Below are 72,089 nucleotides of genomic sequence, written 5' to 3'. Positions count from 1 at the left end.
AAGCAAGCCGGGCCGACGAGGCTGAAATGCCAGAAACCGGTCCCCGGTAGCTTGTCTCCTTTCTGGTGAAGAATTGGCTTGGTAGTTTGGTCTGCCCTCTTCCCATGATGCACTGGGCCAGGGACAGACTAATTTGCATATAGCCAGGTTCTGGGATGGGGCAGTGAGCTAAATAACGGTGATGGATCAATCCCTGATCTTTGGATTGGGTAAGAGTGGTCTGCTTAATTCAGACACTCTGTTCATCACCACCCCCTTTTCTGAATCGTTTTTGGCCACTATAGGTGTGACAGGGTATACTCAGACATGAGTCCCTTGCTCACTGCTCCATCAGGATTCAAGCAAGCCGGGCCGACGAGGCTGAAATGCCAGAAACCGGTCCCCGGTAGCTTGTCTCCTTTCTGGTGAAGAATTGGCTTGGTAGTTTGGTCTGCCCTCTTCCCATGATGCACTGGGCCAGGGACAGACTAATTTGCATATAGCCAGGTTCTGGGATGGGGCAGTGAGCTAAATAACGGTGATGGATCAAGCCCTGATCTTTGGACTGGGTAAGAGTGGTCTGCTTAATTCAGACACTCTGTTCATCACCACCCCCTTTTCTGAATCGTAAATTCATATCTGTAGCATAGAATACATAGCAGTCCCTCCATTAACGGCGGCCGCCCGTGCCAGCTGCAGAAGTCTGAAAAAGTGTTTTAAGAACAGCCTGTCCTACAGCTGCCTGCTGTTTGGAATGCACATCTACACAGTAATGTTTGGTAAACGTATGTGGTGTAGACCATGTGGCTGCCCTACAAATGTCTTCCAAAGGAATGTTACCCAGGAATGCCATGGAGGCCCCCAACTTGCGTGTGGAGTGTGCTGGGAAAGGGGGGGGGGAGAGGGACCGTTAAGGTGCGCTTAGCCTTCTGATAGCAAATCTGAATACACTTAACGATCCACCTGGCTATTCCTAATTTGGAAATGGGGTTGCCTTTATGCTGGGCTGCGAAGGCAACAAAGAGTTGCTGTGTCTTTCTAAAAGGTTGTGTTCTGTCAATGTAGTACATAAGCGCTCTTTTGACATCAAGCGTATGGAGCATCCTTTCTGCTACCGTTTCTGGGTTGGGAAAGAATGCGGGCAGTTCGATCGTTTGATTGACATGAAACTGCGACACCACCTTAGGGAGAAATTTGGTGTTAGTGCGCAGCACCACCCTGTTTGAATGAATTTGTATAAATGGCTCTTGAATGGTGAGCGCCTGTAGCTCACTAACACGTCTTAGAGACGTTATGGCAATGAGAAAAGCCACTTTCCATGTGATGAACTGAAGCTCACATGAATGCAGAGGTTCAAATGGGGGACCCATCAATCTGGTGAGCACCACATTGAGGTTCCACACAGGAGCTGGCGGGGTCCTGGGAGGGATGACCCGCTTCAGCCCTTCCAGGAATGCTTTAATGGCAGGCACCCTGAAGACAGAGAGATGCTGCCTGTTTTGGAGATAAGCCGCTATGGCGGATAAGTGTATCCGAATGGAAGCGTATACTAGATTGCATTTGTAAAGATGCAACAGATAGCAGATGATATTAGGAATGGATGCATCGAGCGGGTTGATAGCGTGCTCGGTACAGTAGATGACAAACTGCTTCCATTTTGCTACATAGCAAGCTCTGGTAGTGGGCTTCCTTGCCTCCCGGATGATGTCCATGCATTCAGGGGGCAAATCAAGGTAGCCAAACTCTAAGACCTCAGGAGCCAGATCGCCAGATTGAGCTGCTGCGGATCCGGGTGCTGAATGTTGCCACGGTTCTGCGTTAAGAGCCGGGGTGTGAGGTGCAGTCTTTGATGCGGTACCACGGAGAGTTCGAGGAACGTGGTGTACCACGGTTGTCGGTCCCACGTTGGAGCAACTAGGATGAGCGTCAGCGAGTGTTGCTTTAGCTTTCTTGCCACCAGCGGAATGAGAGGCGCTGGGGGAAAAGCGTCCGCAAATCTGCCTGACCAGTTCATCCATATCGCATTGCCCTGCGATAGTGGGTGAGGGAACCTGGCGGCAAAGCTTTGGCATTTTGAGTTTTCCTCCGTGGCAAACAGGTCTATCTCTGGATGACCCCACTGCTGGAAGTACGGGCGGAGTACTGATGGATGTAACTCCCACTCGTGCATCTGGTGGCTGTACCTGCTGAGCAGATCCGCCATCTGATTGTCCGTGCCCGGGAGGTGTTCCGCCATGAGGAAGATGTTCCTCTGAATGGCCCACTTCCACATGCTCTGAGCCAGATGAGACAACTGTGGAGAGTGCGTACCTCCCTGCTTTTGAATGTAGTACATGGCTGTCATGTTGTCCGTCCAGATCAACACGACTTTGTTGCACAGATGTACTTTGAAGGACTTGAGTGCCATGAAGATTGCCATCAGCTCCAAGTAGTTGATGTGCATCTTCCTTTGTTGTGTTGTCCATAGTCCCTGCACCGTATAGTGGAGCACATGAGCCCCCCATCCCTGGAGAGATGCGTCCGTTGTTAGTGTAATCTGTGGCACAGGCTCCTGGAACGGTCGGTCCTTGCAAAGGTTGTGTGGATTCCACCAATGCAGAGAGCTGTATGCCCGACCCGTCACCAACACTAGGTCGTTTAGCTGTCCTTGAGCCTGAGTCCACTGATGCGCTAAGCATTCTTGGAGCGGACACAAATGGAGTCTCGCGTGCGGGACTATGAAGATGCAGGAGGCCATCATGCCTATCAACTGCATGAACACTCTTGCTGGTAGTGAGTGTTGCGGTCTGAACTCGCGCCTGGATGTTGTCGATCCTCGCTGGGGTTGGCTGAACGGTGGCAGCCAGAGTATTAATCGTCGCGCCTAAATACTGCCGCACATGGGCTGGCTGAAGGTGTGACTTCGGGTAGTTTAGTGTAAATCCTAGACTGTGAAGGAGGTGAATGGTGTGGGACATGTCTGCGGCGCACTGCTGGGCTGACTTTGCCTGCACGAGCCAGTCGTCCAGATAAGGGTAGACATGTATACTCTGTCTCCGGAGGTGTGCCGCCACTGTCGCCAGACATTTTGTGAACACTCTGGGAGCAGTGGTCACTCCGAAGGGGAGTACCTTGAACTGGTAATGCCTGTTTTGGATGGTGAACCTGAGGTACTTTCTGTGGGAGGGGTGGAGTGGTATGTGAAAGTAAGCATCCTTGAGGTCCAAGGTTGCGAGGAAGTCTCCCTGTTGTAACAAGGGAAGAACCTGCTGCAGCGTCAACATGTGGAAGTGTTCTGAAAGAATGTACTGGTTCAAGGGGCGTAGGTCTAGAATAGGTCTGAGTGAGCCATCCTTTTTTGGGATTAAGAAGTACAGGGAATAAACCCCTGTGCCTTCTTCCTCCACTGGCACGAGCTCTATTGCGCCTTTTTTGCAGCAGCACCACCAGAACCTCCTGCTGCAATAAGTGCAAGTGCTCTGCTGACATAGGACGGTGTTTTGGGGGCATGGGTGGTGGGGTGGATGTCAGTTCTAAACAATAGCCGAACTGGATAAGTTTCCTGACCCACCTGTCTGTGGTGATGGACTTCCAGACGGGCAGGAACTGTTGGAGCCTCCCCCCCGACAGGTGTTGGATGGTCGGGGGGGCAGTGACAGGGAGTCACTGTTTGTTGGCGGCAGAGGAACAGGAACTGTTGTTGCCTCTGCCTCTACCCTTGGCACTGTTTCCTCTGTATCCACCTCTGCCCTGCTTGCTGTAGTAGGATTGCGCACCACTTTTATTGAATGGCGTCTGCTGCGACATGTGCCCTCTGTGAACACCTCGAGTGCCTGAGCGACGAAAAGTGTTCCCTCTAAATTGTTGTGACTGGAGAGCTCCCATGGACTTGGTAGTCTCGGTATCTTTTTTGATCTTCTCTAGGGTGGTGTCCACCTCTGGGCCAAACAACCAGTCTGGATTAACGGGTTGGTTGAGGATAGTAGTTTGTATCTCTGGCTTGAATCCAGAGATGCGGAGCCATGCCTGACGTCTCAGCATCACACTAGTGTTGATGGCTCTCACTGCTGTGTCCGCAACATCTAGCGCACACTTTATAGCAGCGTTGGAGATGAGCTTCCCCTCCTGGATAAGCATTTCAGCTCCCTCTTTAAACTGGTCTGGGAGGTGTTGTAGCAGCTGCTCTAGGGTGTCGTAGTGTGCCCTATCGTATCTGGCCAACAGAGCTTGCGTGTTTGAGATGCGCCATATGTTGGCCGCCTGAGCTGCTACCCGCTTCCCAGATGCCTCTAGCACTTTTGACTCTTTATCTGGGGGAGGAGCTTCACCCGTTGTTTGGGAGTTTGCCCTCTTGCGGGCATTAGAGACCACCAAAGAGTCCAAAGGCAACTGGCCCCTTATGTAAGTGGGGTCGCCAGGTGCCAGTCTGTATTTCTTCTCAATGCGTGGGTTTACAACCCGAAATCTTGTGGGTTCTTTGAAAAGGTCTGCCGCATGCTTAAGGACCCCTTTCAACATTGGGAGAGTCTTGACAGTTTTTTCAGCAGTAGAGAAAGTGTGAAAAAGGAAGTACACCTCTACGGGGTCAGCATGCATCTCCACCTTATGGTTTGTAGCTGCCCTTTCAATTAAGGCATTAAATGCCGCAGAGTCCTCAGTGGGAGACGGCTTCACATTATAAACCTGAGGATCCTGGACCGTTTGCTGGTCCCCTTGATCACCAGAGTCCATCCACGAGTCCTGTTGCTCATCAGGCTCTGTATGAGCAGGAAAATTGTACTCCTCATCTTGCTCCCCTCCATCCCCATCAGAGTATGTGGGTGAAGGTGTTGCACTTCTCCTATGCTGAGGAAGAATCTGCTCCACCAGAACCGGTGTTTCTGCTGCAGGCTTCTTACGTTTCAGAGGAATGGTAAACGACTGCAAAGGTTGTGAAGTAATCTTCCTCTTGTATAGCGTGAGTTTCCCGGTATCGATGAAATGCTCCGACCGTTCTTCAACCAAAGGGTGTCCAAGACCCACAGTCCCAGCCGGGTGAGTGGACGTCGACACAGTGTCTTTGGGCACCAACCGCAGTGCAAAGGCCTTCGGCGCCACCTTAGGCGGCATTGTGTAGAGGAGCGGTGCCGATGTGGTCTTCGGTGTGTCTGCCGGCTTCGGCACGGAAGGAGTCTTCAGTTCCGATGCCAAAGCCTTGTCTTTAAGGCGCTTGAGGGAGTCCGAGACCTGCTTCGTAAAGGAAGCGGACGGCTTCGTCGATCCGACCGATGTTCTTGGTCCGCCCCCAGGGGAAGACCAGAGCGTGGATGACTTGTGCTTGTCCGTTCGAGGCGCAGGAGCACCCTTGACTGGTGCGCCACGATCACCGACCACAGCTGCAGACGTCGATGCCGACGGCTTCGGATCGACGGGTTTCCCTTTAGGAGTAACGACCCCAGACTTTGGGTCGGCGCCCTTCACCGACTTCGCGTCAACGGGCCCATTGGTCTTCGGCGCGACAGAATGTCCCGATATAGGCTCGACAGCCGTCTTGGACGTCGGCTTGGCTACCTTGGTTGACACCGGCTCGACGGGCTTCTTCGAGCTTGGCTCCTTAACCACCTTCAGCACCTTTGCCTGGTCGCCAGCTTGCATCGGTTTGGAGGCCCCCAAAGACGACGGCACCAGAGCAGACATCTTCGGTTTCGATGGCGTGACGGCCATCTTTGTTTTCATCGAGACCAAGGGTTTCAGTTTCGGTTTTAGTAATGGCGGCTCCGCGGAGGTGTCCGTAGCCGGGCCGGAAGGCGGGGCTGTGGATCAAGGTGTAAGGTCTTGGGTAAGGCTGCGTGGCGATCCCGTGACCTGAGCCTTAGTAAGAGTACAAACGGGGCATAGCTCTTCCTCCGAGCTATCTTCCATGGCCCCATATGCTTCGTCGTCGTCCCCTACCTTCTCGACGAGTTCCTCAATGTCTCGACTGTGGATGTCCACTCCGTCGTCGGACTCTACCTCCACCGGGGTAGGGGAACTCTGCAGGTGACGCACTTGCTCGTCTGCTTCTGGGTCGTCAAAGATGTCCACCGGTGCTGGAGCCGATCGCTGGGCCTCAAGGCGCGCCACGCGCCAAAGCTTGATCGTCTTCTTCGATCGAAATCTTGAACAGGCCATACAGTTGGCCTCGTCGTGTTCCGGCGACAGGCACTTGTTGCACACAGGATGGACGTCAATGTGTGGGTACTTGGATCCACACACGGGACATTTCTTGAATGGACTCCGCTCCATGCCGTCGAAGTCTTGCTGCGTCGACTAGGCCTCGATCACCGAAGAGTCACACGACCCCCCGGATATCCGACTCCACGAGCTGGAAGATAGACTGGACCGAACGCGAACAATACCGACGGTGCAAAGAAGGCCTTTAGGCCTCGAAAAAGTTCTCACGATTCCGAACAGGAGACGTCGAAATCACATCCGAACCCAATGGCGGAAAAAAACAATCTGGGGATGGAGTCGATGCCCATGCGCACTGTAGTCCAGGGGAGGAGCCACCTATCTCGTGATACTTCGAAGACTCTTCCAGGACAACAATGTGCGATCATCCGGAACCAACACTAGGCGGCGATCTATGCTACAGATATGAATTTAGCAGCCCACATGCCTCGAACCTGTGATTTTGTGTGGGAAGTGTCTCCACATCATTTGAAGTTAACACAAAGGTACAATTAATATTCTGGGACTACGCACTTAGTGTTGTGTATATGTGAGACATGCGCAATCAGTCTCGTTAGCTGGTTACTGCAGGGGGCTTGTCAAACCTTGTTCCCGAGTGGGCATGGTTGGCGGCAGGGAGGTCGGGGCCAGAGATCTGCTGGGATGGACTTGGTCACTATCACCCCATTTCCAATTGTCATTGTAAAATCTAAAGCGGTGGTCATGGTGTCAGCAATGGACTAGATTAAGGCCCTAGGTTGGCGCAGCAGTATGTGATCAAGCTCCAGTTATTCCTTGCCAGTTAATCTGGTGATGGCTGGTTAATTAGAGGGTAAAGTACTGGTGATTGACAAGCCCAGTAGCAGATACGTCTGAAGTGAGTGAGAGGGTTGAGTTAAAGTTGGCTCTCAACCACCGAGTGTTATGGTATTAGTGTGGGCCAGAAACCTTCTACGAGATGACACTCCCAAGGCGAACAGTAGCTTGGCCCATAGCTTACCTGTACGAAGTACACAGCTGTTTCAATGTTGAGTGTATATGTGCACAACTATGTAACCAGACTACAGGCAGGCAAGCATTTAAACGTGACAAATATCCAATTGTAGAAATCTTAATTATCAAAATTATAACAAACATCAGCATTTTACATAGTTTTTCACTTCTTGTATTGTAAGACTGGTTGTACATGAGCCTCACACAAAAAAGGGCTTTGTGGCTGTACTTTAAATGTTCCCTCTTCTATGTGTGTTTTGCAGCCGTTTACTTTAGTTCATTTGAAATTTGTGTTTATTACATGGGATGGTAAAGATTTGCTTTTTCTCTATGACAGGGTTTTAATCACAAAATCCTCATCCTTGTGCACTGCTTTTTAAATAAGATACAAGCATGTTTCATCAGGATAAGATTCCATCACAGGATTGGTTTCTAAAGCCTTCTCAGACTGAAACGGATGCCTTCAGTCATCATGCTAGTCTTCACTCACAGGAGGCACACCTTTCTCCTGCTAATCAATACGACCAGGCACTCAAAGTAGGGTTTTCATTCCCACCCCTACAAATCAACTTTCAAATGTCCATTTCTTTGAATGCAGCAATTTGCAAAGAGGAGCGTGTGGTTGTGCAGGTACAGTAGTAATATAAATGTGCATACTTTGCAGGTCAATGCTTACCATCCAGCCTCATAATTTAAGCAAAACTCAAATCACTCACTCTGCTACCCCCGTTATACCAAAACGTCAGGAAGGATCTGGTTAATAGCACACTTGATTTGGAGATTGAACATCTTCATGAATGTGCTCTTCCGTGAAGGGCTCTCCACTTCCATAACACAATCTTCTTTGAGATCGGTCTCCGAACCATCTTTTTTAGCACCTTGTATTGCTCTGCAGTGATTTTGGTTTTGTGCTGAAGTTTCTAATTAGAGTTAAAATGCGCAAAATTGTAAGCCCTCGCTTTGTAGCCCACCATCTCTCTTTCAGTGGTCCTTAAACACATTTTTGTTTAACACTCCTTGAGGGGACTTCGTGACCATATTCTAAATATCCCTAATATAATTTATCACTTCTTGAACTGAAACACGTTACATACAAAGTGTATATATACTCTACATGATACTTTGCCAGCCTGAGGTTACAGAGCTTTTGCAGGCCAGCCATAGATAAGCTCATGATCAGGTGGAGTCCAGAATCTTAAGGCTGAGCATTTAAAATGTCCCGCCCCCCCCTTTTTTTTTCCATACTTCGGTGTTTATTTCTAATAATATACTGATTGTAGACCAGTCCCCAAAATCATATCTATGATACTCAAGATTTAAAGAACCAGACTACTTGTCACAAGCGTTGAGCTGGATTGCAAAAAAAATAAAAAAACAACCAGGTCAGAATTTTCAAAATCCAAGACTAATTGAGGAGAACGTTGGATATGGGCCACAGTGCAACTATAAGATGAGGCTTTAAAAAGTGGCATCTGGGCTGCACCAGTAGGCCTGCATTGCTGTAGGTAAAGCAATAATCACATCAGAGCAAATCATTTTGATAGTATTAAAAGCCCATTTCTAATATGAGGTAACCAATAAAAATACGCTTGAGACCACAAGGCCTTAGCCCATAATCTGTGTGAGATAGCCAATATGTAGCTGGCAGCTCTCTCAGGTAATAGAATACAAAGTGCTACTTGCTGATGGTAAGCCACACCCACATTTGCAAATACTGGATTTTATGTACAAAATCCCCTTTTCCACAACTTTGCATACGCAATAAATCCTCGTTTGTGCCCACTTTGTGGCACCTAGGAAGCAATTACAAGATCTCAATGCATGTTAGTATACGGTTTGTCCACATGAGATTGGGCGCAGGCACTTGTTTAAAGATCTACATACATAAAATGTGAATAAGTCGATGGACAGCAGGAATAAAACAAAAACAATCACTTTAGATAGCACCCAGTGCAATCAGATTCATGGAGGACTCAACTTGAACAAGTCCAGTCTTATTACTTGGGAGCACTGTTTTTAAGTGTACACTGATGCTTAAATTATAGTGTTTAATGTGTCAACTTAAAATTCATAAGCACTTGCCAAGTCTATAAACCGTGCCGAGCAGGGGGGGACACCAAGTTTAACACTGCTTTATTTTATAAGCTATTATGAAAGATTAAATAAGGTTTTGAACCTAGGCTAGCGTGCAATGATGTCGTTTAACTTTTAGCAGCACAACCCCTCAGGTTATAGTACAATTCAAACTGGGTCTTATTTACTATACATGCGGAACCTCCCCAAAGCTAAGAGCATCTCTTTATGGTAGCAAGAAGGTTTGGGTGGGGGTGAAATCTTAGCACTATATCCATTTTCGAGTCCATGTGAAATACCAAATGATAAACATACAGACATGGTAGAATGGTCAGTTGTTGCTAAGCCGCATGTAAGCAAACATGTCTTCTTTAGTTAAAGGGGCCTTAACAACATTCCTTTTTGGAAAAGTGGTACAGCTTCCACAACGTACTTCTGTAGATAAACCTTTACTTATTGTTGGGAGCATGCCTAATACGAATTAGAGGTTTTTGGTGGTATAGCTGGTGGACGAATCAGACAGAAACCATTCCTTCCAATATTCAGTACCCGTGTCTTTTGTGATGAACTCCTCCACTCTTCCAGGCAATTGGAAATACTATGCCCACACAGCACTCTGAGTGGGCAAAAGAAGAAATTAAGTATGGGCTAGTTTTGTTTCTGCTGGAAGTTTTCCCGCCTGCACCATTTGGTGACCACCTTTTTCGGTTGTTACTTTTGAAGGTGTTAGAAATTCTTTTGCAGCTGCCGTTAGCGACTTTGAGGACATTTATGAGATTGTACCCTCAGAGGGTTCTAACTACAATCATAAGGCTGGTAAGAAAGTTTTTTCTGCTCCTTACTTTTCTCCAGCCCAACAGCTTTAAGGGTGTTCATCTCAGTTTTAATCTGAGCTCTCTCATTGTCTATAGGATTTCAAAGTATGTTACCAGAGAAAGGCAGAGTAATGATCCTCTTGTTTGAGAACGGTCATTCGAAGCCAAGAATATTTCATAGAATTAGATTTGTAAAATGTGACGTATGGCCGAGAACGTTTTGGTGATAGCAGCTGCAAGAGAAACTGCTGCAAATGGCTAAAATATCTTAACAGTAATCTGGCAATAGCCTTGTGCTGCTAAGATTTAAGATGAATCAGCAGCACTGATCATTTGTTTAAATATCATGCCCTCATTCAGGACTTCAATAAAAATTATTTCTTAGCATATCGTCCATGAATTGCTGGAGAGAGTCCCATAAACATAAGTGGTACCTACCAAAAAAGGGCAGTCGTACTTGCAGATTTTGTATTGGTAGCTGCTGATCCATATACTTAACACCTACGAGTCAAGTTTTTTACTCTCTCTTTAATGGGACCGTAAACAAAGTAGCATGTACTTCTATTTGCTGATGACATCACCAGAATCAGGAGGATCTTAACAGAGAAACAACAGGTCTGTATTTTTTCTTTAGCCATGACGGAGCAGCTTTTACTGAAGCTGGTGTAACGAAAAATTCCAGTCTGTCCTAAAGTGTCTGGAACTAGTGGTAGGAATGGTCTTGATGAATGTTGGTGACAAGTTGAAGCAGGGGTGGGGGTAACGAAATAGTCTGTTTTGTAGCTCCTCATAACTACTTCTTGACTGATGAGACTTGTTGGGAGGAGAAAACCTTGCGTCAGAGGATATAGTTGCAGAACGTGCCCTGGTAATGTGCCTAGATTTTAAAGAGGAGGCGTGCTTAGAATGTCAAGGAAGTCTGGAAGTTGCTCTTGATCTGCTAAAAAATGAGGGGGTGGGGGTTAGATCTTCTTGGTATTACAGGTGGGCTTGCCAGAGAGTGTCCCCCCCAAAGGCACCGCAGTCCGATGAGGCTGGGGAAGTGGAGTTGTTGCCGGAGGAATTGGAAGTTAAGGGAGAAGGTTGTCAAGAATTATGGCATTCTGGAGAATCTGAAATGACTGGTGAATCTGAAACATGACGTTTCAGATCAAATTTGCCAATTCAGAGATGGAAAATGCAGATTGTGCGTCTCGATGACATAGGTCTCCTGTCTCTCAACATCATGGTTTCTCTCGGTGTCAAATGACACCTTTTTAGAGGTTGACCCAGTCCTCGAAGGTGAGCAGACTGCCCCAGTGCCTCGGCTCTGCATCTAACAGGATCATCATTTTTGTTCTCAACTTCTGTTTGGGTCTCTCTCGGAGTTCAGAGGGTGGAGGTAGAGCCTTTATGAATGACTGACCCTCTGCTCGCTCATGGGACAGCCTACCTTCAGATAGCGCCTCATGCTGTCTTCACAGCTCCTCTTTTCCACAAAGCCGAATTTTCTCCATGTCCTTCAGGGTACGTCTGGAAAATGTCAGTGTTGACATCGGATAATTGGGAAGGTAAAGTATACAAAGATAATGGGTATCTGAAGTTAACTATTTTCTAACACAGGTAAGCCATTTGGCAAATAAAGATGGCATTTTACTTTCATTCAAACCAAATTTTCCTTTCGGGATATGACCAGAAAATACTCTAGACATCTAAAGAAGCCAAGTGAAGATATTTAGATCATCAGGAAAAAACAACAAAAGTCTGAGCTCAGTGCTCCAAGAGCCTATCACCAGGAGCCAGAAAACAGAACAGAGGTAACTTTAAACTGCTGGGCATAATGGGATACTGGGGGGCTGGAGCCCATAAAGATGCAGTGTCAGTTTTCGTACTAGACTAGCTGGAGCATATATGTCTATTCGACCATATTAATTCTTCACCATTTCCTTTGCAAAAGGTTTGTGGATGAGATTTAAAGATAATCTAGTTTAAAGTCTTTAATTTTAAAAATGTGAAATCAAAAACAAAAAATAACTTCAATTGGCCAAGATAAGACTATTTTATAAGCTGCAGAAATTGTAAAGTTAAAGCTCAAAACTTAGCCTTCCTGAAGTACGGCAAAGATGAATGGTCAAGATACATATTTTGGAGAACTGCTCTGGGATTCCTCTTCCTCAGTGGAGATGCCTTGAAGAAGAATCAATACTTTGTGCTTTCAACTCCAGTATGGCTTTTGTGGAACAGATGTTTAAGAACAAACTATTAAGTGCACTACTATACTTAGTTGTGCATTTTTAAGACTGTGCTGGTAATGGTCTCCGTGCTTACTTTTTTTGTGTTTTTAAATAAGACTCTCGTCGCCAAGTCTTGGAACGACCTTCCACCGCATCTCCGAACTTCATCCTCTCTCCTGGAATTCAGAAGGGCACTCGAGACCAGTCTTTTTGACGCATCCCACCTTCAGCAGCAGTATCCCAGCACCTGTATATTCCTCGAAGGTGATTAGCCACACTATACAAATCCCTGTTGATTGATTTTTGTATGCAAGGCCCACAGCCCGATGGCGAAGGGCAATTTGTTTTCAACATTTTACAATTTTAAAAGTAGAGGATACAATGGTGGGCATATCACATTAACCATGCACCAGTTTTTACAATTTGAAAATGTTCAACTATGTAAATGAGTTGGTAAATATTTTTAGTGCGAGGATCAAAGTGTTTTAAGGTAATTCTGCATGCGCCATGGCTGGCCAAGAACTAGTTCTGCTAGGCACCCACCTCCAACACCAACAAGATTTCCTCCAGCTCAGAGCTGCACGAAAAAAAGTAATGAAAGACTATCATTGGGGTATTCCAGGAAACGGGGGACTTTCTGCAGCAGCTCCTTTTAGGAGACAACTTTGCTGTTATACAGAAGTTATTTTTTAACGGTTGAACAACATTCTTGGGGACTCAAGGAAGTGGTTTTTAGTTTTTTCTTTTTCACTAAAGCAGTTAGGGGATTTTTATGGTAATTTCGACCATACGGTTTTAGTACTGTTAAAACACCAAAGAAGGTGCGTCACTTTAAGCTGCGGCTACTAGAGACTAAGCTAAGGATTCCTCACTGAAGCCTGCTTTACCTAAAATCCACTGAATTATTAACTTAGTGGGAGTTTGTTCTGCCTTCCACATCAGTTCATAATCCAGATCCTCGATATTTATGCAGCTATGAATGGACTCTATTTGGAGCCATGTATCACAAAACTAGGTTGGAAATAATTGGAAAGTCCATTCATAAAACTTTTATTCCACTTACATCAACTTATTACACATGTTCTTTAACAATTATGCTTGGATTGTTCATGAAAATTTCATAAGACATTAAACAAAGCTAGCCATCATCTCAAGTTATTTCCCTGTTAACTATTTTTCACAGCCACATGCATGTTAGGCAAGTATCAAAAAATCACAAAAGCAAAAAAAAAAAAAAAAAAATACAATAAAAAAATAAAAAAGTTAAATACATGGTTTTTAATTTACCGCTGTGCTTGATATTCAATGAAATTGGGGATATCAAGCTATTCATTTTACTGCATTTTCACTTTTACATTTGTTCTTAGGTTGTGGCAACCATTTAAATACAAATAAAATGAGTATAGCAAAATAATGAGAGCAAACAGCAGGAAACTTTACAGATAATGGAATGTGAACCGTTTTTGCCTTTCATAGCTGGCGGGTTACTCAAAAGTTGGCCAATTGTATGACATTCAGTAAAAATATAGGTGTAGACGTGTAAAATGTGGGCACTGTAGATTCACATGCTTGCCATGTACTATGCATTTGGCATAATTTACCTCCAATGTCATGTGTTTAGTCCTAGAGCACCCACTCTAGTCTATGCCTATGGCTGCAACTGTACATCCCTTTGTTCTTCCATTATACAGACCAATAGGCAGGTTTTTTTTTGCTTGACAATTCAGTTTAAGAATAGCTTTGTGGAAAGCCACAAAACACTATGCCAAACATTTAAAATGTTTTTAAAAAGCCACATTTGCCTTATTGGCCATTTCCAATGGAAAAGAACTCATTAAACGCCCCAAATGTGAACTGGCTCTACTCCCCTATTAAACACAAAACCACAAGGGAAATATAGAAATCCAAATAGAAGTAACATAAACCTGTCAAAAAATCGTAAACAAAAACTATTTGTGGGACAGTATGGATGACAAACGGTCTATTGGGTAAATATTATAATGAGGCAGACAAAAATGGAAGGCTGGTTAATTCTCCCCTCCCTCTCCTGCTTCAGCTTCATCTCCTTGAGTATCTTGAGTGTCCGATGTCCACAACTAAGAAAAGAAAAATGTGGCAAATTAGTTAAAATTGCAGTTTTATATACGTATAAATACTTACCATTTGAGAAAGCATTACCATCTTAACCAAAATTATGCACTCCACAGGGCATGCCCAACAAAACTTTAACAGATTTAATTCTGAATTCGGATTCTCATGGGTATATTTTGTCAGGCTTGTCTGTATTTAGCCAAATTGTATTTTTTTGCTCACTGTACTATATTAAGCCATATTAATTGTATTTGTTACAAAAGTGGAATGGTTCAATTAATCTCAGTCACTTGTAATTACATAGGCCACATTCTAACCCCCTGTTTCGTCCATGATGCCAATTGAGATAGGCCAGTCATATACTAATAAGATTTGGTCCTGCTTCAACAGGAGCAGTAGGTCTAGCCCCAAATGACAGGCCATGCCCCCTTCAGTTGGAAATACAAGCAGCCCCAATACCTGGGTGCACCTAGAGTCCAGTGTCCCAGATGAACCCCAAATAGGCAGAAACCAATCTGGAGTGGTGTTCGGTCTACCCATAAAACCATCAAAACTGAAATACAAAGACACACACTTCAGCTATGTAAGGCTTCATCAAGAAACCTGGCCTTAATTGCTCTGCTTTTCAGATTGCACAGCTACTGGCCAGACAATCGAATGACAATAGACGAAAAGCTCGGTTTTTAAAGTTAAAAAATAAATGTAGCCAGCAAAATGTAGCAGTCTGTGTAGGTTTTCGAAAGCAGAAAATACAGAAAACTGGAGTTTATCCTAATTGCCTATGGTTTATACTTCAGTTGAAAAACTTTGTGGAAAATGTAATTTATCACAAACTTCATTAGCATGTGCAATGAAGAATCAATGCAGTATACTAGCCATCTTGCCAGCCCCGATATCTAAGGATGTGGCAGGGCAAACAAATTTGGTTTAGTGTGAAATGGCTGACTGAACTTGGACCTGTTGAGACTTCTGCATCTGTATTCGCCCTAATACCAAATACTGATAACAATCACTTACCACTGCCGAAGTTCATTCCAGAGAGTAATTATCGTATTGATACTATTTGTGGGGACATTTCAGGTTCCGAGATAAAATTTAAACTAAAAAAAACCAAACATTAGGAATGCCTACCTAACAGACTGCTTGACCACAGATAGTGGATAGCAGATTTAAGTCACAACCCCTGGCGAGGCGTTGAACCACTTTTTCGGCAAGTAGGTAGACGACATTTCATTATTACAGCTGTACAAGTAAACTTCACTAAGGAATGAACGTGAGATGCAGGCCTTCACTTTACAGGAACCTGTCAGTCAAGTCTTTCCAAGATAGGCGGTCCCTTAGAACAATTCCTAAATTATTCTTTGTGCGATTTTTTCCATTCCAACTTAACCAAACAATTGAGCTACCAGTCGTCTCTACTCAACCAAATTATGTTGCAGAAAGGGTCCTCCACACCGTAGAAGTGGGAAGAGCACAAATGTACTACATCAATAGAAACTAAAAATTTTTACCCCCCCCCACACACACACATAAAAAAAGAAAAATCTGCCATTTTACGCTTTTGGTAAATGACCTCATAAAAGACCAAATATTAAAAGCTGCCATAGGTAGAGGGATCAGTAAATAGAGCCAGACATGCTACCTTAAAGCCAAAAGGGTCCATCCCACTCTCCTCTTGGCCACACATTACTAAAAGAAAGGGGTTAACCATAACTTTTTTAGGAAATATTTCCATAGCTGACATATGTAAAGCAGCTACATGGTCAAACACTTTCCAAAATATTACTGTGTGTATACACAGCTCAATTCTAAATACCTCCATGTAATTTACACTGACTTTGTGACAGTCCCCAACCTTTATTAGACCACTATAATTATATTTTTGCCCTCAAGTTCTGCCCTTAAGTTGCAAAAGCTGTGTTGGCAAATCTGTTAAGGATTACAATAATTTTGAAACCATCAGGAAGATCTTTACACTTAAATACACTTAACACAACTGTTAACTTTGAAGCATTTTTGTTGTTGTAGGATCCAGGGTTTGGAGCAGAGCTGACACTTAAGACTACTTTTTTTGACTGTCTACTTGATATCCACAACAGAAGCGGAAACTGGAGTTTGCATCAGGAGAATGGTGGCCTCTGTTTGGCTGAAAAAACATTGAGTCACCTGCTGGGGGGTACGAAACTTATTTCCCATACTGATGCTTAAAGGTTTGGAACTTTCAATAATAAAATGACAGGCGTGCAAAGCACGCCCAAAGACTGCACCATCAAAGTTTCTGGCGTAGAATGAGTGGATAGAAATCAGATCCACGGTTGCTGGCCTACGCTTAGGTGCCACATGCCTAGCCACTCCTGTATTGGAGCCGTTTACAAAAATTGCCAAAAATGGGTCTGTCAAGAGTTTCTACGAAAGAAAAATGAGGCTCCACTACCTGCGTATCCGATAGTATTGCTTAATGAATTAAACTCCTGCTCCTCCCAAAGCCCAAGCCCCAAAATAGATAAAAAATAGACAAATCCATGTCTACGTCTCCAGATCCTCAACCTTGGTATGAGGAAAAACAGAAGCTGCATCACTGGTGCTTATACCATATATACGATCCATAACATCAACAGGGGAACCTCTCAGATCTTTAGTTAAGGCATCTTGCGCCACTTGGTGCCAGTGAGGACATTGTTGACAAATGTTTGTGTATGGATTCATGGCACCTAGGATGTGCACATAACGTCACAAGATGGAGTAGCCATCAGAAAGGAGTCTGACCACCCTTGCTCGCTATTGGCCAAAATAAACATCAAATGCTGTACAAATCAATAAGCCAATGGAAAGCATGTTACTCATCAACTTCTATGCATCATGTTCTTGACAATAAACTAGCAACTGGGTTTTGGGTGAAAGGAACACATGCAAAGAACCCATAGGTATCCCCCTTGCTAAAGTTATGAATCCTGGTTTTTCAAGGCATTTGTTTACTCAGTAGGATCCGCTGGAGCTGCAGATAAAGACTCCATGCCCCTCTGTCTCAAACTAAATTTCCTGACGGCACTTCAGAGAAGAACTATACACAGTACAGAATGATCCTTCTATGCACATTTTTTTTAATGGATATGGCAAATGAAAGCATGGCTGGAAGAGTCTGTCAAAGAGGGGACCAACATCCAAAGGGCAAAGCGCCAAGTGAACAAAACGGTTAAAAGGTTTATTTTAAAAAACAATACGAGAAATAACGCCAAACGAACAGTCTTGTATTTAGAGATCCTCATTCCAGGGCAGAAACAAACCTCCTAGACATTGAAGAGTACTGGAGCAGCCTGCTTTCTTAAAGTTATAGCAGTGCTCCCCATCTGATCCAATTACCTTCAACTAGCTTTTTTTTTTTAATTCTAGTTGGATTAATTAAAGACAAAAAAGTGTGCTTTCAAATAGCCACTTCTTAAAACATTCCTATACAGTCTTCAAATAAGTGTTATGCGAAAGATTCGGTTTATGAATTCAATCCTTATAGTGGTGGAAAAAATATGACATCTAGACATGGATTTCATATTAAAGATGACAAACTCACCGTTAAGTTGTCTCTCAGTAATTGCATTATTAATGTGCTGTCTTTGTACGACTCTTCACTTAATGTATCAAGTTCAGCAATGGCTTCATCAAAAGCCTGAAGAAAAAGCAGACGGACAGCTTATAGTACATGCAATTAAAATAGGTGCATGAGAAAAGAAAAAACAATCAAATACTTACAGTTTTTGCAAGAGTACATGCTTTTTCTGGACTGTTTTGAATCTCGTAGTAAAACACCGAAAAATTCAGGGCCAGTCCCAGTCTGATGGGGTGTGTTGGTTGCATGTCTTTTTTGCTGATGTCGAAGGCCTCTTGATATGCTTGCTGCGATTTGTTCACAATAGCTAGCAAAGGGAAAACAAGAAAGTCCTGTTAAGCTGATTATCAAAACCTACTATTGATACATAACAGAATTAAGTTAACACTACATCACAAAGCTTCAATGTAAAAAGACTAATTCAGGGGTAAAAGCATGGTGGGGTCTTTCGCTGCGTCACATTCTATATTTACATTTTATAAATAAATCAAAAGTGGTTCGAAGGAAAAATTACTTGTGATCCTAATTCTGCATCATAGATATCTTCACTGAATTCAAACCCATGAACAGCTCCACCCATGGACAGGATCCCAGAAGAAAATAAAGTTACTTACCTGTAACTGTAGTTCTCCGGTATTGGAATCTCATTGATTCACATGATTGAATCATTCCGTGTCGTCGAGATGGAAGTCCCTGGTACATCAAAATAGCAATGCAAAGCTAACAAACCAAACTAGACCTAGGACAATTTCAGTTTTGTAACTGCTCTATTGTTTTGTAAGAACAAAAGTCAATCCTGAACCAATCTGGACCACTCATCCTCAAACACTGCTGAATGAACCGTAGCCCTCAGGTTTTACAGCACACGTGCAAAAGATACACCTGCAAAAATCCAGAGGAGAGCATCTCAGGGGAGGAGGGTGCATCACATGTGAATCTATTAAAGACTACAATACTGGAGAACTACAGTTACAGGTAACGTATTTTCTTACTCCAGTATTGGAACGGTCATAGATTCACATGCTTGAATCAGAGTAGCTAGTAATTACCAAATTGTCTTGCATCTTTCCAAGTGTCAAATCGATAGTCAACATTTAGATGAGCCGATATACCTTAAATCTCTTAACATTGACATTCAGAAACATTTGTACAATTTAAAACATAAGAAATCATAAGATTAGAAGATAAAATAAATAAATCTCTATATATCTCTATATCAAAATAATGTGCGCAGTCTTACGGTAGTAAGGGTGAAGGAGGGAGCTCACTGTCATTGAAAAAGGTTACTCAGCACTGCCTGGCCTACTGCTGCATCATTGTGAGATGTGGCATCCAAGCAGTAATCTCTGGTAAAGGTGTGGGTACTCTTCCAGATCGCAGCTCTGCAGATGTCCTGCATAAGTGCTCCGGCATAAAGCAGTAAACGTAGAGATCGTCCTTGTAGGGTGAGCACGCACTTGTGCCCGCAGAGTTTTTCCTGCAAAATGATGGCAATATTGTATTGCACTCGAGGTCCAACCTGTAATCCCCTTTTGGATAGAGGAAAGCCCTTTCAGGGAGCACTGAAGGACATGAAGAGTTGGGTTGATTGGTGAAAGGCTTTGGTTCCGCAGCAGTTTGTTTTTGATGGTTTTGAGGATAAGAGGCTCGTTCAAATAAAAGTCCAACGGAACTTTGGGTATAAACTTGGGGTTATAGTACAAAGGACTACTGTGATCCCTAAAAATTGCAGAAATGGTTCCTGAATAGGCAGAGCCTGAATTTCACTAAATCTCCTGGCAGAGCCGGAATTTCACTAAATCTCCCGGCCGACGTAAACACCAGAAGGGCAACTTTCCATAAAAGGAACTTGAACGTGCGAGAGCTGCTTGGTTTATTGTGGTGTCCAACATCACTCCTAAGAAGGTGATGCTAGGGGAATGGGCGCAAGGTTGATTTCCTCTTGTTTAGAGTAAGCTCAGCAGAAAGTCTTGTACATGACTGGATGACTGGACTGCTGACTGATTGTGCTGGTGCTTTCATTAGCCAGTCGTCCTGGTAAGTAAACACTTAATGCATTGTTTCCTTAGGAAGGCTGGTACTGGAGCCAAGCATTTGATGAATATTCTTGGAGCTAAGTTCAGAAGTAACAATGGCCTATAGTGTGACCATGCAAAAGGACTTATTTGAGCTAGGCATGGAGTCCTTAAATCCAGGATTAAACGCCATGGTCTTAAATGTTTCCTTACCAAAAAGAAACGGGAATAGAACCCTTTCCCTCTCGGACTTTGGCACTGGTTCTATTGCTCCATTTCAGAGCATTGCAAGAATCTCCAAACACAGGTGATGCATTTGTTTTACTTCTTGTCGACCTGGGGGGAGTAGAATGTGGGATATGAAGGAACTCTAAAGTATGGCCGAATTGTATCAGGTTGAGGACCCACTGGTCTGTTATTTTTTGCCATTGATGGTGATAAAAGAAATTTGCCAAGGAAATCTGTGGATGAGTTGGGAAAGAGATAGCCGGGGCCTGAAACTAGTCATTGAGAGGCATCTTTTCCTTGATGTGATACCCTCAGAGGGAGAGCAGATCTTGAATAGGTCCCAGATAGTGGTTGCCACTGAACATACTGCAGTAGATATGGATGGGAAGGGGTAGTGTAGGAGGGATACCTAAACTGCTGATATCCACCTCTGTAGGAAGGCCCCTTCCTTCTTGCTCCCCTAAAGGGTACCTTTCTGTATTGAAGCGTCAGTGTCTCTTTATATCCTGCAGTGCATCGATGTGCTTTACAAACAACGCTTCTCTGTCTAATGGGAGGTCAAGAATATTGTTCTGTACTTCTGGCCTAAACAAAGTGGCTCTGAGAAATCCATGACTGTGCAACACTATTGCACCTCCCAGCCATCTGAATGCTGTAGTGGTGATATTACTCGCACAAGCCATCACCTTCGCAGATGCTCTCCTTCCTAGGAAATTGTCTTCGCCTCCATTCTACTATCTTTCAGAAGTTGATACACATACACAGCTAGAGCACACCACTACTGTCGATCATATCGACCTAGAACAGCAAGAGCATTGGCTGCTCTGCCTACCAGAGCAGACATTGAAGAAAATAAATAAATAAAACAAAACACTTACCAGAGTTATCCAGGCACCTGCCTTTATCTGGAGGTGTGGTAAAAGGTGCAGAAGGGTTCATCAGTAGTTCCTGGATCTTGAGGGACATACAGTGGTGATTTCCGAAGTGGCTCAGACTGTAAATCTCGAACCCTCTTGGGGAAGATGGGATAGATCGTGGCCAATGTATACTGTTCGGGAGGCGCAGATACAAGTGGAAATCTTTTCCTACAGTCCACCAACATGAATTGCAGGTCTGTTAGCAGCAATAATGGCATGCAGCAATAATGGCATGCAGCCTACCTCCGCCTGCTAGTCACAATGGTATTCCTGCTGCGGAATATAATACTGATGCTCCCCACACTCTTCGTTCAAATAATCTTTCTGGCACTTAACGTGCAATTGCGATGGGCTATTTGCATAACCAAGAGGACAGTCATCCTCATGTTCCTCAGAATCTTGCTCTTCCAAATAATGAGATGGCAAAAGGTGTAACATTGCTGGGTGAGGTAACTTCTGGTATAATCTGCCTCGTCTAGGTTTCTCTTTTCTGGTGTTGAGACGATCTGGTCACTGGTAATGCCCACGACACTGTTGGTGTAGAGGATATCGGCGGCAATGCAGAAACCGTAATAGATGCAGTTGATGTCTTCATAGTTGCTGCTAGTTCGGATGTAGTCATAGTTACCCCAGTCATCATTGACTAAGTCAATCTACTAGACGGCAAAGAACCTGAAGTTTTCATTGACGACGGAGCAATCGGCACTGGTATCGATGACTGTACGGGCACTTGCCTTCAGCTTTGAAGTCGAAGACTGGCAGGCCTCCATACTATACAGTGAGTGCTTCATCAACGATGGACTCTTCCGTCACCGGTTTCTCTTTGGGAGGCACAGAGGAAGGTTTCTTGAAAGAGTGTTCTAGAGGGCGAAAGGTCCAGATTGGTTCAGAATTGACTTGGTCTTATTTACAAAATAAAGAGGAGTTAAAAAAACTGAAATGGGCCTAAGCCTTGTATTAGCTTTGCATTGTTATTTTCATGTACCAGGGACTCCCATCTCGACTACGGGAATGATTCAAGCATATGAATCTATAAAAGTTGCAATAATGGAGTAACACATGCCAGAATTAAATTTGAGAAAGGAAGGGTCATTGTTTGGAAATTAAATTAGGATACCCCTGATGTATAAATAAGATAGACACCTTTCCTTCTGCATCCCACTATCTTCAGAGATAGTCCAACCCCAGACTAATAGTAAGCCCAAACTCCAGTGGCTTGAGTAAGGGTATGGAGCAGTCAATGCTCCTCTGTTCCTCACCTCATCCTCCCCTAATGGAATGGGCTTCAGAGACTACCTGTTTATTTAAGTTTTATATAGCGCTGGCTAGACCCGAAGGTATCAGAGCGCTTTACATAAGGTTCCACATAATTGCATCAGTTACAAATTACAAAAAAAAACACCATAAAAAACATTTAAAAAACAGAGGGTAAGTAACTATGCAAGTCAGGAAACCGTGCATGTAGATGACCATAATTCAGAAACAGATTAGATTTACTGAGGTATCTTCTAATATCCGTTGTGCATTAGATTTCTCTGCCAGTAATACCGGTGTCCATAACATCACTAGCAAAAATGGTCTAATTGGCGTAACAATAAGATTACAAACAAGAAGGTTGAATTAGCCCTCATGACTAAATGAAAAATCATGCAAGTTTTGAGCGGATTAAGCACAAATCTAATTTACCGTATGGACGGAAGTGATACCCATTTGAACAAAAAGCATTCAGCACCTCCCACCCAAAAAAAATAAAAATACACCAACAATAACGGTCAACATAGGGACAGTTGCGTAGGATTCTCGATCCTTGCTAAGAAATACTTTATAACCGGAACAGTGGCTGAATTTAATTGTAGGCAGTAACTGCAGCCAAATGTCCTCTGATGAGAACTAAGGTAAGGAAGTAGTGACTTGTGTTAAAAGGAATTTGGATAAAAACCTCACTTAAAAAAAAGGTATATGCTTCTTTGTTTTGTTACTTGTGCTTCTTTAGGAAATGTCTACCAGGGGTTTCGGAAGTCTCAAACTTTCATAATGAACGTATTTGGGGCACTTTGTAATCACGTTCAAGGCTGTTAGAGATAGAAAACATGGTCCTGAAAATTGGACAGAAAGGATGGCTTGCACAGAAACCTTATGAGTTTTTTTTTTTTTTTTTACTCAAGGCAAACCACCACCATTGACCATCCCGAAGCAACTTCATTAGGGTTGCTGTATCAGTGGAATTGGAGGGGAAGGACCTGAAAAGAATATAGACCATTTAATAAACAATCATTGGCAACGCCAATAGGTCTCGCCTTTGGGACCTTATAAGTGTTTAGCTATGCAACAGTTGTTGCACCAAGGATATTGTGCTGCATAACTAAATACTTATAAAGTCCCAAAAGCTAGACCTATTGGCTATGACAATGATGGTTAGGTTTGTGCTCAGACAGCTTTAACCACCTGCTGGCAAGCCTTACTGCTTTCAAAACCGAGGGCTCTGGGTCAGCCTGTTGCTCATGATTGGACTGCTTCCAACGTAACCCTCACTATCCATGTGTATGCTCCGCTAGAAGCATTTCCCTCTGTGCTCTGACTGGTTGGCTTTGGTCCTACCCAAGCTGAATTAGTTTGAACTCAGCAAAATGTTCTTCTACAAAATCACCATAAGCCATGATTCACTTTGCTACCAACCTACGATACTGCACTGCCAACAGACAAGCAAATGTCTAGGAACCAGACAGCCAAACCTCTTTAAAGTCACAAAATAAACCAAAACTTGCAAAGCCATCCAAATTCAAGAGGGAAGAATCACAAACCTACATAGAAGCACTGTGTGAGATCGCTCAATCACAGACAAATGAAGTAGTCTGCAAACTAGTTACCACCAGAAGTTCTACTGGATGAGAGTAAGCAAAGCATGGCAGACTAAATCAAGTCTCTGAAAAACCGATGATCGGCACATAACAAAAACTAAACAAAAAAGTGAACTTAAAACATCAGGATAGCACTGCCACAACGACAGTAAAACCGCACTCCCCTGCAAAGACTGAGGGCAGGATAGAAGAATAACTGGACAGATGAAAATCCGTACACTACAGGAACACAAATCTGCTGCCAGTGAAGATTAACGTGTGAAGTTTTAAAGCACTGGAATGTTTATATGACCCTCAGATGACAGCGGGACGTGACGCAGATTACAGCGGCATCTGAGAGACAATAAGGGAGACGGAGATCAAAGAGGTGGGGACAAAAGAAGGCAATCATATCGCCTCAATCCATGACAAATCAGAAATATGTCCAAAGTCAGACAAACCAAACCACTCCTGCATGAGGGGCATGATAGATGAACTGCACAGACTTAGAGGCTTGAAAGAGTCCATCACTGGGAAGGTTTTTACTTTCGGTGGGTGGACTGCCCTTTTCGTTTAGCCAGAGATGCAATATTTAGCAGCGGGTGCAAATCCAACACAATGCAGGCTGCAAATAATTTATAACTGCATGTTACTAGGACTGAAAGATGGGCAGAAAAAAATCAGAGCATTACAGTAGAAAAATAAATGGCGGTGGTAAGTTTTAGCACGCACTTATAGACCTTCAATTTCATTACGCATTTGCAACTAAAAATTCACTTCCTGGAGTAAAAGCAGCCTTCTGTCCAGCCCTGCTCTTCCCAGCGTCTATTGTCCTCAAATCAACAATCCCCTTAATAGCCTTCCTTGCAGTGAGCAACCGCAGATTCCCTGCAGAGTTAGAATATCATATTTTCCACACTCAAAGAGAAGGGGTTTACAAAAAAGTGCTTTTAAGACAGTCTAGGGTGCATATGATCCAGTATGTTTTTCAGTAGCAGAGAAATGCTAGAGAGGGCTCGAGTCACAAGTTCACATCAGAACAAGCCCGCGAGTGGTGCACGGGCCACAGCGAGCGATCAGTTTTCAATTATCACGCACACATCTGTGCACGATTATTGAAAACAGATGTGGCCTGTGCAGGTAACAGCAAGCAATAGGCTGTGGGCGGAGCAAAGAAGGAACATGCACCCGCCTTTGCCCAATTGCTTTTTCTTTCTTAGAAAGACGCACGCAAAGCCCAATAGTCTAGGAGAAAAAAACCAAAGAACACGCACAAGCGTGTGGTGAGCTTGGTGGGCTTTCTGAAACCTATAACTAGAAAGTCGAGCAAGCAATGCATGCGCGCTGCTCTAGGCTCGACTTAAAAAGGGTATTTGCAACAATAATGGCTTACAGGACCGTGACAAAATATTAGTATTTTGAGTTAGGAGGTTGCAAACAGGTTTATTAGTGGAAGACCCCATTCAGCTCTTGGTGCAGACTTTCAGAAGGTAATAGTGATGTATATTCTTCTATCAAGTCTCCCAGTGCCGGGTTATATGTACAGGTCCGTTTATGTAATGTCAGTAGATATGCAGGCAGCACGCTGCCACATCTCCATTATGGGCAAAACGATCAGACCAAAGGCCGGAAAGGTCGCAAGTGCCAGGTAACCTGGTCTGAGTACACCCACCATGAGACAGTGAAAAATAAAACCTTCCAAAATAAAGACATTTGATGCATGGACTAGAAAACGGTCCCCCTAACAGCTATATTTGGCACCTTGTAAGATGCTGGCGTGTACTACCATCTGGGACTGGCCTATAGTAGTTAGTTTCTAGTTGCACAGAATGCTTATAAAGGAGTGGTCTTTGAGACAAACCGTAAAGCCTTTATTCCTCCTGCTGTCAAAAACAGCAACTTTGGGGTGAAGATGGTCTTTGAGGTCCTGGAGCGGTCAGTGGGTAGTGTTTTAAGTTAAGAAAATATCACTAGGCGCTGGACCTTTACAAGCTGTAGATGTCCAAGGAGAGGACAACTCTGTACTCTTAAACACCTTTCTGTCACATGCCAGACGAGGAATTAGACGGTGTGCTAGGAGAACAAAAAAGGCTCAGGGAAGTGAATACAATGCCTCTTCACTAATCTTGGTGTAGGTACACCAATCATGGTATGGAAGAAAATTTACGTCATTTAGATTTCTGGGTGCCAGTTTCCATCAGAGTTCACACTGGGGGCATTTTTTGAATGGCGTACTTTCAATGAGCTGTACGCCCAGCGGTGTCGGCGCGCAAAAGCTGCACCCGAACCCAATGGCGGAGAAAAACAATTTATGGATGGAGTCGATGCCCATGCGCACTATCGTCCAAGGGAGGAGTCACCTAACTCGGGACTACAAATACTTCTTCCAAGACAAGAAGGTGCAACCATCCGAGCCCAATACCAGATTGTTATCTAATGCAAAGTGTGTGATTTGCAGCTCATATGCCTCGAACACAGCAGTTTCTAATCTTGGTTTCCTTAAATTTCAGTCAGGAACTTGAAGTCTCCAATATATACTTTTTAAATGTGGTGACCGGATAGGTCTGCTCTAGACTAAAATTCTGTAAAATTACAAACGTACCAAGGGGGCTGGTGCTGTTGACTAGTGCTGGATAAAATACTTCTAGATTCGAGCGGCAATTGCTATCCCCATCACAGAAGATGCTGCTTTTATTGCTTAACCTGTACCAGTTCAACCTTTGTAGACTCAGGTGGGTCAAGACCCTCATCCAGTTCAACAAAAAGACAGAACGCCACAAGCTGCAACCATTTTAGAGGGCAAAGGTAGGAGACACTGACCATTATCTACCTGAGGTACCCGAGCAGAACACCAGAGAGAAAAACTGACATGCAATCGTCACATCAGACTGGAAAATGGTGAGGGATAGTGAATGCAAAAAGATAATGTAATTCATGCAATTGCACAGTACCAGCCATAGTTCCTAATTGACAAGTATGATGTTCTAGAAAATAGGCCAAGAGGAAATAGTATCAATTTCAGAAACCATAAAGAGAACAAAATAGGAGACACCTTCGACACTTAATAGCTCTCTTGGTTGGGCATGGACACCCTCAAGATAGCCTTCACACTAAGTTCTGACAATTTTTATGTGTTAGTCTGGTCAAGGTGTGGGCTACCCACAAAATAAATTAGATTTTTTTCTATATGGAGTGAGGCCAGTTTCTACTTACTGCTTAGGCACCAATACCACTAGCAAATTGCACAGCAGAGACCTTTTAGCTCATTGTGGAGGATTGGTTAAATAGATTTTAGGCATGTCAATTTGTGTGTGGGGCCGGGGGGGGGAGAAAAGAGGCAATGGGTGTTTGGTTACACAAAACAAGGCAAATTCAAGCTATCACAGTATGTGTATGTTCTCAGTCCCAAAAGACAAGTTTTAGCTAAATTCAATTACAGGTTCTCAATTGTGTTTTTATTAAAGACTAATGATACCAAATATAGTACTGGTCTTTACCCACAATTAATCCAGCAGTGGTTGCAATTGGAGTAAACAAGACCGCACTCATCGCTGCCGCCATCCGTTACCTCCGATACAGGGGCGCAATCACAGCCCTCATCCTACTGGACCTCTTGGCCACCTTACACACTGTCTTCCACCGCTACGTTATCACGAGATTCCACGACCCCAGCATCTGACAAGGCACTGGACTGGATCCACTCCTTCCTGACTGGACGAACACAGAGTCAGACTACCCCGTGCCTCTCAGAAATTACAGAGATGAGCTGTAGAGTGTCCCAGGGCTCCTTCCTGAGCCCAGCTTTTGTCAACGCCTATATGGCCCCCTGTCGCAGCCATAGTCAGGAGCCAGGGTCCAACAGTCTCCTACGCAGACAACATGCAGCTGATCATCTCCATCACCAACGAACCCACAGTTGCCAAAATCAGCTATCAACAGAATTAAGGCAGTCACTACCTGATGAAAGACAGCTGCCTTAAGCTCATCTCTGACAAGACCCAAGTACTCACCACGAGATGACTCCTAGTGACCCACTGCACTTGGAAACCCTCCCACCCCTATGGACCATGCACACAACCTCGGTATCATACTGGACTCCACGCTCACAATGAACTGCCAAATCAAGGTGGTATCCTCATCCTTCCACTCGCTCCCCGGGCTTCGTAAGACATTCAGATGGTTACCCACAGAATCCAGAAAGACTGTCACCCATGCACTCCTCACCAGTAGACTACTACAGCACTTCACTCAATGCCAGGTTCACCCAGAAACAGCTCAGGGAAATATAGAACGTCCAAAACGCTGCAGCCAGATTGGTCCTAGACATCCCATCTACAGCCACACGACAAGTTCAACAACTCCACTGGCTCACAATCAGTAAGAGAATCACCTTCAAGCTCCTCAAACAGCGCCTTCAAGGCTCTCCCTGACACAGGGCCAGAATATCTGAGCCACTGCCTCGCATTCCACACACCCGCCAGACAACTCCACCCAACTAGCCCCAGCCTCCGTCCCATTGAGTCAAAGGACCAAAGGAAGATCCTTCTCCCTCGCCGCCAAAACTAGGAACACTCTACCCCCACCTCAGACCCAATTCAAGAAGGCCCTCAAGACCTGGCTCTTACATGGAACCTCCACACTCAGACGAATTAGCAGCCCCCTTTGCGCCTTGAAATTCTCACGGGTGAGTAGAAGCACTATACAACCCCCCCAACTGTTCAATCTTTATAGACACCAGACCACAGTTTTCAGTGCAGGGGGTAAGAGATCAGAGAGGAGTTAGGAAAATAACTGGCATTCACTTTAACAAATCACGGAGGGGGGGGAGCTACGCTTGCAACCAAGATGGCCGCGTAAGCTCCCGGCTCCGCTGACCTCCGCCAGCAGCTCGTATATCCGGATATGGATCCTGAATTCACACCGGACCCCCGTGTTCATGAGAAGTTCCTGAATCTAAAGGTGCAATCCCGAGATTTCCACCTTCTCGAATTATGAAGATACTCAGTGTTCTCTTTCTCGGCCTAACCCCAGAATGGAAGCCGGGGTCTCGATTTCGGACCCATCCGGGTTGGAGTTGAACAACATCGGCCGCGGGACTTGGGCTTCGTCCGGTCTCCCGAAGTGGGGCGGATTCTGATCGTTTTGGATGGCGACACTGATCGGTTGAATCAGAGGATACAGTAGCATGTCGCGCTGGTTGCTGTGGTCGGGGGTCCGTCGCCCGGAGACTCTGCTAGCCACCCAGGGTCGACGGGCTTGGGCCCTCGATTGCGGCGAAGGTGTCGATATTGAGACTGAGAGCGCCCATCGTTATTGGCTTTACATGTGCCTGTTACCCCGGAGTAGTCGACCTCCGGGGTTCGAGTCCTGCTCTATCGCTTCGTGAGAGGGGATGGAGCGGGCGGACGGTGCGCCATCACTGCAGGCTGTAATGGCCGCCATTGGGGCGCTCCACTCGCAGTTCCCCGCCGCCATCCAGAGGATGATTGTAACAGTGAAAGATATCTGCTTGAGACCGGACTACGACCCTTCGGTATGTTTTCAGCAAGCCGTGGTGCCTGCGGTGCAGGGGGTGCTAGAGACTGAGGACCCCGTTTGGAAACCGGATTTGATGTGTTTTGTCGGTTCCCAGATAACAGCTCGCGAGCCTCTGACTACAGTCTGCTTATCCGGCTCAATCCCGATGCCGCCTATGATAGACAGGACAGTTTTAGACGCCGTAATAAGTTTCTCAGTGACTGTTGGAGTGCTTTATTATCCTTTTCCTCCTTGGTTCAACCATGTTCTTGGGCCTCATTTTAGGTGGACAGCTATCCTCGTTTGATTTGTGGACACCGAGAACTATTATCCTGGTTTCGATCCTACTGCACTGACCTGGACTTTTCTGAGCGCTTTGATTCTTCCATTGAGATGGCGGAACGGGTGGGAAGGGTTCGCACGAAAACCCGTAGTGGCCAGGGTTGAACTAGACTGACTGGGTTTCATAACATATCTTGATTCGATAAGGGAATTGCACCTATAATGATGTGGGGGTCGGGTGGTTTTTGCTAACTCCCCCGTTTGGTTTATAACTATAGCTTCATACTGTCTTGATTAGGTTTCGGGGTGGTCGCTTCTGGCGGGGGGTAAGTGAGACCGGGGGCATGTTTGATTTCTCCTCCTCCGCTATTTTCCTTCTTGTAGGGTTAGTTCTTGGGCAACAGGCACGCTGCTAGTGGGGTTAGGTCGTAGCCATTGCAGGGGTGCAGGGTGGGGGATTGTTTTTTAGGTCTCGCCTTTTCCATTCCGAAGGAATGGGAAATGGAGAGAATTCAAGTGCTCAAAATCCTTGTGAAACCAAGGGTTTTTTCGTGCGGTTTTCTTCGAGTTCACGTGAATCACATGACCAAACAAGCACGTGCATCGGCCTCCCTCCTAATTGCATTTTTTCACGGCAGCACAGCACATCAAAGGGCTTCTCCCAGCGTGCGCTCTGCGGCTTCTCCTCCCCTAATTATTCATGGCTGGCCGGCCCTACTTTCAGTTTCCCGGACGCTCTTGTTTATTGCATCTTCTCGCTCTTTTTTCTCTCACTCTGTTTTTTTTACCCTTTATTTACTCTCTCTATCCCCTTATTTCTCTTTCTCTCTTTCATTCCCCTTCATTGACTCTGTTCCCTTGATTATTTCTCCTCTTGCTCTCTCTTCTCAGGCCATCTGTTTTTCTCCTCTAAGCAGGCTCACTCCCCGCCCCCTGCTTCACGGACGGACTTGTTTAACTGTAGGAAGTACCGGGGGTGCTTGTATTTCTAGGCTTCTACCGAAAACCGTAGAGGTATAGAAGAAATGAGTTTAGGAATACTAGTACTGGATAACTTAAAGACCTCGAAAACTTGGGGGTAGTGTAGTTGCTCCTTCCTTACTTTAGTGCCAGCCAACAGGGACATACAATAATGTTTAGTGTGCATGCATGAAATACGTTTGTAAGTTCATTAGAAGCACTAAGTAATGACGTGTAGTAGCCTCAACAGACGGAACGCGGATTCACTTTAGTGCCGGTCACAACCTTTTCGCCTGGTATCAAGGTAAATACTCTTCGTGTCGTAATGTTTTACTTTCGAGTTATAGTCTAGACGTGCAGCAAGAATAATTACATTCAAATGTTGTTTAAACTGTTTTATCAGCATGACATTATCTGCTTCAACTCAGTGCTTAAGACATTTTAAAGAAGGACGTAGCTAAAGACATGAGGTATCCAACATGAGCGGCATATGTAATGAAGGAGTGGCTCAAACCACGAACTAACAAGCATTGGCATAGCCAATAGGTCTCATTTTTGGGACATTATAAGTATTTAGTTATGGAGCACAATATCCTTGGTGCAACAACAACTGTTGCATGGCTAAACACTTAAAAGGTCCCAAATGCGAGACCTATTGGCTATGCCAATGCTTGTTTCTTATTTTGTTCTATGGCCTTTTTCTTTCTTTCCTTTTACGAGAGGTGGGTTGTTTATCCTAAACTGATTCTCTCATTCATGTGGGTGTCTACGCCGGCCTTAATTATTCTGTATTTTGAGTGGATGGGTCTTGCAGACGGAAGTCAAACTGGGTTGTTTAGCACATTATTTATCCTTCTTTATATGCTTACATACGTTCACGTCATAGATTCATGTGTATTTGTTTATTTGCATTGCCGTATTCGCCCATCGCCTACTGTACTGTATCTTAAAGTATGACGCCCTATTTCTGTAATGCCCCCTCTTGTTTTCTTCAATAAAAAAACTTTTAAAAAAATCACAAAGGAGGGACTGAGGGATTTTTAGACCGGTCCAGCATACATGCCCCAACAATAATGAAGATACAAAAAGGTATGCTGCTCCTAATTTTGCGACAAGACGAAACTGGTTGTGTGTGGCCATGAAGTGTAGCAGGATGAGGATTCCTCCTCATGGAATAAAGGGCCTTCACACAAGAGGCATGGTGTCATGCTTTATTATATGGGCTGCTCCTCAACAGGTCTGCGCTGCAATACCCGACTGGCTCACTATGAGGGGCTCTTTGAAGGAGATTTTTTATTCCAAATGCCATTTGGAGCCATGGGTGTGAGGGGGCCTAATCAGTGTAGATTAAGGTGTATAACCTGAAAAAAAAGTATTAAAACAGGTTAGGGAGTACCAGCGAAAACTATTTTAATCAATGAGTCCCCCACCCTGATTGAAACAAAGGCGCATGTCTGAGATTATGTCTCAGGTAGGGCGCTCTATTGTGCGGTCAACATGTTTCTCGCCTGGTAGTTAATCTGGTGCAGATTCTTCAGGACCTAATAAAATTAAATCTATCTACACCGATCCCGGCAGAAGAGGTTAGGTCGGCTGGCCTTTGGCAGATTTTGAAAAACCACATAAGGAAATTCCGAGAAATACTGTGAGAAAGTACCATCTTTCTTGCACTGGTATGCCCCCACTTTTTCTGAACTGCTGATGTGCTTTGACTGAGTGTGCCCTGGGACCCTGCCAACCAGGTACCCAGGGCCTGTGTTCCTTCCCTAAAAGCGGTGTTGAAACTAAAACCCAAATGGCATCTCTGGCCACCTGTCGGCCCCTAGTAAATGGTACCCTAGGTACCAAAGGCATGGTGACCAGAAGACTCCTGAGGATTGCAGCACTTCTTGTGCCACCCTCAGGGGCCCCGTACCCAGACACCCACACACTGCCTTTGCAGGTAGAGTGTCTAGGTACAGAGCTAAACCAAGAGTCGACATGGCATACAACCCTGTGTGCCATGCCCACAGTACCAACTGCCCTGGCATACTTCAGTCACCCCTCTAGCTGGGTGCCCTATGCCAGAGGTGTGGGCACAGGTGCATGAGCCCTGTGCCCCTAGAGTACCCAGGGCCATTCCTGGGCACTGTAAGTGCAGTGATGCCATTAAGAGTATATGGTGCTGGGAGGTTGTCATTACGAACTTCACAGCACCATAATGGCTACACTGAAGTCTGACAAGTTTGGTACCAAACTTCTCAGCACATTAAACATGCACTGATGCCAGTGTGGGATTTAATGTAAAATTCACCTGAGGGCATCTTAGAGATGCCCTCTGAAAACCTAACCTACAATCCACGTCTGGGCTGAATGGCTGCAAGGCTGCCACACAGCAAACATGTTGCTGGACCCCTGGGTGGAGAGCACCCCGCTCTCCTGGGCCTGCAACAATGCACATCCTGGGCGAGGTGCTAGGTCTCCTCCCCCAGGATGGGCAGGGGGAAGCTTCAAAGGCATGCTGCCTCTGAGCTTCTCCAGACCATTTGATGTACCCAGCAACAGGCCACCACCAGTCCTGACCCCCCCCCACTCCGGCGGGAAGACTGGCGGGAAAAAACTACTTCAGTAAGGGGGGTGTGCCAGCCTGTGCCAACCCCACCCCTCAGGTGGGGGAGACTAGGTGAAGCACGACCCTGGGCTCAGGCCATCTTGAAGATGGGGAGTCCTGCCCAATCCCAGCTAGGCTCCTGCCCCCCTCCCATAGGAGAGGAGCAGGCTAGGGGGTGTACCCACCCCAGGATAGGGACCTATTGGTCCCTGCCCATGCCCTACCTGTAACGCCCTAAATTCAGTACTTAGGGGCTCCCTGAACCTTCCTTCCTCAGATCCCGATACCAAAAGAAGAAAGATCAAGAAGAATACCCGCCGCACAGCTGCTAACAGGACGACAACAACTGATTTGTCCCCAGCCCTGCCGGCCTGTTGATCCTGGAACCTGCTCCTGCCTAAATCTCAGCGACCCCTGCGGACAGCAACAGTGGGACACCCAGAGGACCTGCCTGCCTTGACCCTCTTAAAGAATGGGAGTCCCATCAGCAGAGGCTCCGCTGCAACAACCCCCTGGTGCCAGCCAGGAAGCTCCGGACCAGTCCACTCTGCACCCGCCGAGCCCGGTCCGTGCCAGAGTGATCCAAGACCACGAGGACGTCCCCCCGGCGACTGGGACCCGAAGTCCAGTGCCCAAAGACCCTCCGACGAACCAGACGATGCCTGCAGACTCAGAACCAGGGCCACCCCCCAACCGTGACCAGCTGAGAGTAAGCTTTTCCGACACCCAAAGACACCCCTGCACCCGGCGCCCTACAGCCCCCTGTGCCTTCCTTTGGGGTTCCTACCTGTGCTCCAAGATCCCAACTTACCCCTAGACGTGCTAGTCCCCATGGAGTCTCCACCCCGAGCCTGCAGCCTTCGTTCCCTTTTGACCTTTTCCATTGGATAACATTGAGCGCACGACGGCTCAAAAGCACCCTGCACCCAGCCGCCCAAGTACCGCTAGCTGTGCCTCCTTTGTCCGATCCTGCTTACCCCTGTGCCCTGAGCAAGTGACCAGGAGCCCAGCTCCCACAGCCGCGTGGCCTGCTAGCCAGCAGCCACCAACCGGAGGCCCCCCCGTACCCCATTGGATAACATTGGGCCTAACTACCTCTGCACCCGGCCGCCCCAGCGCCGCTGAGGGTTAACCAACTGTACCTACCGGACCCCGAGTCTATGCCCAGAAGCACAACTTCACCAGTTGAGTATTAGCCAGGAAACCGGTAACTCACTTACCTGCCATTGAACAATATTGACTGGTTTGACTCGAAAAATCTTCGAAGTGTCTACTTTTGAAAACTTGAAATATTCATATAAAATCATCCGCATACCAAATTCCAAAATACTCACCTGTGATCAGGAGAGGATCCAGTACTGTACCTTGTAGCCCAGTGCTGAAACGCAAAAGTAATCCCTAGCGGGTTTACTAGCAACTTGTATTTTCTCCGTAGGAATCCATGGTCTGCTTTTCTGTGAAATTTCTTCCAAGTGTCTACTTTTGAAAACTAGAAATATTCTTTAAAATCATACGAAATACTGAAACGTAATTACTTACCCGTTTTGAGTTGAGACCCCAGTACTGGCCCCAGGAGACCAGTACTGGATTACAAAAGTAACAAGATCGTACTTCAGCTGCAACCTGAATTTTCTCCCACTGGATAAGATTGCCAGATTTATGTTGAAAAGTTTCTAAGTGTGAACTTTTAAAATAGCTTTTTATTCCTGAAAAATCACAATACCTAAAACGTTTTTGCTAATAACTGTTTCCAGCCTAGACCCCAGGACTGAACCTAGGTGCCAGTCCTGGAATTACCAAAGTAATCTACAAAGCAATCACCTGTGTTTTTATAAGATAATCCATTGAGCTCAATGCTAAAATTGTGTGTAGAATTGTGTTGCCTACTGCAACCCCTGTACCTATTGTCTTTACAAAGTGTATTGCCTTTCTGCAAAGTACTCATCTGAGACCTCTCATATTGAGAACAGTATATTTCTGATGCCTGTTGGTTCTAGAAATAAAACTATCTTTTGATATAAAAAAAATTGGCCTGGTGTTCAGTCTTTGAGTGTGTGAAACCTTTTGCTGACTGTACAACAAATGCTTTACACTGTCCTCTGGTACTGCCTTACTGCTCGACCAAGCTACCACTTGAGTGTAAGGTCACACCTGGTTTTAACCTCTGTTATACCTCTGGGGTTTGTGGACTCTATACCCACTGTACCTTACTCTGGTCCAGTATATATAGAGCCACTTTCTCACAGATACCTGCCAGGTATCGAAGTAGACAGAGAAACCCAACTAGGGTTGGTCATATGCTATCAGGTACTATACATAGCATGTGTTCTATTGGTTTAAAAAAGGCTAGATAACACCATGCAACCACCCACGTGCAGATAGATTTGAGTAGGTCCTGACAAATTGCCACCAGATTGATTAACTACAAGGCGAGAAACATTTTGACCGCACAATAGAGCGCCCTACCCGAGACAATCTCAGACATGCGCCTTTGTTTCTTTTAATCAGGGTGGGAGACCCATTGATTAAAATTGTTTTAGCTGGTACTCCCTGACGGTTTTAATACTTTTTTCAAGTTATACACCATCACTGATTAGGCCCCTCACCCCACAGCACAAAACGGCATTTGGAATAAAATATCTCTGCCATAGAGCCCCTCATAGCGAGCCAGCCAGGTATTGCAGCGCCGACCTGCCGAGGAGCAGCCCATATGATGAAGCATGACACCATGCCGGATGTGTGGGGGCCCTATATTCCAAGAGTAGGAATCCTCACCCTCCTACACTTTATGACCACACAACCAGTTTCCTCTTGTCTCAAAATTACGAACAGCATAACTTTTGTATCTTCATTCACTTCAACAAGACATGTGAGATTTTAGAAGTCAAAGCCCCTGCTCGCAAAACTCATTTAGACTATACTTTTAGGACCTATGGTACACTTGATAACTACACCCAGCTCACAGATATCATGAGGATAATGTGGGCAACCCTACTTGCCACGCATTTCAAACTAGAACAGTAAATGTGCTTGGTACTCAAATTTAGTCAGAAGGGAGCTGGGTTCAAAGGGGAAACGGAGAAGGCGAGGGCCTGCAAATAATTCGTCCAACAACTTCAAATAAAGGATAGATCTTTGAATACCATGGGTCATTTACAATACTTGTTCTCGTAGTGTGGCACGCGGAGCGACTGACAAATTGCTGCATGTTTCACACTGTCTTGTTTACAATTAATTACAGTAAATCCCAGGACTGGATAGTTTTCTGCACGTTTCTATAAAACTCTTTTTCAAGTTGACCAGATAAGTTAATATCGCTTAGGAAAATGGGATCACTGCCACCATAAGGGGATATAGGCCTCACACGGACACCTAAAACTGGGAAAACCCAGAATATGCTTCTTCCATGCAAATAGCCTTGGTTCAGATGTCAATAGCTTTCCTAAAACGGTCAAAAGTTTCTGAAAACCTTTTGTTGTTCATGAACAGAAGGAGGGGTTTAAGAAAGAAAAGGGGGGGTGAGAAATAGGACCTTCGATAGGTTGCAGACTTCATTAAATAGGAACGTAGCCCTTTTCGCAGATGCAGAAAAGGCATTCAATTTTACGAGAAGGGATTTCCGTATTGCCGTAATTGGAGGCAGGCATAGGTTCAAAAGGGATTGGAAAAGTGTTAACCACTTGGATGCTAAGGCAATTGGAGCTTCTTCAAGTAATTTCCATTGAAATGAATGGGCACTCCATGACGAGTTACCCTTGTCATTAGCATCCAAGTCTGGAAAAAGGCCAACAGGCTTTTCACCACGGAGAAGAACACTATGTTCACTGCCCACTCCCGCCAGTGGAGCCTGTGGCCATTATCATTCAGCCACATGCAGAAAGGAGATTCCCCACGGGACAGAGGAGTCTCAGATGTGCATTTATACATATGTATTGCTAACATTATCAGACCCCGTATGATCTATTACAGCAGCTCTTCATGAACTAGACAAATTCTAAAGGATCTCCGGTTTCAAAATAAACACACAAATCAAGGTCTATCAAATTATAGTGTAGCATGGGTAAAACCGATGAGCTCACTACAGGGATGAATGCGGTGAACTGGACAAACTGAAGACAGCCTGGGATTTTGTGCGATGCAAGTCTCACGCAGTTTGGAACAATGCAACAACAACGAAAATCGTACCCAGGCTGCATAACTGGACATTGCATTCCCATACCACAGACGGAAAACCAGACTATTCAGCTTGGAGTAAAAATATGCAAGTAGAAAATAAAAATCCTGCCAGGACATAGGATGGGACAGTCTGGCATGCACGGGAAAACGTACTAGTCAGTACAGGTAACTTAACGGACAGCCAGAGAAAACAAGCATTTGCAATGCAAAAGGTCTCACATTTGTGAGAGTTTAAGCTATTGTATTGTAAATGCCAATGCCTTTTATTGATCGGATTTGCTAATTAACACATAAAAAGGCATAGTCATTTACAATGCCAATAGCTCAAACGGTTGTAAATGCGACACCTATTCAAAGAAGCGGCCGCCATTGTCCTGGCTGCTCAGAAAGTAAAAGCATGGCGCGCCAAATGTTGCAGGAAAGCATTGTCATGCCTGCAGTAGGAGAAACTCATTAAAGAAATTAGTGCTTAGAGTAAAATAGACGTACCTTGTAACAACCAAAGTAAAAGGGCCGGCCCTCATGGGAGGTTACAAATGAAGACAGGGGGACTAACAAGCCTATGAATGAATCAGAAGCCAGCATTTACGAAGGACAATGACCCAAGCCAATAACATGGGCGGGGAGTGGGTGGGGCTTCTATTCCATACTCCAATACAGAATGCGGCAGAGCAGCACATGTGCGGCTCAGGCTCGACCTAAAAGTTGATGGCTATGTACTGAGGGGTTGTGGATTCTTATGGGAGACCGCAAAAATGGAGACGCATCGCTCAGAGGCTGCACTTCTATTTAGGCGCCCGTTTACACCAAGCCTGGGATGCCTTTATTACCCAAGACTAGTTCCGCCATAAGTGCCGATGCCACATAGCAAACCCATTCTAAGAGGTTATTGCTGCCATATACCTCTGTAGTTAGAGGGGCTACCGCTGGAATGCTGAACACACCCAGCCACCACCACAAATACATCCACAGTGAGAAGGTAAAAGTGAGGACTAAAGTGGAACAAGAGAACTCAGTATGAACTTAAGACTTTACCTAAGTGAATTACAATTGGTGAAAGCTATTTGAATTGATTTTATGCATCTAGCCAGCTGGGTACTTTTGAGTGAACTGTATCTTAACCTCAACACCTACGCCTGTGCTATACACGGGGGGAGGGTACACAAGAAAGAATAGAAAGGGGGGTAGTACATCACTGCATATTGTAATTAAGATAACCCTTGTAAATGAGAACCCTATTGAAAAGTGTAGTATTTCATTTTTCTGAGAGAGTAAAGAACTGAAAAATAAGCAGCGGGCTAGATAATACCCTATGTCCGTTGGCAGACTAGGAGTTCTGAGCTGTTTCCTATACTACCTCAACCTATTACTGCTATTTGGATGCCTCGGACTGCTCGCCCCTGATAGCCAAGAGTGATGTGTGGAATTGGTGTACCTGACCCAGCTTGTAGAGCCACAGCAGGAAAGGCCACAAGACACCAGTGGCAATCAACCTGAACCACCATGGTTGTTCTACACCCTTCCCCCACCACCTGCAGTTGTGACACTTTCTTGAGCCATTATCCCTCTTGCTTGATGTTAGTGGAGATACACTGGTAAAATGCCATCGAAAACTAGACTTCACAACCTACTTAACACTGAAGATAACTTGGCTTTTAAAATACAAGAACTAGGACTGCAACCTAGAGGTGAACCTTGACAATTAAGCATTCAACATTGAAATACCCCCATTTGAAGTGTTGAGTGACATCCCTAGTCTCAAAAGGACACCATTCTACATTCTTGGCCCTATAACTTATGCTTCATGACTTTAATACAGGTTCCATCAAACACTTTGAGGAGACGGATCAGCTAATCTGACTCCTTGTTGATCGGCCCAATCGGATGGCTGAACTTCTAGAACCTGCTATGAAGGAAGGGACAAACCACCCTAGTGAATACAAGATAGACTTCTTTTAAGATGTACTACTCCAAGAAAGAGGTACATTGCTGATGGAGACATTCATACAAGCATAACTGACTGTATACCTCCATGTCACCTCCAGTCACCCCCATGAATAGCACTGAGTGACAACTTCAGTGTCCTATGGTGTACACTCTGAGGCTCCTCAGACAAACTTTAGGTGGCTCCAAAAAAGCAAGTTACATCATCTTAAAATGTCCATAAAAAAAATGACAAAAGCTAAAGATATTAAAAACAAATTTAAAGGGCTCTGGGATCCTGCACATGGGTGGTACTAATGAACAGTCACTTTCAGTAACATTTGATTTTGGCAGAAATAATCGGTTTCCACACCTTGGAATATCCCTCGACATCAAACTGGATCGGGAAAGTATTGAGCAGTACCTCTGCGTGCAGATAGGTGGCATCGATAAGCTCTGCATCGGAAGTGGCACCAATGTATGCGCCACCCTGTGACAGACTATTTTTGCACCTAAATGCGCAGCCTGTAAAAACCAATGTTGAACCAGTGTGCAGTATCCTAATGAGATCTTTTGGGTGAAGAGTCCAGTTTGCAGAGCTGGGAGGATAAGAGTTAAAAAAAAATAAAAAAAAGCAAAGTTAAGTAACTTGTTCTTCTGATAGAAACTTCCAACTGCAGATACCTCACTTTAGAATAGATATCCAAGCAGTACCTTCTAGAGGGGTCTTTAAACTGGTTTAAAACAAAGTCCTGATGGTCTGAGCAGGTGAAATGTTCCTCTCGATGGATCAGACTATCCAAGAAGTAGCGCTTCACGGATGTGTGGAGTGACACCCACATAGTGGCTTGGTAGATGTCCAGGCCCGGGACCTCCAAATACCAGTGCAGTAGTGGTAGCAGCCTTAGTGAAATTGTCCTGCAAGCCCTCAGGAGGCTGCTTCTTAGCCAACACGCAGATTTTAATGCAGACAATTCAACAAGATGGTACCTTTCTGCACAGCATTGCCCTTCTCCGCTCCAGTGAACCCGATGAAGAGCTGATCTTCCACCAGATGGTCTTTCGTGTGATCAATGTAAAGAGAGCTTTTTGGGTACAGGTAATTTTAAGTCTCTCCAGCTCTTTAGAAGGATAAGGTGGCTTGAAAAATGTAGGCAGAAAAATACTCTGATCAACATAAAAGGGGTGACCACCTTCAGCAAGAAAGTCACACTCCTAAAGAACCAGTTTATAGGGAAAAGATTGGTGTACAGAGGGTAAATAGACAGCTTGAATGTCACTGATCCTCCTGGCTAATGTAATCTCAACTAGAAAATAGTTCTCTATGGTCAAGAACCGTAGAGAACAGCTGTGAAGGGGCTCAAAGGGAGAACCCATGAGAACAGAGGACGAAATTGAGGTCCCGATGGGGCATCACAAAAGTGGTAAGAGAAAAAAAAAAAAGTTGCAAAACTTTCAGAAAATTAATCACAACTGGTGACTTGAACAGGGAGGGTTGAGCCTGCAGCTAAGATGAAATAGCCAACAGGTAGTCCTTAACAGTGCCCAGAGCAAAGCTAAAGATAATGCAAACAGCAACACATCTGACTGACAAGCAGGAAGTGGCTCCACATGGTGCGAGAAACACCAAGCTACAAACGTATTCAAATGGCAGGAGAATATAGTCTTCGTGGAGGGGCACCTTGCTGCCAAAAAGACATCACAGACCTTGGGGTGAATATTGAAAACCCTCAAATGTTGCGTGCAATCTCCATGCGTGAAGATGGAGTGAGCAGGTATGGATTCAGGACCTGCCATGTTGCAACAGGAAATCAGAGGACCGTTGCTCATGAATTTGGAATACAATAACCTCCATGTCTAACCCAGAACCACCACGATGACTTGGGCCCAGTTGGGCCCGATCTTAAGAACTCTGGGTAGGAGCCATATCAGCAGAAAGACCAACAGAGTTCCACTAGAGGCAAAACCGGTCCCCAAGCGAGAGAAGCCTTGGAAACTCAAAACGTGCAGAAGTGCATACATGGTGGGTTCTCAGCCAAGGTTCTCCCCATTCTTGGAAGAGACCATGTGCCACCACCAGGTGTAGCCGCTATTCATGATCCGCAAAACATCAACAGCTGAGTTAGTCCGCACTGGGTTACGGGGAGCCCGCCAAGTGCTGCACAACCAGGAAGATATCCTGGCCCTCAGTCAAGTCCAGAGATGCACAGACTCCTGGGACAGGGCCCACAACCCCACCCGGTTTGTCGCAATGCCAGATGGCGGTGGTGTGATCAAACAAACACATGAACCAGATTTTCCTTGCTGGAGGAGAGGAAGGCCTTAAATGCCAAGTGGATGGCCCTTAACTTCAGCAGACTGATGTGGAGCGGAGCCAGAGAGGAGAGTCCTTTGATCTCCACCTCTCCCAGGTGGCCACTAACAAGTGATGACTGGTCACCGCAGTCAGCTTTTTGTGATGTGAAAGAGGGGGTGGGGGCAGAGCCTGCATGTATCATTTGGCGTGCATCACCAGCTAGATGCTGGAAGCCATCAGACCCAGCAGCTTCCTGAATATCCTGGACTCTCCATTCCAGCGGACAGGCATGGTACCGGACTGCATAAAGAATGTCTCTCGAAAGGAGATGTAGTATCCTTCCGGCTAAAACTGCAGACTTTGGATCTTTGGAACCTGGTTCTTGTCTCAGCGCCCGCTCATCCTGTGATTCTGGACAAAATCTCCCCACACCTACCAAAAAATTAATACGTCCTTGTGTAATGTAACATAACTGGTGCTCGTTTAAAGCGCTCCAATACCTTTGGGTCGAGTTTGCACTATATAAGATCTGCAACAAAAAAAAATGGGAGCGCCTGGGTAGTGCGTATAACTACAGCATGTTAACATTCAACTCCAGAGTGCAAAAGGTCTGCCGTACTCTGGAGGTAGAGAATGACTGCCTGTGGAGAATCTGCCTTCAGCAGCCAGTTGTTGAGGTAGGGGGTAGACTGGAGCCACCCCGACCTCCTAAGATGTTCTGCAACCACCATAATCGCTTCAAAAACAGGGCTGTGGAAATATGCATCCTGCAAGCTCTAGGCTAGCATCTAGTCTCCAATGTCTAGGGCAGACGGCACTTGAGCCAACGTGAACATCTGGATTTCTGCAGAAAAGCGATGCGGGCACAAATATTGAGTGGGAAAGAGGCCATCGTCCTTTCCTGGCACCAGAAAGTAGCAGGAATAGCAACCACACAATCACTGGGTGCTCAAATGGCCCCCTTTTGACCAACAAAGCCTGCACTTCCTGATGAAGCCACGAGACTTGGGTCATCCATGAACAGATTGTGACAAGAGTGGAAGGCTTATCCATGAATGTGAGGGCATTACCCTCCTGTACAATTTGGAGACCCCACTTGGCAGAGGTTATGTTGCTCCATTGGGGCAGGTGGTGCCGAATCCTGCCACCAACGGGGGTGTGGAGTGGAGATCTCGCTAAAGCAGTTTGGATGCTGCGGCAGCTAGAGGGTAGGCAGAATGACAGTGTGCTGGTAATACCTCCTGCATCCTTTGAGGTCCTCAACCACTGGCTGGTCAGGCTGACATTGTGAATGGCCATAGGAGTCCGGAGGGAGCTAAAGGACTGTTGCGGTAAGCGGGAAGCCTGGGAGAGTCCAAGGGACTCATTGGTGGGTTGACTTTCCCAAACCTGCTCAAGCTCCGTATCAGCTGTGTGGCCAAACCAGCAGGATCCATTAAATGGCATGTCCATGAGTGACGCTTGCACCCCCGCCCCCCTACCCCAAAACTGCACCAAGGCATGGCAGTGGAGAGCCACCATAGAGGGCCTGGCCCTGCCTGGGGATCCAGTCCACACCTGATGTTGAACTTCACTGCGCCCAGACTGTCCACCAAGACTTGGTTGAGGCTGGTGCTCCCCTCTGCAGGAAGCATGAAGAACAGCTGTACAAAGGAGTCCCATACAGCACTGGAATATCAGCCTAAGAGACATCCTGTGTTCACCGGCCACAAGGCCAAGCTGGCAAAAGAGAATTCTCTTTCCAAAAGTATCCAGCCTCTTGGATTCCCCATCCAGTGAGGTGGAAGGAAAGCGTTTGGGTGGACCTTGGCTGTGGAGGCCTGTTTTGCAGTTGGGAGTTCAGGAGCGGGTCAAAGCACGACATTTGGAGTAGGAAGACGAAGAATGCTTTGACTACTTTGTGGACTTACCCTACTTGGAGGAACAAGTCTTGCAGAGAGAAGTTTAACATCCTCGGGAGCAGCTCCAGGAATGGCCCAGAGATCTACGTTGGGAATGATGCGGAGCCGTGCTGCCAGCAACATCACCACATGCTTGCATATTGCTTTGGGATGCACAGACTTGCAATTGTCGCAGTTCGAGGTGTTGACCTCACCCTGGCACCGGAGACAAAACAAGTGGGGATCAGACGTCTGACATTACCCACTAGGTATAAAACCTGAAAGTTTAGCAGGGAATAGGTCTGATCACAGTAGGAGAAATTGTTAAAGCACCGCTGACAAAAAAGGTGATCAAAACATGACCAGATTCAGCAGCTCACGATCTGCAGTGGTGGCATGGAAAGAAAGGAAATTAAGTCAGCTTGCTAAGTGGAGCATATATGGGCACCGCAACATCACTTCTGACATGGACGACGCACATTGATGCTACCTATCGGCCTGCACAGGTACTGCACAAGATTTTAGTCCAGTCTAATGCCTAGGGAATATTCTACGGTGAGGAATTTGAAGTTGGAGGTCTTCATCAGAACGAATACTTATGGCCAATATTGATCAAATGATGGATAACCTGCAATGCTTAAAGAGGAGTGCTGTCCTGCCTTAACCTTCGTTATCCTTCATGGTAGTCAAAGCACGATAATAGACCGACATGCTCCTGTAGCAAAAGCCAACATTAGGCTTTGTACTCCAAGAACTGTGGTCATAAAGTGCCGTACAAGAGTTTCAAAAACTTAGAAAAGATATTCTGCATCATAGCATGAGCAATTTTTTGGTCCAAGCTGTTAAATCAGTCTGAAAATGGGTTTTCACCATTTCCCCATAGTATCTAAAGGCTGAAAAGGGACTAACAGCACACGATTAGTGTGCTGCCATACATGGTCAACTAATTCAGAAGATCAAAAAAACGGGGAAAAAAACACTGCAAAAAACCTAGTGAAGCATAGCACCAATGTTTTCAGTTATGGAAAAAATAAATGTTAACAGAAAGGCAAGTAAACATCAAGAGACATTGTATGTATACGAGGTGGCAACACAATCAAATTATAAGTAGAGAGCTAACGCGTTTTAACTGATTTCCCTTGCAGGGAATAGTGTGCCTATACACTAAGTTCCGTAACCACAGTGGGAAAACAATTTTAAAGGTGAACACTAACAAAACGTATAGGGAAAGCCTATAGGTATGAAAAATATTAACAGGACCTTTCTTTAATATAAAAAGTATACTGAAGCCGCACAACCAGCCGCCTTTAGGTTAACAATGTGAGGTTATGGGTAAGTGCACGGCAAAAGAATAAAAGATAACATGTAAATCTGGACAACACCAACCACTGTCACGTGTCTGCGGGGGTGGGTGAAGGGGTGGAAGAGTGATTGTGACACTCAAATGGTGCACAGCATTACTTGGATGCAGCGTAGGATGAAGGAGCAGCAAGACATCCAACTATCAGGCATATAAAGAGATTGTTTTACGTGTTTGAACGAGTATGCATTCCATTTACCGAGGTTCATGAGGCAAGCATGAAAGTTTGATAAACTCCAAATTTTTCACGGTACATATTAAGGAAAGCAAAAAGCAGTTCACGCTGTTACAGTAATAGGGATAAACAAATCAGCATTCACAGATGGCGGATTCAACATGAGTAAATTGCACCAGTTAGTCACATGTATAGGGTGTTTTTAGTAATTCACATGCACAATTACTGTGGAGAGGAAGTTGATCCCGGAAAACAGAGGAGTAGCAAGGATTATTGGTTGAACCATGAAGATGTAGTGACGGTTAAAATGAGGTTATACAAATTGACAGAGGAAAAGGTTATTTGACTCGGAAATGAAAATGCAAGGCCAACAGCCGATTAGCAAGACTTAGTGGAATCTATTCCCATAGAGCCCAATAAAGAAAAAAAAGGGAAGATCTTACCCGAGAAGTGTTTTGTGGGTTGAGTGCCTGTCCTAAACCCCACTGGCATAACCTTGTAATTTTGGATTTCCATTATTTCCTGGTGGAATCCTTTCTAGCTGCACATTAAGATGGACAAGTACTTCATCCAGTGCATATGCTAATTTCTGAAAATGGGCCTGCACTTCAGCATGGTAGGCAGGGGTAGGTAATCAACCATCTGATCTGACTCTACAGGGGTGTGGAATTTAATAAAAGGTCTACTTCTCCATGTGACAGGTTGCTTCATGACATGTAAAAAATTCACTTGTCCCTTTGGAGCCATTAAGTGCAGTGACAAATTATGGCACAGGGGTGTGGAACTCCTATACCCATGATACTGGGATCAAGGACAGGAAGTTTCCCTGTTTATTGTGTCCCTGGGGCAAGTAGGCCCAACCCCCTGCAGCACAAATCCTTTGGATGCCCTCATTATGGATCAGGGAAGGGCATACTCTGCAGTTAAAGGAATAGTTGTGCACGTTAACGCTGTTCGAACTTGTATTTAAGGTTCAATAATATAAACGTTTTGTAATTTGAGAGTGACCCCCTTAGCACACCAGGGGAATAGGGTACTTTAAACAGTAAAGAAAAGGGGTTCTTACCTTGGTGGACAACTAAAATTACATACACATAGTGATTGTCTAGGTCAACTAAACACAAAATAGGTTCTGCACACTGTAATACACCCATACAATAGCAATATAGTTTTGTTTATTTAAAAAAATTCTTTGTGTGTTATGCTACTTAAAAACAAATTATTGCGCGCCTTTAAAAACAACTTACAATTTCATTATCATTTTATACACATACTAATAAAAAACACATTAAATCACATTGCATCACAGTTGATTAACATCAATTAAAAAAGGGACAAAGGATCACGTTTGGGCGAGAGACAAACAGACATTTCTTATTGGTCTTTCTATTTAACACATCTGAATATTCACAAAATCTAAACCTTGACCCGTTCTATGTCTTGTCTACAGGATAGATTTGGTTTCTTTGATTGTGCAGTAGTGGCGTGGACGCGTTTCGATGGCTTTTATTGGTACTCTGCCATCTTTTTCAAGACTAAATGATCAGTCTCTCCTGCTTCTAGGCACTGGTTGGTTGCCACTTATAAAAGATTTCCTGGTTACATCACCCATAGCCGTATCTGTACATTTTCTCTCGCATCATCTTTTTGATTCTTAATACGTTCCTTCTTGATATTAAAAAATATTCTTCTCCTAGGAACCGATCTTCCTGCAACTGTAAGCTATCATCTTATTGCTTCTTTTTATAACTCGCACTGCCCCTGGCGGTTCTTCCTTTGGGTTTGACGGTCTGTTAGTCCTTTTTAATTTTAATTTGCACGAAATGCTGCTGTTTTCTAGAGATCAGTCTTGTGATTTTGCAGGGGAAAACTTGCTCGGGGTGGTTTGTTCTTATGGTAAAGGTCACGTATCTCTAATAGTGGATCCTCCAAGGTCTCCCACTCCCGGTAATCCTACGTGCTCCTCTCTTCACAAATCAAAAACGCTAAGATTTGTGCCGCTCGTAGTTGTGGCGTGCTAAGATCACTGGAGTTCTTGTTTCCTACCTGTGCCCTGGGCAGCATCAGATCAACGCTGGGCGGAAGACGGCGCGGGACTGCGAGTCCCAGGAGTGTTTGCGGCGTGCTAACTAGCCGCACCTGGAGACTCTTCCCGACTGACCCCGCCTCCCCCCTGGGCGCTCAAAGCCACGACTCGCGGCCCCCGCTCCGCGGGAGCCGCTCGTAGTTGTGGCGTGCTAAGATCACTGGAGTTCTTGTTTCCCACCTGTGCGGCAGCGGATCACCGCTGGGCGGAAGACGGCGCGGGACTGCGAGTCCCAGGAGTGTTTGCGGCGTCCTAACTAGCCGCACCTGGAGACTCTTCCCGCCCACCGACTATAAGATCACACCCCCTGGCGCAGAACGCACGCGGGCGAAGCCCGGGCCAAGGGCGGCCCAGTTGTAGCCCGTTCGAGCCCGGACCGGGCCACCCCTCTTAAGTCTGCGTCCCGCTGCTCTTGGTTTGCTTGAACCACACTTTTTGAAACCAGGTCTGGACTGGTGCAAATCAGGATTTGATCAATATGGCAACGAGGGAGACGAGGAGTAAAGCGGTCGCCTTGGTAACAAGGTACTTTGGATAGTTCTCTTTAAAGCAAATACTGTGGTAAATAATGGACTCCCAATCCTAGAAAAACAGTCAGTAGATGGGAATGACAGTATACAGTGATCTTCCCTGGGCTTAACCACGATTCCCAGATCCCCAGATTTATTGGATGTCACCCACCTATCCCTTCTGGATAGTATCGATCAAACAATCGAATCGGTCTTACAGCAGTTGAGGACATCCTCCAATTTACAACAGGCTCGAGACTCACTCACTACTCTTCCTGAGACGACGTCACCCCCCATCACCCCATCTAGCTCTGACTCGGGAAGAGGGGAATGATACTAACTCAACACACTTACGGGGTCTCCGGGAGGGCGCAGTCCCGTAAAGAAAAAGACCTAGGCAGTCAAAGGGTACAAAGAGGGCTAAATTGGATCATATCCCAAACACCACTGTTAACACCACTGATGTCACGGAAATTCCCTCCACCGTGACGGTCAATGAAATGGTGAGTCCAATGCACACTGCCCACACCCAGTCCCACACAACAGCAAGGCTCGTTTCTGCTAGATCCCCTGTTGGTTCGGCTTGATTGTATTGATGCCAGACTTCTAGCAATAGAAAAAGCAAACGGGGGTATGGATGACCAGCAAGGATTACGGACTAGCACCCAAGATATAACCGTGATAAATGCTGGTATCTCCCCTCCCCTTAGTGTTTCTAGCACTGGGATCCCAAATCAGCCTACGTCCACTGCTATAGCGAATGCTTCCATAGCCACCCTACCTCAACCTATCCCTTCCAAGGTAACCCCCCCCCCGTACCCTTAGTCCGAAACTCAAAGTTGCCCATCTCTACTATTACGAGGCAGGAGAAGGTGCCCACCAGAATGGCCGACAGTCCCCATCGGACTGGCAATAGCCTAATCCGCCCTAACTTAGTCAATTTGCCTCCTGAGGCGGCGGCCTACACTGTAATTCTGACTGGGGTACCTGAGCTCTCTAACCTTGCGGTGGAATCTTTGACTCCTTACGCAATAAAGTTATTAGCTGGTTGAACATACATAGGCCACTACCATCAAATTTGAGAGGGGAAGTATTGATGGTTAGGAGGGTTCCATGGGTTGGGCATACTGAAAAGAAAATAGGGGGAGACTGTATCCTTGTAAGTTTTAGGAATTCCCAGATTGTCCCCCAGATCTGTAACTGGCTGGGGTGTTCGGGGAATACATCCATTGAATTGGTCCCGCTGTCGTTTTTTTACCCAAGAGGCGATGACTCGCATCGTGGGGCAAATGACGGCTGGACCAGGGTGGGATTTGCCATCGATGGTTCAAGGTATAGGCCCCCACGCCAGGAAACATGGACGCACAGTAAATATGTCCATGCTAACAGATATAGTTGCCTCGACCAGGTTGACTGACTTTCGAGGGGTGCATGTATTGGAGGTAGTGAAGGGGTGGTTCCTCATACTGTTCAGTTTGGGACAGGGACAGATGTCACTGGCAATTGTAGCCCCGCTCCCCCATTACCAAAGCGGCCAATTATTACTATTGGCACGCAGGGTTTCCCTACTGATCAATCACCAAAAACACTCCCAACAGAATTTAATATCTCAAGAAGTAATTGATCTGGGGGTCGAAGAGGGGCAGGTAATTCTGGATGGGTTTCAAGCGCCAAGCACAGACACAGAAGGTGAGATAGTGAGGGGAATGGGACCCAAGCCAAGTCCGAAAGGGATGAAGGTCCTTTCATGGAACGTTGCAGGCATTGGTAATAAAATAGATTGCAGCGTTTGGGGCTCCCTAGTGGATAGTAATGACATCTGTCTCTTCCAGGAGACATGGGCTAGGGAAGCTTACCCCAGGATGGGTTACGCAACTTTCTACGTCCATGCTAGGTGGGGCGGCAAAGGGAGGCCTTACGGTGGACTCGCCATCTGGGTGGCTAGTCACATAGGTTGTACAGCGGAGATCATACCAACCCATTCAGAGGACATACAATGTGTTCTTCTTAAATGGCCAGACGCCTACAACCTGGCGATTGTCAATGTGTACTCGCATCCAGTGAGCGTGTTCATGGAATCGGTTTTGGATGACCTATCCTCATTCCTGGGACAACTACCCGTTGATTGCAAGATACTGATGGGTGGGGATTTCAATTGCCACTTTGAACCACTAAAAGGTTTAAAGGAGGGTGCTTTAACAACTGAGGATGATTACTGGGGGATTCCCCCCTGTCAATCTCCAAACCCGAAATCATGGTCCCCCTTAGCGTTGCAGCTTACGTCCCTCACCTTGAATTATGCCCTGAGGGCCTGTAATGGGCGCACACCATCTGATGTCCCTTCGGTGTGTACCTTCAATAGGAAGAACCAAGAATCGCATCTGGACTACATTTTTGTAGACACAAGTATGTGGCCCACGGTTCTAGACTTTAGGGTGATTGAAAGAGCAGATAGCGATCATAATGCTCTCTGCTTGGACATGGTACACCCAGGGCCCAAAGAAGGCACCCCATTTAATGACCCAAAGCAAGATACAGGGACCTTAGTTCTAACTAATAACAGACGTAGGGTAAGATGGGGGAAATTAGTCAGTTCAACAGAGCGCATCACGAAAATGTATGACTTGTCGCTCCCAAAGCTAGTTGAAATGGACGAACTGATTAATAAACCCAAAGCCACTAACTTTAATGAGAAACTATGTCAAATTCATGTAGACCTAGTGTGAAGCTTAGGAGAGGTTTTCTACCCTGGGACCGTGAGTAGGAAGAAGAGGACACCAACCTCAGCTTGGTACAATTCCACGTGCAAAAAGATAAAAACAGAGTTGATCTTTATGGTCAAGTCTGGCACCGATAAAAATAAAGTATCTGAGCTGAGACGGAAATATAGGGAACCATCGCTGATGCAAAGTCTGAATGGGACTGGGATAGATGGCACGACCTATCATTGGCACTGGAAACCAGGGATTCAAGAAAATTCTGGTCACTAGTTCATACAGGTACAGGGGAACCGCAATCTGCTGTGGAGCCAAACATTGCCGCCTCAATATGGGAAACTCACTTCAGTAAACTATATCAAGATACTTCTGTATTTTCTACAGAGGCAGTTTCTGATAGCCCCTCTGAACCCAATGAAAAACTAGAGTGGACACTGGGTGAGGTACTAAATGCATAGGGGGATTAGCGCCGGGAAAGGCACCAGGTCTCGATAAACTCCCGGAGATTTGTTTAGACACCAACCAGAGATCTGGGGCCCCTACTTGCTTATCATTTTCAACTCTATTCTAGGAGGGATGGAGATCCCCTGTACTTGGCTGGGGGCAGAGATAGTACCGATTTTCAAAAAGGGCTCCTCTCTGCTCCCAGCCAACTACAGGCCGATCAGCCTTATAGACGTACCTCAAAAACTCTTCGCCAGTCTACTGCTGGACCATCTCATGGACTGGATGGAGGACAATGCGATACTCAGTCCACTCCAGGCGGGCTTCAGGAAGAACACGTCCACCATGGACCAGATTTTTCGCCTCGTCCTCCTTACTGGAAAACGGTGGGGATCCGGGGGGGGGGGTCTGTACATGGTGTTCGTGGACCTGAGGTCCGCATTTGACTTGGTACCACGCAAGAAATTATGGGCGGTGCTTAGGGAGCTAGGTGTTCCCTCACAGCTACTACAGGCAATAATCAGGCTCCATGATGGAAATTTTGCCCAGGTTAGGTGCGGGAGGGAGGGGGCGCTGTCATCCAGATTTCCAGTTCTCAGGGGGGTAAGACAGGGCTGTGTCCTTGCACCGACCCTGTTTTGCCTCTGTTAATGGTGTAATATCTTATCTGGACAATGTCAGGAACAACGATGCCCCCAGGTTGGCAGGCAGGAGGGTTCCGGCAATGTTTGCCGATGATACCCTCCTTCTCTCCAAATCCCCGATGGGGATTCAACGGATACTGGATGGGTTTGGGGATTTCTGCAGGGCGCACGGCCTTGAGATCAACGCAGAAAAAAAACAAATTCATGGTATTCAATCCCTCGAAAACAACTAGGCCTAATCCAACCCTGGGATCCGATAGGCTGGAAAGGGTCAGAACGTTCCAGTATTTGGGGGTAACCTTACATGAAAACCTATCTTGGGGTCCACAGATAGCAAGATCCCGTTTAAAGTTATCCCAAATGGTGGGGGCAATTTTGAAGGTCTCGAACTCATCAACCTTCAAACCAGTTAGTCCAGCCCTGGAGATTTACAAAACCCAAGCCAGAGCAGCTTCATCTTATGGTGGTGAGCTGTGGGGCCACAATGCTGGGACAGAACTCGTCAAGGTGGAAAACAACTTCGTTAGACGTTTGTTGTCCTTACCACAAGGTACACCCCTGCTACCACTGAGATTAGATCTGGGGCTCCCTTCAATATGGGATGAATTGGCTCTAAAGCCACTGAGGTTCTGGCACAGGCTGTGGTCTACCAGTGAACTTTCCCACTACAGGCAAGATCTGAAGCACGTTCTGAGTCTTAACTGTTGCGACAGGATTCCATGGGTGATATACGTAAAACGCGAACTCTATCGACTGGGACTGGTTGATCTGTGGGATGATCCCGAAAGAGGTTGTCTAGGGGTGTCCGGCAAAACGCTTACTAAGCTCTTCAGGGATAAGAGCCTAACCTCGCTTGTGTGTGCTCCGAAAATCGGCATCCTCACAGAACAATTTCTGGCTGCTAAAAGTTCTTTCTACTTCGAAGGATATATGGATATTATATTCCCTATCACTGCAAGGAAACTTTATCCAGTGGAGGTTTGGCACACTGCCCCTTAAAGTCTTTACAAGCAGATGGACAACGCTGGACGATAAAAATCTGTCCTGGGTGCAGTACAAATGTGGAGGATGAACTACATGTGCTGTTCTTTTGCCCTGCTTACAATAGACCAAGAAAGCACTGGCTAGTGCCACTCTGCAGGAACCTGGGCTTCAGAAACTATCTACAATCATATAGAATCCTGAAGACAAATACCCTGCACTGTATTGTTTTTGCTGTAGCTAAGTATTTGATGGCTGTGTGGCAGATAAGGGGAAAAATACTGAAAGGGTGATTTCCTAAATTTCTGAGTTGTGATTAATTGCAGTTAACCTTTCGTTTCCCAGATTCTGATATGCACTGAATTAATTAGTCCTTCGCTTCCTTGTATCGTTTTTACATTGAATGTTCGTATGTGTTTTATACGTTTTACTGTATCTTTTATGGTCTCAAATGGCCGAAGTAAAGAATTTTTGGATTGGATGTCTTTTCAAAACTGAGTCAGCATGGTACTCCCTCTGCAGAATTTATTCTGATATATGTCACTTCTGTTTGTATGTCTTGCCCTTGTATTGCTCCATTATTGTTATGGTCAATACCCGATATACTTTTGCACTGTTTTCATTTTATTATGTTTTTATTGGTGTATTAGGTTTTATTTCCTATGTTTCTCCTCTACTTTTAATTTTTTTTGTCATTCACATGCCTGTATAACTTTAAAGGTTTAAAAAAAAAAAAAGTATGCATCGCTGGAGATACCCTCAGACATAGACCTACCCAGGCAGAGTCTTAACCTGTGTAATCTAGCCATGACAGTGGCCAAAATGGTCATAGCTAAAAAAGGGAGAGCGCCAGAGATCCCAACTTTCAGTGAGTGGAAAACTGGGATGGACATGGTTATGGGTGCTGAGCAGGCGACTTACAGAATGAGAGGGTGTCCGTGTAACTTCATGATTTGGCACCCCTGCTGCGATACTACGGACTTGAACTTGAAGACACACACAGGGGTGGGGGCAAACAACGTAGTATCGTCCTTGGAGGGGAGGGGCCCCAGCAAACAGTTGCCCCAAGACGGAAGGGGAGTAGATCATAGTGGTAGTCCACCGCCATGTCCATTAGTATCATCACGATGAGCAGACCAGAAAGAAGCATTTACTGTATTCTGCATGAGATGCATGGTGCCTGTTGACCATATTTGTACCATATGTGAAACTGATGCGTCTTGCAAATCATGGAGAAGTTTCAATAAAGTTATTAAAAAAAGAAAAAAGAATTTACAGAGTAGATCAGAAAATTGTACCCCTAGAAAATTTGTGAACTGCATTGGCAAATAATCACACGTAGATTTCCTCATGCGAAAGTGTTGCGAGGTAACATTCACTTTCCCACTGACCACATTTTTTCCCACAACCCTGGAAGTAGTTTTACCTCGGGCCTAGTCGGGGGTCTATTTTCAACCTCTTTCTAAATGGGAAAATATTAAAGACAAGCTGATGAAAACCCATAAAACAAGCCAGTTATGAAAACCCATAAAACCAGCGAGTTAGTAGGTTTGCACAGAATCAACAGGGCATTCAGAACTACTGTGGCAATGTCTGATTTTTGAGACCAAAAATACTTTTGCCAGTGTTTGTTACAATGATGAGGGCCCAGAAGCTCTCACAACAACAAAGTTTTAAAAACCCACATTAAAACGAGGCATGCATGGACATAACCAAAAGGCTGACCAGCAAAGTTGGTATTGGCGCTGTCAGTGCTTGTTTATTTTTATATGTTTCCCCTATAATTTTGTTGCAAGTAGTCAGACTAATGTTGCATTATGAAGATTTTGGGAAATACTGGCATGCGTCAACACATTTTGATGAACACTTCAAAGAATTGGTACTGAAAAAGACAGTAGTTTAGGAAAATCGTTTACTAGTGGCATAGATTTGCATCTATTCAGAGCATCCTGGAAGCATTCTACATAGCCTTGCATGGTTAAACTTTTCAAACTGGTGTACAGATTTTTATACTGGAACCACTGACTGTAGTGCAGTCTGAAGTTATATTTCCTTCGAGCGCTCACCCTAATAAAGGTTTTGTATTAATGAACCTTCATGACAAGTTCGAACAACATTAATATATGGGCACAATTATTCCCTTAACTGCAGACAATGCTCTTCTTCGATCCATATGTTAGTGTAATCTGGCAGTCAAAAGGTTTGTGCTGCAGGGTTATGGGCCTACCTGTCCCAAGGACAAAAAAAAAAATGAAAACTTCCTGCCCTGACCCCAAACAATAGGTCTTGGGCATCTGGCTATAGGAATACCACGCTCCTGGTCTAGAAGGAGAAGCAACCTAAAGTTTAACGAGTATTAGGATTGTAAATCGCAACCATGTAGAGGGGTGGTTTTCATGGAATCCATACCTTTTTAGACGCACGTTTAGTAAAGTACAATTCCTGATAAGAGGATGCTGGACAACCAGTTCCCAAAGCTGAGCCACCAAATAGACGTGGGCAGGTTATTAGACCAGTTTCCAGAACCATTGTGCTAGTCACAGGAGAGCTTGAGAACTGATGAGACCCCCACTTTTAGGACCAATAGGCACTCAGCTGGTGTAACTCCAAGGCAACAAAATCTGGCAGAGCAAAAAAGAATGAGGCTGTAGATTATGCTGCAGCGTTTTCCTTCTCTTTCATAATTTTGCTCTACCATGTCTGCATCATTGCAGAAGCACCGATATTGCAAATCAAGAACATGGAAGATTCGAGATGGGTCGCTATGTGCAAGAGACTACATCAGCAGTGTTACGCTATACTCTCAAAGAGGGAAGTCAGTAAATGAAGTTAAATCCACATTATCAAGGGGAAACCAGGAAACGGATGCGACAGATGTGCAAGTTCAATTATTTCAAAGCACTTTGCTGTAACAAGACTATGGCGCCTACACAGCATGTGCTTTTAATAAACTGTAATTTAGCAATCCGAATAAGGGTAAATACATCAAACAATATTTTAAGCTACATGTTTTTATCGGCAGTCACAACAAAAAGCCTGCTTAATGGCAGCATCACAACCCCTAACTGGAAAACAATTTAACATCCACAAAATACTAGGGCCTTGTTAGACAGCAGCCCGTCGAAAGCCTTGACAAACAATTGTGGGAGCATGGGGTAAATAAGGGTGAGGAAAGGGCCGTAATTTGTTTTTTTAAGCCCCACACATGGAAGAAAGTGGCAAGGTCATCACAAACAAAGTCCACTGTGAATTGTTCAGTTTGACAGCCAAACTACAGCATACCTTTAACTTTCAAACGGTGTTGTGCCGGATTCTTGGGTAGCTAAAACAGAGCAAAACACCTCTTTCAATGGTCTACACTTGAAATGCACTGGCTGCACTCGTAAGTGATTCTCAGAGTACACCATAAAGGACTAGTGCTCCATTGCAGAGTATTTCCATGGTACAGGACTACACACAACTCCATGATTATCCTGCTAAATATTGTCCAAGATACAACAGAAAGGTTTCAAATGCACTCAGTGAGGGGGCGGAGTACTATGTTGCACCTACGAGTTTGGGGTACCCCCAGCTGGGGAACCTGCAATGTATGCAGTCCAGAATTGGAGACAGGAGGGAGTCTGGCGGTGACTTAGACAGCATATGCCTTAGGTAGTGATCCCTCCATGTTCTCTGCGCATCAAAGCACTGCTCCTTCATCTCCCTATCCAGGCCACTAAAGTCAGGTAGTTGTGACCACTTTGGGTCAACAGATTCTCCAATTGAACATGTAATCAGGGAGCATGAACCTCATGTGATGTAAATGACCAAGATACTGAAATGCACGCTACCGGAGAAAGAATCCCTGGAGTGGTCTCTGGTCAACTGCAATTTAGGGCTGGGGAAAAGCCCTGTTCTGCCTAGAACTCTGATCAGATCTCTAATTTTAAAGGATCGTCTGCAATAGAAGCATGTCGCCAATCATTGTGACTGAAAAATGGAGTAATGCCACCCAAGGTAAATATGTGCATATAAAATGCATCACTACATAGCCAGATCAATGCCGCAGAAGCATGCAAACCTCTTCAGCTGACTGCAGTAGTGATTTTAACCTCCGAGGGAAGCAGTCAGATACAATGAACAAAGTCCTTTCCAAACCATACACAGTTGGGAGTCAGAAATCCCCAAAAGTTAACATGAGCATCTCAAAGAGAATGCTTCTTTAGCCTTATTCCAGAGGTGTTCAGAGTTCACTAAACAGTATGATTGAGCTAGAAGAACAGTCACAAGGAGGACTTTGGGTTAAAATGAGGTGGATGGGCTACTTCTAGTCTACAGCTGTTTTCAGTTTTTTAATGTCAGTTAATAAATGTGCATACTGCTCTGGTAACGACTACAGAGTTCCCAGCTTGATGCTGTGGAATAATCCAAGCATCTATATCTATGAAAGGTCCAATGCTGGAGAAACAGTGTGACTTTACTAGCAAGGTCTGCACCATGAAAACAGCTCGAAATCCCTATCAGTTGGAAAAAAGGCAGTAGGGAAACATGGTGTGAAGAAATTGAGAGAAATCTCATTAAAAAAATAGTAAATAAACCATACACCCAACCATTCGAGTACACTTTGAATAAAGCAAAAAAACAAAACCTATCAAGCATTGCTGCCAGAGAAACCAGTCTACCAAGTCTACAGAAAGAACAGCAGTGTTAACTGCCAGTACTGAGAGTCTTTGCTCCCTTAAAGTAGAAATTACATTTTCTTTAGATTAGCGTTAATTAACTGTTCCAATCAATTTTGTTCTTTTAAAAGACATTTTTAAAAAGAAATTTAAAAAAGGGCTAGTTAAGAAACGCAATATATTAAATCTTGGCGTGTATTGGCTGGCTTTACAGCTTCTTTGGTGCCAACAAGATAGCCTAAAGACAAATGCAATTAGAATCACGCGGTTAGCTGAATATGCCTAAAGTGCATGATCGTGTCAAGTTTCATTGTTGCAGGTCAAAAAGAGGTTATCTGGCCAGAGTCAGGGATACCAGAACACAAGGTTTTATCTCCAAAGATTCCTATGTTTTAAACTAAAAAGACCAAAACACAAGGGTAAGCCCACTGTATGTCCCTTCTAAAAACTGAAGACCTACCACCAAAGTGAGTACGGTGGCATCAGTGAGGGTGATACCACAGCTCAACTTTTTTTAAGAAACAGAATAGAATCTAAGTTCGTACTGTCCCTTTCTTGGATTTAAGCTGTGCTTTGCAAAGAAAAATGATCATTTATGGAAGAGGAAACCTCACATGCAATAGTGTCATGCTTAATCGGTATCCTCTCCCTACCTGGTAGGTAAATACCACCAAGGCAGAGACTACCTCCTCCAAGACTTAAAGGGTAGGAGGGAGTTCGTGGATAAGACTAACTGTATAAAGACGGGACCCAGATCTTATTAAAAATATATTTGTGTTGCCACCTTGATTCAGTGGTACACATGGTATATCTAAAAACAAACCTGGGTTTTTAAGGAACACCTACTTAGATATCTCTACTCGCAAAGACCAACAGACCTGCAGCCAAGAACACTAACTTACCACCGAATACTCAGGGACTTGGTGCATTCGTACCTTGCCGCGTACTTGAAACGTAACACCCAGCACTGCTAGTGTGCTCCAGAAGCTTCAATTATAGCAGTGAGTCACACAGTTCTGGAGACAACAAATAGGTTCCTGCTTCACCAGCAATCGAAAGTAAAGCAGCTACGGACAACACAAACATGTGCAGATGCATCTGAAGTCCCTGTAGCAATGTGATGCTGAAGAGACAGCTGCCTGTCCTGCAGTGCAGCCTAGGAGCAAGCCATGGGCTGTCCCGCGGGAAGGGGCCACCTTAGAAGCCACCAGCACTTTAACGAATGGAGTCTGAGAACTGCGCAGCAGGCCAACCCATCCACCTGAGGGCCCAGGCCATCACTGGAAGCAGGGTTGAGTAAGGGTGGGGCTAGGAACGATAACAGGACACTTTGAACCCCCCCCCCCCCCCCCCCCCACCACCACAGCCATAATGCCCTGCAGCCTTTCAAGACGGTGTATTACCAGATTAAAGAGCAATGACTGGGAAGAGCCACTGTAAACACAATTAGATTTATATTTCTGTGCAATTTCGCACAAACCTGAAGGTGGCCTGAAACTAAAACTGTTGCGCATAATACATTTTAAAAAAAACAACTCTTATGAATGTGGCAAAACAAGCAATGACTGGGGAGGGAAGGGGGGGGGGGGGGGGGGGAGGGACGGACACAAGGATGGGTGAAGCAAGGGCATGTACACAGCATCGGGAAAGCTAAACGGGCGGAGCAGCCATTGTGGTATTGAACTACAGTTAAAGCCCCTGAAATTGGTTGGGTGAAAAGCATGCGTGTTGCAGCTCCGAGCCAGCAGAGTACAAGACAGACCACACAATGGGTTATTTACTCAGGCTCAGTTTGAGTCATTATGTACCCCTGCCCCTCACCACTGCGGAGAAATTCAGAGAAGAGTGAGCAACTGGCGGGAATGCCCCAGACCGTTGTGGCTACTAAGGGCAGAAACCTGTTGGCAAACAGGTTTGAGACATTGTCCTCATAACCGTTGACATTTAGATATACCTGGTGTACCAATGAATAAAAAGGTAAAAAATAGGAAACACCAAGTTATTTGTAATAAGATCTGGATCCCGTATTTATTCAGTTAATCTTATCCAAAAACTCCCTCGGCCCTGCAAGTCTTCGAGGGGGGTAGAGTCTGCCATGGTGGCATTTACCTAAACGTTTGGGAAGAGGATACAGATGATGGAAGCATGCCACTATTAAGTGTGTGAGGTTTCCTCTTCCATATAAAGAGGACTCTTTTCAAAACAAATCTTAAGCCCATGAAAAGACCAGTACGGTATTTTGGTTTCTATTCTGTTTCTTAGAAAAGGTAGACAACCGGTTAGAGAGACCTGAATGAATGAATGAAATATTATTTGTAACGCGCAGCTATGCCCAGTGGGCGTCAAGGCGCCTAAACCAAAATATAAAGCTGATAGCAGACAGAAACAGAACCTACTGGTATGCCTCAATAAAGAGCCAGGTCTTCAATGACTTCCTAAAGAGGTCAAGGGAAGGAAGTCGTTTGATTTCGAGGGGGAGTGAGTTCCAAGTAAGAGGTGCCAATATAAGAGATGCGATATCACACACTTAATGTCACCGTACTCACTTTTGTGGTAGGTTTTTAGATTAAAATGACACTGAACTTGGATCTCTAGTGATCAAGAAAGTGGTTATTCAACAGAGGAGCTCTGCCAAATGCCATCACCCTACTTGTGACCCTACTTTAACCAGTGAGTTAAAGTTTAACAAGCTCTGCCAAGTCAGGGTTTGTGGGGTCATTCATGTTCAGGGAAAATGATCACAGTGCACACCATCATCACAACCATGTTTTCTCACCTTTAATGTTACAATCGTATGACAAATATACAGTCTACGTGTTCCAATGGGGTACCTCCAAGCAGTAAATCCAATCTATATTCCAGAACTGGTGATAGCCAACGTTTTCCACAAGAAAAATAAAATGGTAAAATGTACATACCTTCCTTATCGTCACCAGCTACTTCAGCTAAGTAACGATAATAATCTCCTTTCATCTTCAAATAGAAGACCTTGCTTTCCGATTGTGTAGCTTTAGGAACCAAGTGGTTGTCCAAAAGACCCTAAAATTAAAAAACCGTGATAATAAATCACACTTCATGTTCTCCCATAGCGATTTTATAAAACATCCAATAATCAAAAAAAGGAACACAGCCATTTACGTTTAACAGTTAATGGAAGATCGGATTAACAAATAAAGGGTTGCCATAATTTTATCTTGAAAACGTCCAACAGCCTTACATCATACCAACAAGGCGTTTGCTTCTATAGCTAATAGGACAATCTATCATTCTCAAAGACAGAAAACAAGTTCATTAAGGCACAAAACAGGTATAGCGTCCTGAAAATGGGGGAAACTTTCACAATTCAGGTTTTGGTCGAGGTCTACATCAATGTAGGTCGTACTTTGTGAGAAGTTCAGAGACAACTAACGTTAGATTTCTGACTTCCAATGAGAGCGCTCCATCGGACCACTTAGTTTTCTTTTCAACAATCTCGGAGCCAGAGGACCATACTTTTACCCTAACGGAAAAAGACCAGTGGGTGCAAAACCAGTAAAATAAAAGTAAGCTATGGCCATGTATGGCATTCAGAGATTCAAAACTCTTAGAACTACCGTTGTGGTTGTCTTAAAGACAAATCGATTTCTAAACAGGAATCAACTTTCAGTATGGGAAACTAGAATTCCACAGAAACGTTAGTTCACCATGATATAAATAAGAATGCTTCCAAAACATTTGTGATGAAAGTCTGCAATAAACAGAAAACAAATTTACATCCCAGGAGGAAAATGAAATCTTAAGACACCACTGAATGACCTTGGCTAGTGAAAATTTGAATGGAACGTTTCAGTCATTAACCCAGGCACATTTAGTAGGACAACGATAAGCAGGAAGGTGTCAATGCAATGTTAATGTGCTGCTCTCACTCTGAAAGAAGGCTCTTGCAGAAAAACATTCCACTGCACCATTGGTTCGTCTTGTAGTGTGCGCATTTAAGAAGTGAACTATCCAAGCGCCACTCACTAAACCAGCTGATCATTTAACGACCCCTCAACTCTTACTCTAGACAGCAATATTAAGTTACAAGTAAAACTGGTACACCATTGACTAAACTATGGTTATTCAGGATCATGCCCTTCAACACTCCAGCTCTAAGAGGCACTGTGGTTGCACTGGAAAATGATGGGTCACAGGGATACTAAATGAGGTTACAGAGTGACAACTGAAATACCGCCACTCCATGGCACAAGATGCCAGTAGATGAAGACTTGATAACACATCTTAAATAGCGCCATCCTCGAGCAACTCACCAAAATTCTAACCATAGCAGTACTATGCAAGGCATCAAGAACCAGTGCCAGAATCGATAACTGGATCACAACAAGTGCATTGAGGCTTCATGACCCAACTAAAGGGAATGGAACTTGGTTAAAGAGGAACACCACGAGCTGCACAATTGTAAGCGCTCATGGAAACACGTCTGACAATCAAGTGTATTATAAGAGCATTATATTCACTATCCATTCAGAAACCCGAGAGGAGTGAGTACACTATAAGGATTAGTGTTCCCCTGAAGAGTATTTACATGGTACAGGACTACACACAACACCACCAAGGTTACACTTCTAGGCGGTCCCCAAGATGGATGCTGCCGACCCCAGCTCTCCACGCAGACTCTTCCCGTCCCTGCTCGAGCAGCGTGGGGAGCAGAGGCACCGGGGGCCGCAGTGCCATGGAGGCGGAGCAGAGGCACCGGGGGCCGCAGTGCCATGGAGGCCACGGAAGCAGCGGGCACAGAAAAGACTTAGCCAATGCCCGGTGTTGCCGCTTGGTTCGGCTATTGGAGAGTCTGGCCCAGGTTTCCCCTGAGGCAGTCTCCTACCCAGCGGGACATCGGGCATGGATTACCGCTCCGCTGATGCCTCTCTTTCAGACTCTTCCGCATCACTCGGACCGTCCTGTCCTCCTGTTGATTATCCAGCCTCGGAGGAGCTCTGGCTCCTCCAGATGACTCCGGATGGTGTTGGATTGCTCTACGGCATGATCTCCCCTCTTCATGGGACTTCGAGACGTCTTGGCTGATGCCCAGTGGAGCCGCTTGGTTCAGCTATTGAGTAGTCCGGCCTGAGTTCTCCCGCGGCCATCTCCTACCTAGCTAGACATCGGGGAAAGACATTCCTCTTCCCACTGCTGCTTCTGTTCTCTTCCTCCCCTTACTGCCTTGGATCGAGTCACCGCTGATGAATGATAATGTGGCCAGTCTTGGTGCCGCTTTGTCTCCATCGGCTGCCTGCCAGTCTTCGCAGCTGCCTCTCTACCTGGATATGCTCTGCCTCGTCCCTGACTCCTGAGACCCAAGAGATCTTTTTCCAGGCATGGAGGCGCAGGAGCCACGGCCGGCTGATAGTCTACTCCAATCCCCCAGTGGACCCTAGCCTGCACGCCTCCTCTCCCTTCCTCCCCGCCTTTGGAACTACGTAACCCCCCCCCCCCACCACCACTTTTCTGCACTTTAAATCACGCTCCCTGGGTCACTTACATGGACTTTATGACTTCTTAATCTTTTGCCCTGCCCGCCATTTTGTTGCTGTTCTCCGCCGATTCCTCTGGACCCAGACCCGCCATCTTGTTGAACCTTTGTCCTTTTCCCTCGTCCCTCCCCACTTGACTATCCTCACACATTTCTCCCCCTTTATGATTTGCCTTTTCTCCATCCCCTCGTATTCCCGCACCCTCTCATAACACTACTTTTGCCCTCCTCTACCTTCTCTTCCCCCTTTTGATTTTCCCACTTCCCGTTAATTTCCGTGCAACATGTCTTAATTTACTTTTACTGTATCTTCACTGTACTCGCCGTTTCCATGTAATCATTATGTAACTTATTTAAACTCGCAACTTTACCTGGTGATTAGACGAAGACCTATACTAACTTTCCTGAAATTTGGATCTTAACAATGCAACCACTACCGAAAATGTACAATTTTATCGTTGCAAAATTGTGTGTTGCTGGACTAATATAAATAGCCTTGAAAAAGCCTGGTGACACTCGCCACACGGGGCTCCTTTTACAATGTTTTCTATGAAAAACCTACAATGAGTGAAATGGATCCAATTAAGTGATAAATAAAAAGCACTACCATTTACTTCAACCTATGTGTACTGTATTACATCCAAAAATAGAATTAGCCTACTAATTTGGATTCATATACATGCCTGGAAAGGAGGAATACATTCTCACAACCTTCTCTCACCTCGATGTGGTGTAACCGAATGTAAAGCGCTCAGATACCTACGGGTCTAGCCAGCTCTATATAAAACTCAAATAAATAAAAAATAAATCCTGATAAATATCATCCAAGATACCAGAGAAAGGTTTCATGTTTACTTAGTGAGGGTATGAGTACTGTGGTGGGTCTATGATTTTGAGGTACAACAAGCTGGGGATCCTGGAATATGTGCAACCCAAGAGTAGGTGGCATGAGGTAGTTTGGGGTAGGTAACTTATTAGACAGTATATGCCTTAGGTAGTGATCCCTCAGCGTCCCCTGCATGTTTGAGCACTGCTCATTCATCTCCCTAGAAGGCCACGGCAGTAGGTTGTTGCGCCCATTTGGGGTCAACAGATTCTCCAGCCGAACAGGCATTTGGAGAACTTGAAACTTATGGACAACAATTTCCAAGGTACTCAAGTGTACACTAGCAAGGAACGATTCACATGAGTGGTTTATGGTCAAATGTAGTGATGGTGAAAGCCTTGCCCTACAGGAACACTGATCAGATCTAAAACACCTTGGAGTTTAAACTGATTGTCTCCAATACAAGCCTGTCATCAATCAGCCTCTAAAAAATGGGGTAAAGCAAAGCCACCCAAGCCAACATTAACATTCCAAACCGCCACCACCAATGTTTGACAAAGTAAATCACGAGATGCTCAATTTTATGAACAGTGAGTACTTAAAAACGAAACGCTTCACAAGTTAAGTCTGGGTTTCTGTTACCATTAGTGCGCAGGTAACTAGGACTCTCCGAGTGCAGCCAGTTCCTTTTGCATTTTAAATGTGGAGTACCGGCGTTTATCAGCATGGTTTCTATTCTATCGAGTAAGGCAGCCCAAATACCCCTGAAGAAGAAACAAGAACTTCCTAAAAGGCCACCCCTCTTATTCCCATTTTATAAGCAATATGTATTACGACCAAGGTTAAGACTGTGGTTAAAACAAATTGCCTAACCTAGCTTTAAGGAGATATTTGGCTCCTGATGAGCTATCTTGAGGAGGTTAGCAGAAAGCATACTGGTGTGCACTGCTGACTAAAACGTCTTTTGGGAGGTATGACGACCGACACTACATCCAACCCGTGTATCCACTCCTTTCCTAGCTGTCTGGAAAGACGGCAAATACAAACATGCACATTATTCGAAGGAGTAGACAATGACACGTGCGGCTGCAGCAGAGCTCTAGGACCAATGAGTATATGCTTGCCAAAACACTAATATGACTAACATAGAAAATGATGGCTGTAAGCCCTCTGAGTAGGCGGTACCATCCCTCGTTTAAGAGCCCACCGGCGTGCAACCAGGTGCGGTTAAACAATCCCCAGAGGCAGGGTGTAATGCATTTCACTAGTGCCCCAACTTATTATGCACATAGACAGCTGCGAGCGTAAAGAGGGATGATCCATAAACGACAGGTCAGGCCCAATTCATGCAAGTCAAGGCACATCCCAAAAACGCTGCAGGAAAGGGTGGGTAACGACCTATTTCAGAATGAATTCTCCTTGGCGTCTTGCACATCCAGTTTAACGGGAAAAGGTCACAGGCGGCGCCTTCAAATACAACTTCACAAAAATCAAAGTACCACTCGGGATAGGGGTACAGGGAGATTTGCCAAGGTCCAAAACATTACCGAGAGAAGGCATTGCATTCAACCCGGCAGATTCGTTCACATGTAGGCCTTAGCATGCCACAAAACATCAAACCGTAACCAAAACTCCAGCTTTAGCAAAAGACGCCACGAAGGTGCCAAAATCGGGCATTTGCCAGAATCTGGGGTGGCTGAAAGGGGGCAATGTTTCAACGGTCTACGCTTGAAATGGCCTGGCTGCACCCTCGTTGTGGCGAGTCCCCAGTACAACAAATGGATTAGTTTTCCATTGCGGCGCATCTTCGAGGACTACACCCAGCCAACCCCACCGTGGTAACTCTGCAAAATATCCTGTCAGAGAAATGTTTCAAATTCGCCAATATCTACCTAGATACCCATGTTTATGAGGGAGCTCCATCAGCAGAGCCAGCCCATGTTTTTACACCCACAAATGGTTTATAGTAGGAAGGTCAGACACCTGCATCTCAGATACCCAAACAGGAAAACAAAGGGACACTTTTTATACCCAACTCAGCAAACAGCGTGGATAAATGGGTCAGTCTATATGAGGCACTAATACGCTCCCCATACGAGTGTGCCTGATGCCAAAGAGCTGTCCTACCAAGAATCAAGGAGAAATTAACCATAGAGACCATAAAAGCCCCCCCCCCCCCTTCTGAGGGTCTGGCTGCCTTCCGGGTCTCTACCGTAGAGTGCAGTGCACCGCAAGTGCCATTCATTTCTGAAAGAGCATGAAACCCATTGCAAAACGGCTGGCAGTGGACTATTCAAAGAGGACTGCCGGCGAATATGCAGGTGAACGTTCAGATGGCCAACTTGCAATGTTTCTGTACACCTTCATTACGAAATCAATGACTGCAGTCTGAGTGTATATGGGCATTCATTATTGATATAGGCAAAAACGGGTTACAAACTTTTTTCAATAAAAAACTGCCAACGCCAATCAGCTGGCAGCCAACGCCGGGCTCCTGTTTTGTCAATTGGCGAAAAAGGAGAAAACTTTCTGAATTAAATATTTTAGAACAGCCTACTGAGCTCATGTGAGGCAGAACTAATCGCCAGAGTCTAGTTTGATCACTCCGTTCCAATTCTCATAAGCATCCAAACGTACACATTAAGACCTGGAGCATCACTAATACATACAGTTGTAAAACAAAATTTCACGCTGAGATGTGCAAGTCGATAGGGGGCTAAAAGAAGGTAAAGAGTCAAACCACCGACATGTTTAAACTGTTTGACTTTCCGGGCCCCGGGTAGTAGTGAATAACGTGAGTCATGTGTGGTGCACATGCATTTAAAATCCCAGCTTTACTTCCGGTCTGCTTAAAAGATGGCAGAGTTAGAACCGTTCAGATAAACAAACCCCTAAAACAAACACGGACTCTGACCTACCACCAGCCCACCAAAATGAGACGAGATCCACTAACTGCACCAATGAGAATCTGCGGTCTAGACATTTCGCAAAGCAATGCACAACATGCATTTCCTGTGTTGATTCAAGTGAACTGACCGAGCAACGGTAGTTTCCCCTCTCCATCATCCACTGCTAATATTTCACTAAACACCATCCTGTCATTGCTGACAAACTTTTAAATTCAATTAATGTAGCTCACTGGTTTAAGATTTCACTTGCTTACAGCATTCATATTCACTTCCTCCAAAATCTACATTGTGCAACTACGCCTGCCTACCTGCTAGAATCAGGAAGTGGGGCCTACATCACTGATCCCAGATGCAGATCTTCAAATTCTGCTGCAATGATCTGTGCATTCCCACTAAAGCGATCTAGCCAGCGTTCTTGACACCCATTTCAAAGCAGTCATTCTCAAACAAAATCACGCATGGAAACCCAGTTATGTTTAGACTTAAGCATTTCCTAAAAAGTTTAGCACAGAACTACAGAGCCTCTCATGCCATTTTAGTGTTTAAAATACCACAAAAACAGCATTTTGACGAGTTATGAGCCCCACAAGCTGTTTTAAGGAGCTTTCTAAATAAAGGTGACAAGCTTCCAATGTAGTCATGGGCTGGAAATGTCCTAAAGTTTCATGCTCTGGAATCCCATCATATTTCCCTATGCTCGTGTCTTAATGGAACGTTTCTTGACCAAAGGATTAAGACAATAACAGATTCCTAGCTGGAGAGCAGTGGTGCACCAGTCTCTAAATAAGACCAGAAACTCAGAGGGTGATTTGTACACAACAGAATTTCAACTTGTATAGGAGGTCTGAGTTGCAAATTGTCTCCAGGCCTCCGACCATTATCCAAAAGTAAGCATAATCAGGCCACATAGTAATGATTCTTTGCATAGTCTTCTAAACGTAGGCATCATCCACGGCGGATAGGAGGAATTTTAACTGATGCAGATCTAGTACTCAAACGAGTCGACACTGTGGAAGGGGAGTCCATTTAAGTGCTGTCCCCGATACCCCCGGACAACAATGGGGCCTGGCAAATTAGATAACAGGGACTTCCCGATTTCACCCATCAATGAGAACGTCTGAAGGTCGTATCCAATGTTTGAGAAAGCTGGTGCTACGCCTCGGGCTGAACTCAGACCAGCAATAATTCAGAGGTTCAGTTCGGCATACTCACAGCCTTTCAAGAGTTTGCTTGTCCATGGGAGTTATAAATTGTGTGGTAGATGGACAACACCTGGGAGTCTACCAGAGGATTATTCAGACTTGGAACACTAAAAAAGATTTAAAAAAAAAAAAAAAGACATGGAACAATTGCATGCGTTAAGTAGTTGAGAACTATATCAACCAGCAGCGAGCAACTACTCATAACAGCAATGTCAACTAAAAGGAATTGTAGAACATTCGCGAATGCATGGTTTGCACTTGGAGGCGAAAATGGTTCTTGACAAGATGGTAAAACATCGCATTTCAACACGGTTTAAAGGAAAATAACGATTGGATAACTACACCCATCAAGGCATAAAAAACAACCAGGTCGTTCAACGGTTGGTGCGTGTATACCTATCAACATGTTACAAATTGATCAAAGGTTACTTCTGTATACATATCAACTGTTACAATTTTATGGTAAAGATCGATTTCACAGCTGAAGAAATTATTTTAATTCAGTTTTTGTTTACTGGCACATAGCTATAGTTCACATTACAAAGGTGCTTACGGCATTAGCGACTTCTACCACATGTTAAAGCTTACAGTAACGTGCTACACAAACTTGTTATCAATTCATGAAGCATGTCTACACCATTTCCGAAACATCACCAGAAAATTTGCTATATAAAAGTGCCTCTAGACCAGAGTATTGCAGAAGATGACGAGCCGTTTATATATTCCTTTCCCAATAATATAGTGGATTGAAAACCTATGGCATCAACTTTTACCAAGACAGCAGCATTAACTACACAACACCCAAAAAAGCAACATGCAACGAAAACAAAACATTTGGGAAATGCAACAAACAGGACCAGCAAAGAAATAAAATGAATTGATCTTACCAGTACATCATTACAGATCTCTCTTAGCTCGGTCTCTATTTTCTCCCGGTATTCTTTGGCCATTTGTTGTTTTTTTTCACTGCCTTCCGTTTTCTGCTCGATACTAGAAACGACCCTCCACGATGACCTACGAGCTCCTACCACATTCTTGTAAGCAACAGACAGAAGGTTCCGCTCCTCGTTGGACAATCCACTTTCACCACATTCCTCCGTTACCTTCTTCATGTTCTGTGCCATGTCATCGTATCTCTCGGCCTGTTCTGCCAGTTTGGCTTTCTGCACCAGCTCGTTTTTATCCATGACTGCACTAGCTAAGTAAGAAAAATTAGTAAAGATTAAAGATCGATCGACTTAAGAGAACAGAAAGCATTACATGCGTTACATTGCCGTGGTTTCATAAGAATACTAAAGAAAAGCACATTTCTGTACTGTCTTTGGGTTGAAAGAAACAGTCCTCGTTAAAAAAAAAAAAACACTACGATGTTAATGACAAACCTCATTTTTACACAATTAACGGATATACGGTTTAATTGTACTTTAGGGCAATCAAGTACACAAATAGGGTAAAGGTTACAGGCAAATAAAACGTCCAATTTAACAACTCTGGAAAATCGGGTTTCTGGTGGAGCCAGTCCACGACAGCTGTGCGAGGAAAACCATTTTGAGAGGACGGAATAGGTGGTGAGAGCGAAACGATTCAAAAAAGGTAAAAGTGACATTTTACAAAGGCTTTCTTGTGCAGACGAGAACACACAATAGTCTGCCTTGCACGCATTTTACCTAATCGATTAATTTGTGTGCAAAAGGCTGCGACTGTCGATATCGCACAGCATCTGTGTCCTCCTAAATGACAGTTTGGGGCGTCGGTAGGGGAAGACAATGGTTTTTGGGCCGTAATGCTAAAAAGTAGCAAACACCACGACTCTAAAGAGGTAGTGTCCGAGCCCCCCGTGAACCATGACAGCCTTACAGGGTCGTCCAGGCTACATTGGACTTGCATGTTGATACAAGGGGGGGGGGGGTTAGATGTCTACGCGTGTGCTGATTGAAACCCTCGCAATAACACAATGGTGACAGTGACATGGACAGGACGCAAACCATCCCCCACCAGTTTCTCGGAAACCGGTTGTGGGATCTGTGCAAGGAGCAGCGTGCATAACGTGCCCCGAGCACGCTTCGAGAGAGAGAGAAGAACCCCCGCCCCCCACCGGAGGATCCGGGGGCGGCAGCATCTTGCAGCGGAGGAGGCTCGAGCATCTGCCGAACTGCGGATTGTCCTCGGTATGGAGAGGCGACGGGCACCGAGAGACTCCGATCACGCAGCCACACCCTGTACGGGGAAGCCCGCAGACACAAAGAGCCGTTCTTATGCGAACCAACATGGCGCAGGGCTTGGTCTGCCCCCTTCATTCTTGCGGGCGTGCCGCCCGGCTCCCTAACCTCGGGGAGGACACGGGGTGGAGATGTCGCTGTCACAGAGGACAGCCCGAGCCCGGCGGCCTCAGCACATCAGAGCGCGCCGCAGCGGGGCCGCGCGAGGCTCAACCCCGGCTACGTCACCACCTGGGACATAACGGACATTTTGTAACCTCCGGACCGGCTCCATCACCGCTAACACGGAAACCCCTCCACCCCCACGCCTATCGCCTCCCCTCACACAGGGCCTCCGGGTCGCATCACAGACACAGGGCGCTGGCTCCTCGGGACACAGTGGGAGATTGGACGCTCCCGTGGCCTCACTGCGTAGTATGACCGAAGAAAGAGCGACAAAACGTGTCACGGCTGCCCAGTGACCGCCCCATGATACCTGTTTCCGCGCTGCTACAAGAGACGGGGTCTGGCTGCTCTTGGCGTCCCTCCGTCCGGGATAGCTGGGGAGCGGTGTCTGCGCGTCTTCTCTGTGCTTTCGGCTGCGCCGCCCTCACCAGTTCTGCCTCCGCCCCCTCTCAGGCTCCCTCAGCCGCGGGGTTTCCTCCAATCGCTAGCCGGGCTGCAGGGAGCATGACGTAAGGGCTGCTATGGCAACCGCTGATTGGTGGCCGCGCAGCACACAACCGTCGGATCGCTAGGGCGGTGCTCGAGCATGGCGGCCGCGAGCGGGGCTGAGTGCGCGTGGCCGACTTTTCTCACCCCTCCCGCTTTCCGCGGTGTTCTTCTGTAGTTGAAGCTAAACCGCCGGGCCGTTCAAAATGGCGCACCAGGGAGGGGGTTCTGCCTCTGGACGCTGGAGCGCGATGGACTATTGATGTTTCTTTCGCTTTCGCATAAATAGGACAACTGCCTGCGCGTGGTCAGACCAGCGTGAATAAGAGATGTAATTGGGTTCACGATGGGCCCTTGCGCCCTCGCCCTTTCAGGCGTTGCCCTAGATATGAACTCAAACGTCATTTTCTGTCCCAACATAACAATATACCTGCTGCTCTCACAAAGGCCTCATCACCTTTATTCCCTCCGCTTTGGTGGAATAACCCATCATTTTAATGAGCCATCAACATGTACCCACCACGTTAGGACAACACGGAGGAGTATTGTGAGATGCCTTGTTTTCTGAACGATTTTGCACATGGGAAAATATCAGAAAATGCTGCATGAAATAAGCCTTCTCGTACCGATGAAGGACGAATTCCACTGTCAAGCCCCCGGCACCTTATTGACCCCACAACCTTGAAATATGATTTCTGAGCTAGTATATTTCAGCTTACTTTATTTGCATGATTTTACCCTCTTCAGAATGGCAAATATCTAAATCCAGTGACTGACTATCTTACCACAGCTATCAGTCGTAGCTAAACTCTTAAAGCCACTGACACAGATATTCCAAAATATGATGCACAGAATAAAGTATTTAACAGTACAGCAGTACAGCTTCTTCTAAGGATTATAGCTTGGTATCAAGTTAAGATAGGTAAGAAGAGTGTGTTAGGAGTCAGTGAGTGTTCATGTTGCCAGTAGAATATCAATTAATGGAAATGATGGAGCCAGCACTTCTACACTTTGGACAGTACTCGTATGTTTGATTTTTCTAATTTTACGCAGGTACTGTATTTCACTACATGAAGTGACATATGTCATGTTGACTGCATTTTGTTTTTGTATATGCTGAAAACTTAATTAAATAAAAAGACTATTAAAAGGGAGCAACACATCGTGCCAACATTAGATGACATAATCGCTGACTTCAACGGAGCCCATTGGTTCTCGAAACTCAACCTTAATGTTGGATACCATCAACTACAACTCAACTGCAGCAGCAGGTACAACACAACATTCTCCACACACCTGGGTTTGCGGCGGTACAAGCGTCTGAACTTTGGAATATTGTCCGCAGCAAAAGTGTTCCAGAACATCATTCAGGAGGACCTCTCTTGCCTCCAGGTGGTGATGAATGTCAGTGATGACATCTTGATATTTTCCACAGACCGCAGAAAAACATCACCGCTGACTCAGGGCTGTGTGATCAGGGCATCACCACTTCATCAAGTAAAATGCTCCTTCTCCCAGACAAGCACCAGGCTCTTTGGCTATGTATTCATTAAGGATGGCATCCAGGTTGATACCAAGCACAGTTTTCTTTTGGAAGCAGGGCACTCGCCCTAACGGAGACCAGAGTCATCCACATAGAAAGTGA

General features: G+C 45.2%; 1 protein-coding gene across 1 annotated transcript; it reads right to left on the bottom strand.

The window, feature by feature from the left end:
* Positions 1-13,275: 13,275 nt before the first annotated feature.
* On the bottom strand, positions 13,276-70,491 carry YWHAZ (tyrosine 3-monooxygenase/tryptophan 5-monooxygenase activation protein zeta). The gene is made up of 6 exons (XM_078686945.1): positions 70,269-70,491; positions 68,462-68,772; positions 60,047-60,167; positions 18,077-18,240; positions 17,898-17,993; positions 13,276-14,337 (listed from the first exon to the last, which is right to left on the bottom strand). Exons 2-6 carry the CDS (start codon positions 68,759-68,761, stop codon positions 14,269-14,271), a joined length of 750 nt encoding a protein of 249 aa, XP_078543071.1. The 5' UTR covers positions 68,762-68,772; positions 70,269-70,491; the 3' UTR covers positions 13,276-14,268.
* Positions 70,492-72,089: the final 1,598 nt, after the last annotated feature.

This window comes from Lissotriton helveticus, chromosome 4_1 (assembly GCF_964261635.1).
Source record: "Lissotriton helveticus chromosome 4_1, aLisHel1.1, whole genome shotgun sequence".
NCBI classification, from domain to species: domain Eukaryota; kingdom Metazoa; phylum Chordata; class Amphibia; order Caudata; family Salamandridae; genus Lissotriton; species Lissotriton helveticus.
The sequence above is the reverse complement of the archived record's forward strand: the minus strand, read 5'-3'. Positions and strand labels throughout refer to the sequence as shown.

Excerpts from the sequence above, each read along its gene's own strand:
- YWHAZ (XM_078686945.1), bottom strand. The coding sequence starts at position 68,761 with ATGGATAAAAACGAGCTGGTGCAGAAAGCCAAACTGGCAGAACAGGCC. Across the intron at positions 18,241-60,046 it reads AGCTGGTGACGATAAGGAAG|CTATTGTGAACAAATCGCAG; the intron begins GTATGTACATTT and ends TCCCTTTGCTAG. Across the intron at positions 17,994-18,076 it reads CATGTACTCTTGCAAAAACT|GCTTTTGATGAAGCCATTGC; the intron begins GTAAGTATTTGA and ends CTTTTTCTTCAG.